This window comes from Oreochromis aureus, linkage group 12 (assembly GCF_013358895.1).
Source record: "Oreochromis aureus strain Israel breed Guangdong linkage group 12, ZZ_aureus, whole genome shotgun sequence".
NCBI lineage: Eukaryota > Metazoa > Chordata > Actinopteri > Cichliformes > Cichlidae > Oreochromis > Oreochromis aureus.
In genome coordinates, this window is record NC_052953.1 from 37,279,165 (window position 1) to 37,351,253 (window position 72,089).

Sequence of the window (72,089 nt, forward strand, 5' to 3'; positions counted from 1 at the left end):
TTAGTCAGAAATTTAATGCTTCATGGCAACATATCAAAAGTTGTCATGCTGCTAGGGTCATGTACTTGGATTAAAACTCACAACTTTGAACATAAAGTAACACCCTAAGATTTTGCTGACAAAATTTGAGATGGCTCTGATCAACCATCTTGAAGCTGTACCTGAAAGTGTAAGACATGCCTGTGACACACCACGGACCCACACAGCATTTTTTTAATGTCTTGGGTTGTTACACGCGTGGACCATATGGTCAGCTCAATCTGTACACTGGGAATACTTTCAGAAGTGGCGCTGTGGAGCCTTTTTATATTCTCCAAATGTGAAACCCATAAAATGGGCAAATCCTCAAAAGACCTGCTGCATGTGTAGAATTTCATGAGTTTTAGAGTATGTTTAGGCTCTTAGGAAGACCATGCATTCGCCTGAATAATATCAATAATCAGAGCAGATACAATAAGGCTTTCACAGAGTGCTCAGGTCTTAATCATAACCATCATATTTCTAAATTTATACAATGTTTTATTAATAAAAAATGATAATATATAGTTGTCACAGTGCTGATGGTCTAAAATGATGCAGTGCATGTACACTGCATATGTACAGGTTTGTGAAAAAGCAGGTTTCAGTTTCATACCAGAGAAACATTCCTCCTGGAATCCTGTAAGACTGGACAGAAATATTTCCCTGACCTATGAAATATTGGATTAAGATGATGCAAAAAAACAAACTAACTAACAAAGAAAGAAAGAAAGAAAAACAAACACTTTACAACTAATCAGATTTCTTTAGTGATTATATAAATATTTATTTCTTTCAGCTCTGGTATATCCACAAGCATGCTAAACATGATGGTAATGAAGTTCTCCTAAATGTACAGAATCATAACACTTAGCCTTCAAACAGTCTCTATCACATGTAGCTCATGTAGAGAATGACTTGTTCTACAGTTTCTTTACAACACTCAGAGAACAACACTCACTTTGCTGCACAAGCTTAAGAGGTTTGGATTCAACAGTCTGTATAACATAGTAAAGGGCTTCCGTGTTAATATTCCCTGGTAGATATATGAGTTTGGATGTGGACACTTGTACAGCACATGAGCAGCTCCAGTGAAGTTTAATGTGTTCCTCCAGTATGGAAGTGCTGACAGGCTGAGGAGAACGGCAGCAGGATGAAGAAAGGAGCCGCAGACAGCGACTTTCCTGAGAGACGCGGTTACATCCAGGTTTCCTGGACTGTTTCACTGTTTGCAGCTTTCACTGGACACTCATTCTACATGTATGAAGAAAATCTATGAGCTATGGAGTAGAGCTATATGAGGATATAAGGAAAGGCAGTTGTGCATATTAATTTCTAACCAGGTCAGGTCAGAAGAACAGCTTTAGTAAAGGAAAAGCAGAGAACGCCCAATCAGTAGAAACACAATCCAGTGTTTCTACTGTTAGTGACAGAGACCGTCTGCAAAGAAAAGGAGATTTTTTCATTTATTATAACGGTGCAGTTTATTAGGCAGAGCCCACAGAGCACATGGACTACATACTGTGCCTTCAGTAGGCAGCTTATTGGATAAAACTAATGCATTCTAATATAAAAGCCCTGGAACAAAGGCAGCTGAATTATATGGATGGCCTTTTTACATGATGATGAATGACAGGAACACTCTGTACAGTGCAGGTAAACAGTTTGAACGATCATAAAGGGAGGATTTGTTGCAAGTTTGCATTCGTTGTTTTAGATGAATGCATCGATGGAAATGTTGGAACAGTGAGTGTAATATTCAATCCATAATATTTAAATAAAATCATAAATCAAACTTCATGTTATTTGACTGATTATTATGCAGGACAAAGTAAAATGCACAAACATAGATTTGACAAAGGAAAGAAAACCTGATCCAACGTGTGCCAACACATGTTCTGGTTTCTCTGCATCTAGAATACATTTTTAGGACGCTGAAATAAAAATGTTCCCATCTCTTGGGGAGTAAATGTAAAAGCTTTGGATCAGTTGAATATTGGAAAAGGCTGCAATCCCACACTGCAACTGTTCATGCATAAAGGAAACTCTGTTTCTGCGACGCTTAAAGTTTTATATTTCTGGGGACTGTGGTCGGCGCCGTTTTTAAAATATTCTCAGTTGCTTGTTTTGTTCGGATTCTTTTATTTTAAGTTTCTTTTATGTTGATGTGTCCACAGCTACATGGAATTTTCCTTTTTTTCATATTTTTGTTGATGTCTCAGCAGATTGAGACCTCTTCAAAGTAAAACTGGGCGGGTATGTTGAACATGAACGTGTGGCTCCTCGCTGCTTTCGTCATAATGGGTACAACAGTCGAATGCATCAAGTTTAACGTGTTATACATGACATTGTCTATTCCCAACAAATACAAATTCACATTAAGAAATCGAATAACAGATGTGTATTTGACACAGTACTCAGGATCTTCTGTACACCACACTGACTGACTGAGAGGTAAGATATCTCCTGTACATATCAGCCACTATTTACAGCTCACAAAACCATGAAAACACAATGTCAGCTGTAGACCAAATATACAAGACCATCTGAGTTCATACAGAATTTCCAAATTATACTGTGTGTGTGTGTGTGTGTGTGTGTGTGTGTGTGTGTGTGTGTGTGTGTGTGTGTGTGTGTACAACTGGTTAAGCCACCCTTAGCAGCCAACGTTTGTGATAACTGGCAGTTGTTTGCAGTTCTCTCGGGGATCTTTGGCTCACTCCTCTTTGCACAATTCTTTTAATTCAGTCACACACAGAACAGTTTTCGAGAATGAACCACCTTTTTTAGGTCATGCCACAGTATCTCAATCAGATTCAGGTCAGGACTCGGCCACTCCAAAGTCTTCATTTTGTGTTTCTTAACCCATTCCGAGGTGGACCTGCTGGTGTGTTTTGGATCATTGTCCCGCTGCAGAACCCAAATGTGCTTCAGCTCGAGGTCACGAACAGATAGTCAGACATTCTCCTTCAGGATGTTTTGGTAGTCGGCAGAATTCATGTTTGCATTTACCACAGCAAGTCTTCAGGTCCTGGGACAGCAAAACAGCCCCAGACCGTCACACCACCACCACCATATATGACTGTTGGTATGATGTCCCATTTCTGAAATGCTGTGTTACTTTTACATCAGATGCAATGAGACACACATCTTCCTGAAAGTTCAACCTTTGTCTCGTTAGTCCACATTCCCACTCACTTTATCACACAGGGCTATGCAGGTATGGATTTTTCCCCTCTTAATAATAAACACCTTCAGTTTAAAATTTAATTTACTTGTGTTATCTTTGTCTAAAATTTAAATTTGTTGAATGAAGTGTGTGTGTGTGTGTTCATAAGAATGAAGAAGTGCAGATGCATGTAGACATGGTGTCAGCAAGATGGAAATCACCTGAAAAACAATGTTTACGTAACACATGAGACAAGTCGCTCAGCTGCATGGAGGTGTGTTCAGGAAACACCAACATTACATCTTTTTAAAATGCTGAAATAAAAGCAAAGCTCAGTGAGCTCATAAATACTGTGTGTAAGCACAGCATGTATGATTGAATATGTGTGTAATAAACAGTAAATAAATATGTAAACAAAATGGGAAAAACCAAATGTAGTATGGCTATTTAGGGTATGTGTCAGATCTGTCCACTGAAATAATTAAACTGATGTGTGTGATTTGTGGATGTGTGTAAATTGAGCTATTTGTACGTACAGGTGCTGCATTTAGCGTATGAAATGTCTCTGTGTCCAGGTTCATTTGTGGAATCTCTGCAGGTAGAGGGTGGAGTCATCAAACAATGGGTTCTTCACCTCCATTTCCCCCGTCTGAAGGAGAAGAAAGAGACAGATCGAAAGATTTTGGATTAACACACTTCCTGTCTTGGCCCTGGGTATTTGTTGAAGTTCAGTTATTGTTAAATATCATCAGTTTATTCCTCAGTTTGCTTATGTTTCTCATATATCTTTGTGCTTACTTTGCTCTTAGTTTTGGCCATTTTGAGTTTTGTATTCTATCTTTTCGTCCTCATGACTCTACGTCTTTGTTCTGACTCAGCAGAGTTCAACTTGAAGGAGCAGCTGAAAGGTTCGAGTGTTGCATAGAGAATCTCTGAGAAACCATCCTCTTCACACAGAAACAGCGTTGGAGACACTACAAACCTTGCCACAGTGAGTGCATGGTGAATTAACTTTCTTCTTTTCTCGGTTCACAGCGTGTAATCTTCTGGATTTTAAAATTATGCAATCTGTTCATTATTAGTAAAACTACTGTTAACACAGCTACATAAAAATGAATTCTACATAATAATTTTTAAAATAATTAAAATGTTTATTTATTTATTCATCGTCATGATTCAGACAGTTCCTGTAGTTTCCCATAAATTTTGTGTGATTTATTCCCTAAATTCAGGTTGACGGGTATGATAATGATGATGATGATGATGACGGTTTGATTGCACAATCCCAGGAAATGTGACAGAAAATGTGTTGGCTGCTGGTGCTGGAAGCTCATTAAGACCAGGTTGAAAGCTAATAACTGATAATTCTCTCCTACCTGTCCGCACATGGAGTTTTTGCACCTGAGTATTAAAATTCACCACAAAGGTGATATACTAAGATTAGCGGCAGACAACTTAAATAAGCAGACATGCAGTGATGGGAATAACGGCGTTACAAGTAACGGCGTTACTAACGGCGTTACTTTTTTCAGTAACGAGTAATCTAACTAATTACTATTCCTATCGTTACAACGCTGTTACAGTTACTAACAAGGAAACGCGGTCCGATACTATTTTTCAACAAACGGAAGTAGCTGTAAGTAATCTGGACGCTACAGCTTTAAGCAGCTGCGCGCTCCCGCGGACGGTAATCACGATCACTGTCTAGCACAACACCTGGAGCTCAGGGGGCAAAACAATCGCATGAGTGCTGCTGTTTGACTGAGGAAGAATAAAGTAGTCGTGGTAAGTCAATCACGTGACCACTTAAAGACAAAGCAACAAGGTGCCAGTTTTTAAATTGTGTCGATAGGCCACGTAAAACCAGAGTCATGATAAACAAGATATACGCGGCGTTTTTTCCTCAATAGTTTCACCACGTTAGCGCTAGCAAGCACTCTCTGCTTATGAGCAAAAAACAAAACAAAACGGGAAGTTTTAGGAGTGACGTCGAGAGAGAGAGAGAGAGCAGAAAAAGAGAGAGAGAGAGTTTTGAGATGTGAGAGATTTGTGACGTTTAGCGTGTTTGGAGTGTGTAGTTAATGTGTTGTCTTGTGTAGTTAGTGTGTAGTGTTGTGGATAGTTTTGTGTTGTGTGTCAGAACAATGAGGCGACTGCTGTCTCCAGGTAGAAACAGCAGTGATACAGCTGCTGCTGTCAGACCTGCAGGTATCAGGCTGTGATGTTCTCCTTTGTAGTGGACACAAAATATTTTTTTGGAGTGGCACAAATAATTTGTGCGGCATCTTATTGAAGAACAGCTGATTGTTCTGTAAATAGTTTGAAATGGTTATTTAAAAAAAGGGTAAAAGGTAAAGGGATGCAAATAACTTTGTTGTTTGCAAAACTTGTGCATAGGATTTTAAAATTGACAATTAATATTTGCATTTGAAGTTATGAAATATGATTCATTAAACATGTTTGTGGTTGTTACAGTAAAAATATAACTTTTTCTACTCTGATTTTATGGTTTTTGTCTGATTTTAGATCAATTCTGGTTATACAGTATGAGAAAATGAGAACATAACTGTAAATTCAGACACGTGAGGTTGTGCTAAAAAGAATGATACCAAACAAGGCAAAGCAAATAGTTTTTAAAGGTAAAATGTGGAGAGAAAATCAAGAGTAGTAAAAAATGGCCAATTATACCCTGGACCCCAGGGGTTAAACGTTCTTTGTTTGTTTTTAAAGTAGCATAATAGTTACTTTTCCAAGTAATTAATTACTTTTAGAATATTGTAACTCAGTTACTAACTCTACTTTTTTGAAGAAGTAACTAGTAACTATAATTGAATTACTTTTTCAAAGTAACTTGCCCAACACTGCAGACATGATTGTGAACGCTTCCACTGTGACTGATAATTTATTGGGAAAGTGTAAATGGTGAGAACTGCCGGTCGTTTTAAGCAGAGTGTCAGAGCTTACTGAATCCCTGAACAAATGTAAAAGATATAAATATACAGTGTAGCCAGCATGTAAATGAATGCACCATCACACTGCTCTTGGATACACAAGATATTACCACCAGTTTTCCTAAATGCTGTTTAGGGGCATTTCTACTCATGGTTGCATCGTCCACATCACAGGCGGGGCATATCATTACCACCAAGCAACAGCTGTAATCAGGCAGGAATCTGTCACACATTCACAACTGTCCTGTCAGTTCAGTGGCTTTATCTGAAGTACTGCCAAAATTGATGAATTCCACTGGCTCAGCATTACACCAGCACAATGACACAGTGGACACAGTTGAACTTTTACTGAACGTGGAGATAATAACACAGAGTTTACTCACTGGTGCAAGTCCAGGACACTCATACACTGTGAAATCTCCATCTTCATTCTCCTCATCTGTTGAGGCTGCGGAGTCAGGAACGTTTGGCTCAACCCGGTGTCTGTGGAGAGCACACACACGTGCAAACACACTATTCACACAGTAAATATTCACCAAGGATAGCAGCGAGACAGAATAGAGATATACATGCCGAGGTAGGATGACCATGTCTGTGCAGGGAGGGTGACTCACTTTTTCAGGGAGAGCATCTGTTGCTTCTGGTGCTGGTAGTGGTACATTTGGGCACTGTGGGCCAGCTTCTTGTCCCCAAGCTGGAAGTAAACAAGGGGCAGAGAGGGGAGATGAGAAGGTTCCTTCCCAAACAAGTAACCATCACAGTAACGGACATGCAAGAAAGAGTCTCAAGCCCGAAAAGTTGGACAGCAACCAGACCCTGACATGATTCACGCCTACTGGCTATAGAAGCTAACTGCACACCATGAGTGTCCCTGGATGAGAGACACCAAGAATAACTGAAGGCATGACAGTCCTGATTCCAAGGACCCTCAGAAGGAACCAGTCCCGTCCAACTACTGGCCATAACTTGGCTCAGCACTGGAAGCTCCTGTCTGGCATCATAGCGGCTAAGATTAACAGGCACATGGCTCAATACATGAGTGGGTGCCAGAAATTAACTGGCAGAAACACCAGAGGGACAAAACCTCAACTATGGGTTGACTACAAGTAATCCCCTCAGTGCCCCAAACATGGATCCTGGAATGCCTACAACTGTAGAAGATAAACAGAACCTTAAGAATCTTCATCAGGAATTCGATAGGGATGTGGCGTACAACACTAGAGGCCAACCTTTAGCCTTTAGCCAATAGGTAAATGGTAAATCTCCCACTACTGTTCTGTATGGGCCTCAGCCTGATCATTAACAAGACTGGCTACGCATATCGACTACAGCATGGAGCAGTTGTTAACCATCTCCTGTACATGGATGACATCAAGCTGTATGGCAGGAGTGAACCAGACATCAACTCACTGATCCACACCACTAGAATCTACAACAATGACATGGGAATGTCATTCGAACTAGAGTATTATAGTCGGATGGTAACAAAGAGAGGAAAGGTAGTCAGAACTGAGGGGATCAAACTACCAGAAGGCAACATTGAGGACAGCTCCTCAGGCAAATGGAAACCATGAAGAGGCCGCTAGGAAACCTGCAACCACCAAATACCTGCAGAGGGTCAGGGAAGCCCTGAAGAGTCAGCTGAATGGGAAGAACATTACCCGGGAAATCAACACCTACACCATCTTAGTTGTCAGATACTCTGCTGGAACTGGAATATTGTCAAGGTAGAAGGAATCATCAAGAAAGAAGGATATATTTATAAAGATTTTGAAAGAACACCTTTAACATTCATCAGCAAAAAATGGGTCTGGATCATGACTTTGTCTTCCTACACAATCCAAAACGGATGAAGAACCAAAGTGAACATTCCTGACTGGCCTGCACAAAGATTTAACTTTAATCACACTGAACATCTGTGGGATTAAATGAAGATCAAGATCCATACCAGAAGAGTATCGAATCTAGAGGAGCTTGAGAGATTTGCCAAAGAAGAATGCACTGGGATTGTCTGTACTCCAAGATCCATCCGGTGTGTGTACTGTCAACTACAAGGGAGCAATAATACGATGGCCGGCTCAGCTGAGACTGAACAAAGGAGGAAAGGAGGAAGAGGAAGAAGAAGAAGTGGCAAGTGGACCTACAGCAGAGCACAGCAGCTTCCAGGAATAAGAACCAAAAGCAGACATCCACCAAGGAGTCTCTTTAATGGTGAAAAAGATCTGATGGTACTTTTCTGAATTCATAATTACATCAATTTTCCCCAATCCATCCCAGAGCCTCCATCATGACTTTTTACAGATGCCCACAGAAGGAGCCCCTCCTGATCTCAGTAGCTCTCACATGATGATAACTCAAACCAGAAGTGTTTCATTTAGATTCATCATTTTAGAAGTCACTGATTTTCAGCCTAGATTTTATGTAGTTATGGATACCTTACTGTTTTCTCCCTTATTTAAATAATTAAAGCCAAGTGCATTATATTTGAGTTTTTGAGGCTTCTACATCATCAGTTTGCTGGATTTGTTTTAGAATAAATTTGCTAAATTGCAAAAAAAAAAAGTCTGATGTAGCAAATATGATAAAAATATGCAAAATACTACAGAATTTTTTTAAATTTTAAATAATTACAGCATTTTCCAAAAATTTGAATTTTCCAGCGATTACTTCATGGTTGGGACTTTGAAGGGTTAAGAACTGCTTCTGGCAAACAATTCTTCCACTGGGGCCATTTCTGATGAGGCTTCTGTCAGCAGATGGAAACTGAAGGGCCAAATATCTCAGATCCTGTGTTTCCTATTTCGTAAGGACATGACTTTCAGATACTGTTCATCAGGTTAAGATTTTTGTTTAAGGCATTTTGGGTATTTGGTTTACATTATGTACATTTATGCTCACCAAATAGCACTCAGATTATGTACTGCATATGGAGCATTGGTGGTAAAGTTTAAATCCTTGCATCGTTCAGCACTGAATACAGTGGTGATCTGAGATAAAATAAAGACACTGAAAAAAGTATTTTCAGTATATTTTCCCCCAAACATTTAGTCACATTGTTTTCTCACCAAATTCTCAAATGCCTGGGCACTCATCAGTCCAGATGAAGGGTAGTCCACTTTCTGACTTATATGAACACATTTCTGAAACCTGCAACAATAAAACAAAATAAACAGAACAAAACACACACAGTGAAACATTTGGAACTGACTGAAAAGTGCTGATGAGTTGTATTATAACACATTAACAGTAACACTTAAGGTTCAAAACACATTATCTTATGAATTTCACAACAAGAGTCAATGAGCAGCTCTTGACTCTGTTGTACTCCCAGTATGGTTGGAACAGCTCAGCACTCTGTGACTTACATGCAAACAAACCATAAAGAAGACTTAAGAAATGACAGAGTACACTGCAGGTCTGAAAATTGTCTATGTTTCAATATTTTGTTATCATTCAGATTCATTTAAAAACAGATTTTTTTTCTCCATCAATCTTCACAGAACACTCCTCAGTAATAAGTATGTGGAGTGTGGCACCTAAATGACTCTCAGACCATAAAAACCTAAATCCTGTAGTGGTGTAATGAAAGGAAGACTGTCCACAGTTTCCAACAACGTATTCCTGGGAAACCTGGAACTGTCATGGATGGGTAGACTAGTGAGGGAAAGTCAATTCAGAAAAATATAAAAATGTGTATTTCTATGTGAAAGCCTCTTCTAGAGTGCTCAGGGTGGGGCAGAGTTTACAGCTAAAAAACAAAAAAACACTGGGTTAAGGAAATGTGTGTGTAAGCCTGGGAGGCTCAGTCAGTGTCTGAATCTAAAGGGAATGAAAACACTTGAGTTTAAAGATTAACCCTTTATTGACCAAGCATCATTTAGGCCGCCTGGACTTATTTGGAATTTTTGGCTGTAAAAGGGCCAGAAATCATACTATAAGTGAATGCTTTTGCCCCTTTTTTCAGAATAACCTCAGCTTTCAATACCTGGCAGACATTTTACATTATTTTATTGTTATGACAATGGAACAACAGTTTAAAGGGGAAAAAAACCAAAAACGAACTTTGTTTTTTGAGATTTATAATTAAGTGGAAACTGATATTCAACATGAACAAAATATAACACAACATCAACTTGCAATATGAACTATAATAAATATATACAAAAAAGTTTTTTAGCCCTGCTCTTTCAGTTTTTCATTTTTTGGCCTTTTTATATTACAAATGTCCAGGCGTTTTGGGGCCTGTGTGAAAGACTCTGAAGCAGTTCCTATCCACCTGGAGACAGAGACCCACACTGCACTGCTCACACTGCCAGGGAGTTTTTCTTTTACACAGAGTGCACTTTCACCTTCCCTGGGTTGCCATGCTTTCCTTGGATCCTTCAGGTGGCCAATGGTCTCTCTGCTCCGTGCGTCACCAATACTTGTCTGTGATTGGACAGTCTTTTGCACTGTAAAGTCTCGTAAAGTCCCCTAAAGTCTCGTAAAGTCTCGTAAAGCTCGTCTTCTCAGCTTTCACTCGCTCAAAAGCTTGAAGAGTTACGGTGCGTAATGCGCACTTGGTAAAATTGGAGGCTGAGTTTTCCTTCCGTGTTCAAACAGGATTAGCTTGTGTATGCTTCATGCTAGCGTAAAGCACCGCATATCCCCGTAAAGCCCTGCTTCTCTTCTTTTCAAAACCGTTTGCATTTTCGCTCTAGCATAAACGATGACGGAGTTAGCATCATTTAAACAGTGCCTGTAAACTGGGCCCGCCGGCGGGCCCGTGGTAGTGATGTTTGGCCCAATACTTTTGCCCGCACAGCAGTTTTCTGTTCTCTCTATGATCACATTGAATAGCTGTTTCTTTGTCATCTCTTTTTAAGATTTATCAGAAAAACAATAAATTACATGGAAATACTGTAAATCAAATGGTTCCAATCAATTTAGCATCTCTAACAGAATGACTGTAATGATGATGGAACTGCAGGCCATCCTGTCCGCTCCTGAGAGGGATAGTGGGGACTTTTTGGTTTATGCAGCACCTTAGAGAGAAAATAATAAGCTTACCTGACCCAACAAGCCAATGCTACCACCAGTGCCAGGGAACCTGCCACAATGACGACGCTGCTCATGACTGAGAGGAGAAACCAACAGACAGCATGAATGATAGAAGTGTTTGCTGGTCTGCAGACATCAGAGTAAGACATGATCCTTTAGTGAAAGCTTGGAGAAATGAGGCAAGAGCTGAAAGGACAGCAGCTGAAAATAAATAGATGTAAGTGAGTCAGGCCTGTTTCCTGCAGCAGCACAGAAAACAACATTGATAACAGTAATGCAGTGTGGCAGAACTAATCACAGCAACATCTGAGTTCTGTCGTGTGTGTCCTGCATTAAACTCAGGTTCAGTCCCAAGATTTTAAAGTAGGCGGGGCTTAGATTTAGTTTGAGTTGATACACATGCCATGATAACATCAGGACGAGTTACTGACGAGTTACTGACAACAGTATTTTTGACAACCATTACTCCCATGAACTTGGCTGAAGGCTGAATTGTTGATTATGTGTGCTTGAGTGCATGTGCCTCCCACACTGACCATAGCGAATCCAAGTCAGCATCTCTTTTGGGAAATTCTCATCATCCCCTCTGGTTTCACATATTTTTGTCACATGATTATGTCTGTTGGTACAAATGATGCGTGCACTTGTTTGAAGATTTTATTGCCGATATTGTGCGTGTACATGTTTGGCACAATGGTGTCCAGAGGGTGCAAAAATTAAAATGTGACACTAAGATACTAATGCAATCAAATGAGTTGTGTTGCTAATATTTGACATATCCAAGCCCCACCTGTGGCCCATCCCCCTAATGCTCAGTACATGGGAAATAATTAGGGTTTTTTAATGTGTTTTTTTGATGAATAATTTATAATTCAAATTTCAATTGGCACTTAAAGGATTAAAATCCTGAAAATGATTGCATATTTGATCATTTTGATGAGGTCTAAAGTTGATAAAGTGATTTATTTAAAAAATGTATGTGTGAGGATTGTGGTTTTAATGTGGGTGTACATTTGTGCTACACACAATTCTAGAGGGAAGTCAATTTGAGGAGGGGACAAGAACTATTTCTCTGGAACTCTACTGGATGATGATGGTCCAATTGGATTAAGACTGTGAAAGCCACGACATATAATTTACACCAGCGGTCCCCAACCTTTTTTGCTTTACGGACGGTTTAATGACAGACAATAATTTCACGGACCGGCCTTTAAGGTGTCGCGGATAGATACAACAAAATAAAATGATACGACCGAGACAAAAAACGGTGGTATTTTGTAAATATAATAATAAATGCAAATTCACTGTGTAACTGTGTAACTAGCAGCGTCCTCCTGAAATGTGCCAACAACATTGAGAGTAACATCCTCCTCTCTGCCCCTTAACGCCCTCTGGTCGCTATGGTAACACATAAATGTTTCTTTCAAAATAAGACACACAACTACAACACGGGAAAAGACCCAGGGAAACCGAGTCAATGATAAAAACCCTGAAAACCATAAATTTCACACCTGAGCCTCAACTCTCGCGGCCCGGTACCAAACGGCTCACAGACCGGTACCGGTCCGTGGCCCGGGGGTTGGGGACCGCTGACTTACACCATGACCTCTTGCAGCAGAACATAAACCCGAACTTGATTTCATTTAGTCAAACAGTACCTTCTATAGTGTGTGTTTGTGTGTGTGTGTTAAATACACAGACCTCACCACAGCACTCAGGACAATGTTGGTAACTGAAAGGAGGGGTCAGCTGTATCTACGGGCTCCCTACCAGAAATACTGCCTTCGTTTTATGTGAGCGAGCTGCATTTTACTGCATAATTGCTTTTTTCACACGTGTTCAGACATCACACAGACTTTGTACTAAGGTAGGTGAAAAGTAGTTTAAGTTGAATCCTCACATGGGCCTCTGTAAGGTGATGTCTTCTGTTCTATTGTTCAAAACGACTCTATAGCTCTCTTGAAATTAAGTTGGGTCCTAACTCAAGGACAGAAAGACTTACTGATGAAGACATGGTCATTAGATGGGTAGTGGAGGATGATGGGATTGCTCAGAGCTGCAGTGTGGTTCGCAGTGATGGGTGAAGCGATGCTAGTTAACAGGACACTCTGAGTAGGAGGCTGTTCCACAGAAGATGCTCTGTGAGTGTAGCCATGCTCTTCAAACTGCTTGAATGTGATCTCCTGGGAGGATGGGGCTAAAACAAGAAAAGTAAAGAGTGTGGATTAATTACTTCTTTAGGGAATTTTGTCACATAACAAATATGGATAAGGAGAGTGTAATACCTGAGCTGTAGGACTCAGGTCTCTGTTCCCTGATGATTGCAGAGAGAAAGTCAATCTCCTCATCGAGTTCAGGGTGTGGGCTCACTTTATCTGGAGGAACACAAAACCAGAATTCTTACCATCTTCATCTGAACATTTGTTTACTAAAGCTCAGGTCCACCACTGAGTAGTATCTTAGCTGTTCCTAGGACAGACTGCGCTCTTCTGGACAGAGATCTCCGATGTTGTTGCTGAGATCTGTTGGAGCCACTCGCCTAGTTTGGGAGTGGCTTCACTGAGTGCTCCGATTACCACGGGGACCACTGTTACCTTCACCCACATCTTCTCGAGCTGTTCTCTGAGCCCTTGGTACTTCTCCAGCTTCTCCTGTTCCTTCTTCCTGATGTTGCTGTCATTCAGTATCGCTACATCAATCACTACGGCCGTCTTCTTCTGTTTGTCTACCACCACTATGTCCGGTTGGTTAGCCACCACCATTTTGTCCATCTGTATCTGGAATAGGATGATAGGTCGGCCATTCCTGACCACTCTGGGAGTGCATCTTTACACAGACTGCACATGGATCGGCCTCTCATGGATCAGGGTGCTGGACTTGGGGTGTGTATGTGTGTGAGTTTTGTATTATGGATATTTATCCCATACCACAAAATCATCAGCTACTGCTCCGTGTCGTCTCCTACTAATACATCCAACCACAGTATGGAGTAGGTGGTATGACCAGAGTTGTGCCGATGTACACAGGGTGAACAGTTTCACAGTTTTAATAGCAATGTCGTTTGCACAGTTATAACCTGCCTTTGCACCTCCTACACTCATATACACCAACACATGCACCCAACATATCACTCCCAACATCTTCGGTATGCTTGTATGTGTGCCGTGTGTGAGACATGCCAGTTCTTGGCTCCAGGAGAGCTGACCTCTGGTTCTCTAGGGCTCTTGCCCTTTGACCATGAGGGCTCAGTGAGTCTGAGGCCTCCCTCCTTCTCCTGCTGGAGTGGTCACCCCGTTGTCATGGAGATGTATGGCTTTGAGTCTTCAGTACTGTTCGAGGGCTGGAGATGCTCTGTGTCTTCTGGGTCATTTTCCTGGAAGGCATCACCCTCATTATGAAGTATGTTTCATGACACACACACGCGCGCGCGCACACACCCCCTCAGTGAACATCCAGCAAACAACCAGTTAGTTTAAACATGACAACATGGAACATGTGGACTTCTTCTAAGGAAATTGTTAATTAGTTAAATGACTTGTTTGCAGGGAGTCATTGTGTTTCCTGTGCGGAGCTTCATTTGTCCAAACCGTCTGTACACACTCACTTCTCCAACTCTACCAAAGAGGTGCAGCCATATTAATGAACAGAAAGACAAACGTCGCAACTTGCAACACTATAACAGATCCAGAAGTTAGATTCATAATAATTCTTTAATCAATATATGCATGCATGTAGTACTAGTATTTATGGAGCAAATGTTAATGACCCCTCTTTGTTACATTGTTTTTCACCTCACTCTCTGATTACTGACACCACAGTTATAGTACGGACTTCAACCCAGAACCTGCCAGGCTCAGTCCAGCAGTGAGTCAAAGAACCTGCACGTCTACACACAGTCTTACACTCTGAGTGACTTTGGTCTGTGCAGAGTTTGGTGTTCACATCATCCTACTCTCAGGGATTTCATCTCCTCTTCTTCAGTACACCACTCACACTCTCGTTTAGTTAGCAGCTCCATTATGATGGATATTACAGACACTCAGATGCCCTCTATCACTATCAGTGCACCAGACACACCACCAATTAGGAACTGGAGATTTAATACTTTATTACTGGAAAAACTGGTTTCAATGTTCGAAACCTGAGAAATTCTTCAGAATTGTATGAGGTCTATTAATGCTGGGCTTACACTGTGCGATTTTTGGCCCATTTTGAGCTGATTTTTCAGTCATGCGACTGTTTTGTTGATCGGCCCGAGTTTGGCCTTCATCGTGCGTCGTGTAGTATACGTGGGGTAACGAGAAGCGATTAACACCTCACGACCAGCTCCCGATCATCAATCGCTTGGTCGGGAGGATTTCAAACAGGTTGGAAATCCTCCCGACCGTCGTGAGGGTGTCACCGCAGCCACTCACACTGCGCACGCGCAAACACATAAATGTCGGTGAAAAAGACGGAGTAGCACGGCAGTGCAGCGTGTGATCTGGACACAAGCGATGGAGGCACTTGTAGAACTTTGGAAAGCTCATCTGAGTCTTTTCGATGTGGCCTCACAAAATTATCACGACCACAACAACTGTGAAAATAGTTGGATCTACACTGCTGCTCAATCCCAGCTGCCTGATCAATGTTTTTCATTAGCAATTTAGCAAAGTTGATGGTGGTGGCGTGAGTCTGTGTGAGTGAAAGACAGAGACGGAGAGCGAGCGACATAATTTCCATTATAACCTTCATTTTATGGACGCACAGTGTGAGCACTCAGGTCGCATCAGAGCATCGGGCCGTATAGTGTGAGAACCTGCATCATGACCTACGAACTTCTAAAACCTGCGAGTCAATCGTGCAGTTTGAGCTGAAGCTGAATAACGCGACTGAAAAAATCGCACAGTGTATGCCCAGCTTACACTGAAGAAGAAACACCCAGTGCATCATGGGAATCCCCGGCAGCCTACGTCTATTGCAGCATAACTAAGGGAGGATTCAGGGTCACCTGGTCCAGCCCTAACTATATGCTTTAGCAAAAAGGAAAGTTTGAAGCCTAATCTTGAAAGTAGAGATAGTGTCTGTCTCCTGAATCCAAACTTGAAGCTGGTTCCACAGAAGAGGGGCCTGAAAACTGAAGGCTCTGCCTCCCATTCTACTTTTAAATACTCTAGGAACAACAAGTAGGCCTGCAGTGTGAGAGCGAAGTGCTCTAATAGGGTGATATGGTACTACAAGGTCATTAAGATAAGATGGGGCCTGATTATTTAAGACCTTGTATGTGAGGAGCAGGATTTTGAATTCTGGATTTAACAGGAAGCCAATGAAGGGAAGCCAAAACAGGAGAAATCTGCTCTCTCTTTCTAGTCCCTGTCAGGACTCTTGCTGCAGCATTTTGGATCAGCTGAAGGCTTTTCAGGGAGTTTTTAGGACATCCTGATAATAATGAATTACAGTAGTCCAGCCTGGAAGTGATGAATGCGTGAACTAGTTTTTCAGCGTCACTCTGAGACAGGATATTTCTAACTTTAGAGATGTTGCACAAATGGAAGAAAGCAGTCTTACATATTTGTTTAATATGTGCGTTGAAGGACATGTCCTGGTCAAAAATGACTCCCATGGCTTCTCACATATTTTCTATTTCTCAAGTTACCTGTTGGAAGATCTTGTACAAAAAGTTAATGCATGTTCTGCATGAACTAATATGCACTAAAAGTTGGAATACAGAATCTAATTGCGTGAATACAGAACATTCTGGTCATCCTGTGAAAAGAGTCTAAGTAATATGAGGTAGGAGCACCTAGCACCTACCTTTAACAGAATGAGTGTGAGGAGCATGTCTCCTTTTGACCACGCAGCGTCCACGGGAGTTTTCCACCAGGGGGCGCAGACAAGGCCCACAGTGTGAGCTGCCAGGTCGGCAGAAGTGTCTTCCTGCCAGGGCACATTCTAAACTCCGAGGGCACAGAGGAGAACCTGTACATGAACAAATGACACAGCACAGCATTATGTTTCACAATACTCTGAAGTGAAGATGTCTCACGTTTCTATTTTTATTTTCATTTTACACTTTGAAAATTTAATTTTACTTTAATTACCTTTTTATTTCAGCATCTCAGTGGTCACATTTTGCTTCCTGGATTTACACTGAAACACTTTGTCTCTCTCAGCCCATTAGTGACAGAATCATTACAACAGCGCACAATTCATCGTGTATGTTTGTGGAAACTTCCTACAAGGTATAATTTAGATATGTGTTAACATACCAACAGAGTGACGCCTCCTCTGTTGGTTAGCACCAGTATGGAGGCATACATGATATTCTTCTCCAGCAGCTTGAATTTCTAACAAATATTCAGTAAGTCGAAACAGAGAACAGCTATTCTGACAGACTTTTGTGCAGTGATGGTAACTGAGCCGTGCTTAACTCTACAACACACTGAGTGTAAAAACAAAAAAAGAAAAAAAGTCTCCTCAGACAAGCAAAGATCCGTAAGTGAAACCAACAAAGTGACACTGGGCCCTCAAATGGTACCAACTTGTCAAATAGATGATTAAGCAGGACCATCCTAAAGCATACTCCGCTTTATATACTTCTGAATGCTAATGAGGACCTTACAAAATGCACATCTCATCATGTTCAATAGAAAATGAAATTAGCAAATGAGCCCAAAAACTTGTCTTTTCCTGACAGACTTCTATAGAAACTACACGTCTGTTTGCAAATGAACAAGTTTCTTTCAGATCAGGAAACAAGCTGTTAACTTTTTTTCTTTATGCATCACAAACCCACACAGAAGCTGAACAAGCTGGGCTAAAGTATTCCGAGATATTCTAGTGAGATATTCTATGTGCTAGGCTAAGCTAAGCTACTGTTTATAGCATTTTATTAATATTATTGAAAATGTCTTTAAGGGACAAATATATCAAACAAGATATTCTGTTCAATTTGGTGCTAAACTCAATAGATATTCTAAATATTTATAAGAAATATAAAGTACTGAGCAAAGTCTTAATGAAGCCCCTTTCATCTCTTTATGTATTCCTTCCAATTAACAATTAGCCTTATAACTATAAAGGGGCTTTAAGCCAGCGGTGTCAGAGTCATTTTACTCTGTGGGCCACATACAGCCCACTTTGATCTTAAGTGAAAGAAGCTACATGTTTAACTGTTTTTCTACAAGATAAAGAAAAGGCTGCTGTGACAAAGAAGGAAGTCTGTCAGCACGATTCTTTGAACTTAAGCTGTAAGAACTAAATGTATAAAACAGCTCATTGCCCAGGCTGTCCAGTTTTTTGTTTTGTAGTTTAAAAAAAATCAGAAGAAATGTCTTTTATTTAAGACACAGCTAAGTGTTTTGCATTTCCACATAATTTGTGAAAGTTGAAATGTCTTTGGTGTCCAGTAGCAGAAATTAGGCCTTCTTGTCAGAGGTCATTTCGGGGGGGAAAAAAACAAAAAATCAGCAACATTGTACACAACTGTACAGTGGTGTGTAACGAACAAGCAAACCGATACAACAGATGTGGTGGTACAGCTTGTTAAACCAGATGTTCTGGCCTGTACCTGTACCACTGCACTTCCTGTCTTTGGAACATCTGCCCAACTGCAGACTGGCTGCTTTTTCAACTATTTTCAGTCTAATCTTTGTACCTGTTTTTTTTTGTACCTGAACAAACAATTTTTGTGTGTGTTAACTCAGTTAACAGAGTTAATGGTGACATGAATTCTTCAAGCATCAAAAAGCCACCTATGAAGCAGGGTTGTGTCTAAACACACAGTTTAATATGTGCAAAACTAATTTTGTATTAACAAGACGATTCCCAAATAGCTTTTAAAGATACACATAAAGTGTTTTATTTGTCATTTGTACACATACTGTCACGGCTGGGGCAGCAGTCGTGTTGTGGAGTGAAAGGACCCAAGATGCAGACGGCAGTGGAGATGCAGGTGGAGATTTATTTACAGTGAAAAGCCCAAGGTGAGGGCAGAACTGAACATGAACCTAAACTGGGAAAACTAACACAAACAGAGGACACGATGCGAGGAACAGAGAGACACGGGGATATACCTAAATGATGCGGAGAAATGCAGACAAACGCAGACGAGCCGACCACGAGCACAGACCGACACCCACTAAATATACACACACCAGGTAATCGGGTAATCACACACAGGAGGGGAGAACAGCTGATCCTAATACACACGACGACCTGAGGATACAAGCTGAACACGATAACAGACACAGACCTTCAGAACAGAAAAGGAAATCCAGAACACGAGCCTTCAAAGTAAAACAGGAAACATACAGACTGTTTTACAATACGAGGACATGACAGAGCACCGAGGACAGACACAGGTAGGGCTGATAAAACACTGAGCTCCAGATTCAACCCTAAACTACTACAAAATCAGAATAAACACAAGGCACAAAATGAACTTCAAGGAAACACAAAACGCTGGGTCAAAATGACCCAGGATCATGACAACACCCCTCCAAGGGCTGGCTCCAGACAGCCCAAAACAAAAACAGACGACCAACCCAGGGCGGGCGGCGGGGGGTCCAGGAAGGAGGGACCAAAACCAAACAAAAACAAACTCCAGCGAACCGAATGGATTGTCCAAAACACAACATGCACACACTGGAGTCCTCGAACAGGGTCCCAAAACACAGTTCAGGAGGCCGGCCCGGAGGCTGACAACTCAGGAGTCTGAAACAGTTCACCTCCGGAGGCCGGCCACGTTGGCGACACAAATCCAAAAGCCAACCGCGCGGAAGGCAGCGGTGGCGAAGTGGAAACCGTTCAGGGGGCCGTCCGTGCACACGGCAACGGCGGCGACGGGCAAACAGTTCAGGTGGCCGACCGTGCACACGGCAACGGCGGTGGCAGAGCAGGTCCGGAGGTTGGCCGCGAAGCCAGCGGTGGCGGCGAGTTCTTTCAGGAGGCCGCCCTCGACGGCCATGATGCCAGCTTAGAGGCCTGGAAAGCGGCCAACAAGGATGAGGTGGCACAGGGCGAGCTGGCTCTGACGGCAGTGTTGACGAGGCTGAGGCTGACTCCGAGGCTGCAGCCGGAGCTGGACCAGGCGAGGCAGGAACAGATGCTGAGGCCGGACCAGGCGGCGAGGATGAAGGCGTTGCGGGGGCTGGGCCAGGCGACGCTGAAGACGAAGCGGACTCGGAGGCTGGACCAGGCGACGCTGAAGACGAAGCGGACTCGGAGGCTGGACCAGGCGAGGATGAAGACGAAGCGGACTCGGAGGCTGGACCAGGCGAGGATGAAGACGAAGCGGACTCGGAGGCTGGACCAGGCGAGGATGAAGCCGGAGGCTGGACCAGACGACGGCGTGGGTGAAGCTGATGAGGATGAAGCTGCTGCTGGAACAGCTGGTGGCTGGACGGGCTCCTCGGGCCCTCCAGCTGACGAGTCAGGAGGCTGGACGGGCTCCTCGGGCCCTCCAGCTGACGAGGAAGGAGGCCGGAGCGGTCCCTCGGACCCTCCAGCTGACGACGAAGGAGGCTGGACGGGCTCCTCGGGCCCTCCAGCGGAGACAGGAGGCCGGAGCGGTCCCTCGGACCCTCCAGCTGACGAGGCAGGTTGCTGGACGGGCTCCTCGGACCCTCCAGCTGACGACGGCGAGGCTGGGACGGGCCTCGGGCCCCAGCTGACGACGAAGGAGGCTGGGACGGGCTCCTCGGGCCCCCAGCTGGCGACGCGAAGGAGGCTGGGACGGGCTCCTCGGGCCCTCCAGCGGAGACAGGAGGCCGGAGCGGTCCCTCGGACCCTCCAGCTGACGAGGCAGGTTGCTGGACGGGCTCCTCGGGCCCTCCAGCGGAGACAGGAGGCCGGAGCGGTCCCTCGGACCCTCCAGCTGACGAGGAAGGAGGCTGGACGGGCTCCTCGGGCCCCCCAGCTGACGACGAAGGAGGCTGGACGGGCTCCTCGGGCCCCCCAGCGGAGACAGGAGGCCGGAGCGGTCCCTCGGACCCTCCAGCGGAGACGAGAATGGGCTGGCCGGGCTCTCCAGAACCCCCAGCGGACGTGAGGACGGGCTGGCCGGGCTCTCCAGAACCCCCAGCGGACATGGTCACAGAACCAGCAGGCTCATGGGCCTCTGGAACACACATGGCTGACTGCAGCTGCGCGGAGCACTGACCCTGCTCAGGCAGCGACAGCTGGGTGCAGTCCTCAGCTGGAGTCTTAGCCTTCAGGGGTCCAGAGTGGGCTGAGGGCTGAAACTCAGCCTCTGGGGAGGCCCTGAAGTGCGTCACAGTCTCTGAAATGACCAGCTTTAGAGGACTGATTACAATATTGTGTGGTTTGTCTCTCTGCTTAGAATGAACAGACGAAAAACAGTTCTTTTCGGGTTGAAATGACTTGCATTGTTGTACAGGTGGAGTAGGTGAAGATGACGACTGAATAGGTGGCTGATCTGAGGGTGACTGAAGTAAAGGTTGGAACAATAGTGGTGGCGAAGTTGGAGACTGAGCTGATGATAAGGCTGATGATTCTTTTATCAACTGAGCTATAGACTGGGAAATGGACTGTAACATAGTTTGTAATAAGTCTGGCTGTGGTAGTGACAGAGCTATGGGTTGTGAGGCAGAATGTGATGGAGGTGACGACTGAGCAGCTAACTGAGCTAGTGGCTGCTGTGCGGCTAGCTGAGCTCCTGGAGGCTGGGCAGCTAAGTGAGCTCCTAGAGGAGGCTGGGCAGCTAAGTGAGCTCCTAGAGGAGGCTGGGCAGCTAAGTGAGCTCCTAGAGGAGGCTGGGCAGCTAAGTGAGCTCCTAGAGGAGGCTGGGCAGCTAAGTGAGCTCCTAGAGGAGGCTGGGCAGCTAAGTGAGCTCCTAGAGGAGGCTGGGCAGCTAAGTGAGCTCCTAGAGGAGGCTGGGCAGCTAAGTGAGCTCCTAGAGGAGGCTGGGCAGCTAAGTGAGCTCCTAGAGGAGGCTGGGCAGCTAAGTGAGCTCCTAGAGGAGGCTGGGCAGCTAAGTGAGCTCCTAGAGGAGGCTGGGCAGCTAAGTGAGCTCCTAGAGGAGGCTGGGCAGCTAAGTGAGCTCCTGGAAACACATTCTTGGAAACGACAGTTGCAGGTGAGCCAGGGAAAACACCATAGTCCTTACTGGCTGCACAAAAAACGGCCCCAGAATAAACAGTCCTTAAACTGGAAGGCTTGTGGTTACGGTCTTTTTTACTCACCACAGCCGGCAACTCAGAAGTCTCAGGACACGGCTGTGGCGATGGGCGTCGGCGGCGTGAACGTCGCTTCCCTCTGGGGGATAGCACTGACCGGCCGGGTAATTCCACATCCGGCGTGCCAGGCCGCAGATTCCCCGGCGGGCAGAGCAAAACATTCGCCGCCGGGCTGGGTTGGGAAGCGGTAGCGGCTGGAGGGTGAAGATGAAGCTCGTTGAGGATGAAGTCCTGTGCGAGCGGGTGAAGAGAGTCCAGAAGCCAGGGGTGAGTAGATATTAACTGCTGTAGCCTGGCTTCTACAGCTGCTGAGTTCCCTCCCTCATGTTCAAGCCACAGGTTAACCAACCTCGAAGCAGTGTCAATTAATTCCTCCCGAAACTCCTGGGAGGGCGCGGATGCTGCTGGGTCCATGTTTGGTCGGCTCGTACGGTCACGGCTGGGGCAGCAGTCGTGTTGTGGAGTGAAAGGACCCAAGATGCAGACGGCAGTGGAGATGCAGGTGGAGATTTATTTACAGTGAAAAGCCCAAGGTGAGGGCAGAACTGAACATGAACCTAAACTGTGAAAACTAACACAAACAGAGGACACGATGCGAGGAACAGAGAGACACGGGGATATACCTAAATGATGCGGAGAAATGCAGACGAGCCGACAACGAGCACAGACCGACACCCACTAAATATACACACACCAGGTAATCGGGTAATCACACACAGGAGGGGAGAACAGCTGATCCTAATACACACGACGACCTGAGGATACAAGCTGAACACGATAACAGACACAGACCTTCAGAACAGAAAAGGAAATCCAGAACACGAGCCTTCAAAGTAAAACAGGAAACATACAGACTGTTTTACAATACGAGGACATGACAGAGCACCGAGGACAGACACAGGTAGGGCTGATAAAACACTGAGCTCCAGATTCAACCCTAAACTACTACAAAATCAGAATAAACACAAGGCACAAAATGAACTTCAAGGAAACACAAAACGCTGGGTCAAAATGACCCAGGATCATGACACATACACTAGATGTGGGTACATAGAAAATGTTGTGCAGAGCTAAGAGTCAGGGTCAGATAAATATAGACAGAAAAAAAAACACAACATGTCAAGTAGTTTCAGATAGTGCTGTGGTATGAGAAAACATTTGTCATTTAGAGATGTATTGCATGTTGAACTGAATTAGATTGTGTGTGCGTTTAAGTCTGTCCTTATTTTGTTTCTCCCATCAGGAATACTGTGGCAGGAAAGAAGCTGTTGTGGAAGTGTGCTGTGTGTATATCATCAGACTCTCTGCACTGCTGCAGCTCAGGCCGGATGTTCATTTTTTTGGTCTGAGGAGGCTGTGACCTGGATGATAACTGTCTCTGATGATAGAGTTGGTACCAGGACATCAGGTGCAAAGACAGTGAGCACAGGGACCCCCAAAGCCGTGTGCTCAGTCCACTCCTGTACAACCTCTTCACATAAGCACTTGTTTTACTTCATTTATTATTTTCTATGATCAGAGTCCAGTTTATTCTTTATTTTAGTTAGTTGTTTATTTAGTTGTGTTTTTCCTGAAATCTTACGCTTATTTCAGATGTTTTGTCTATGTTGCATTCTCTTCTGTTTGGGCCATGATGTTTTTGATGGAGTCCCTGTAAGTGGACTCAGCTGCACTCTTTATGAGGCCCAGGATGCTCGTGTCATCAACATACTCGATCCTGCCAGTGTTAAGCTAGGTGGCAACACAGTCATGGATGCACAGGGTGAAAAGTTTAGCCTGAGACAGCAGCCCTGTTGTCTCAGGGTGAAAAGTTTAGCCTGAGACAGCAGCCCTGTTGTGACTGACTGTGAGCTCAGAGAAGACCCTGCCTCCCATCCTGAACACCTCTGCTCTGGACATCAGAAAGTCCAACTTTCCGGGTCTGATTGCGTTGAAGACAGAACTGTAATCCAGGAAAAGCATAGGTTCTATTGCTATCCAGGTACTGCAGGCCAGCACATGAGTACCAGTGGCACCAGTGCACTTTCTGTCCTGGTATTAATAGTTCTCACTGTGACTAGGCTAGCCTTTAGCTGTTTGGTGTAGGCGGATCTTAGCAGACATGGTCAGATTTACCAAAGGCTTGGGTTCAGCAGTGCATGACTTCCTGATGTTACTGTAACAGCGGTCCAGTGCATTGTTCCTGAAAACTGATGCAGTTTTGGCATGCTTTGTCAGCTGATCCAGGGATTACTGTCTCTTAGAATGATGAGAACACTGTCCAAATATGTGTTTTTGTGCTTACTGATCATGTGGTGCATCCTTTGCACAGGTGGGAATGTACACAACACTCAAAATGTTGCATTGCTGTTGTCTGGATAAATAAGAAGAATTGCACTTTAAAGTCAGGTATTCCATATCCACTAGCTTAACATTTGCCAGATCTTGGCATGGAGTCGCCTTAAGCATTCTGAGGACATTGGATAAATAGATGAAAAAAAGTGGCAGGCCTAAACAGCTATCTGCAGCTGATGACCAATATCTGAAAGTCACATTCTTAAGAAGTAGGAAAAAATCTGGCAAAGACATTACACAGGACCTGAGAGACACATCTGGAACTTCTGTTGACCCATTTATGTTTCATAAAGGCCTTAATGGAAGGGTGGATGTCCCACATACCAAGTTCTGACTGTGTTGACTATTTGTCTAAGGTTCAAAACATCAGTGGTGAATCCACACACCTTCACACACCGTAGCTGAATATAAGTGTGTCTCCTTAAAAGACAAAGGAACTTCGGATCTGTTTGCCAATAATATTGGTTTCCACTCCTGAATTCCGAGTCCCCAAAGATCGTTTAGACACTTAATATGCACCTGCAGACCAACAGGGATCATCGAACAGCACCAACTGTTCCCTACCATTATAAACTTGGTGGGCACCCAAAGCCAGTCAGGGCATGCCTGCTGTATCTAGGCCAGATGGACAGATGGTCAGCTTAACACTTATAACCATGATTTTAGGGTGGCATGGGACTTAGTGTCAATCACTGGCTAATGGCTGTGACCTCACAGGGTAAGAGAGAATCAAAAGAGAGTTATGCAAATTACTTCTAACTGGCAGGATGGATGGATGGATGGATGGATGGATGGATGGATGGATGGATGGATGGATGGATGGATGGCAGGTTCTTCTGGATAAAAAAGAGAACTTCAGTTTTATTAATACTGGATCCAAATCCCAATGCTACCGTGAGAGCGATGTCTCTCCTCATCCTGGTGCAAGGAAGGAGTCAGGAGGCACAGAGAAAAAAAGAGTAATGAGAGCACTCCCTGCACCTTTTTTCTTAATGACAAACCTTCATATTTTCCCCAGGAGTCTCAAGGAGGCTTTATCTTCTGGGAATAAGCAACTACAACTGAGAACCACAAACTGCTACTTCTTTATTTTACTCCCACCTCGCCCCTTCTCGGGTTCCTTCTTCCTGATGTTGCCGTCATTCGGTATAGCTACATCTGTCATGTAACAGACAACATACAACAACTTCCTCTGCTTGTCCAAAGCTACTATTACCAGTTGGTCAGCCATCACCAGTTTGTCTGTCTGTATCTGAAAGGATCTCAGCTCTGTCATTTTCAACCACTTTGTATCCCATTTTGATCCCGGGACAAATGTTCCTGTATTACTACGCCAGTCAGTAATGTTATGGCTCTCCATGTATGCCATGCACCCTGCTGGATTGTCTCAGGAGCATCTTTACACAGCCTGCACCTGGGGTCTTGTCTGGTGTGATAGACCCCAGCCTCTATGGATCTTGTGCTTAGAGCTTATTCCTGTGCTGCCATGATTAGTGCCTCTGTGCTGTCTTTCAGTCCAGCCACTGGTAGGATTTCTCAGTATCAGCAACTTCTTCTATCTGCCTGTGGTACACGCTGTGCAGGGACCAGCCCTTCCATGATGGTGCCTCTTCATGCTTGGTTATGAAGGGTATCTGACGACGGGCAGGGCGTCGGTGTTGACAGCCCGGACCTTTTGTTTAGCATTCAGCTGACTCCTCGCGACTTGTGTGATCCTGTGCAGGTGTTTGGTGGTTGTGGCTTTCCTAGTGGCCTGTTGGTTCCCATTTCCCTGTGGAATTCTTTGTATTACCTGTAGCTGTCCTCCTGTCTACAATTTTGCCTTCTGGTAGTGTAATCAGATTAGCCCTGACCACCTTCCCTCTTTTACATATATGTGTATGTGAGTATGCGGTCATTTAATAATCACACACACATAGAAATAAACACATATAATAAAATATGATAAATTACAAATATATTAAAAATATAATAAGAATTTTTCTCATAAAAATCTTACAAATCACAAATAAATGTTCTTTGGGTAGTAAAGAAACAATGAAGCAAAATATTTTAGTTTTTTTTTTGTTTCTTTGGGTATTTTTAGGGGGATCAGCATACTTGATGTATTTCCAACTGTATTTCCTCGTTACTTTAACAGTCTTTAACTATAATAGCTTCCATCAAACAGGCATTGCCTTATTTAAGCATTAACAGCTCCACATGTGTATAATGAGATAGGATTGCCATACTTTATAAAGAGTTGTGCAAAGGTAGTTTGCATATTGTTTTCTGACTGTTACACTTTCATTGGACAGTTTGCTAAACATGGCAGGGTCTAGTGGATTTACACATTATACCTAAAAAACAAACAAACAAAAAACAAAAATACATGAGGCAATGAAAAGCAAAAGAAGAAATTTCTATCATTTTTATTTCCAGTATGGCAAAAACATCCCTCTTTAGGAATATGAACTGCTATGGAGACTTAAACATTTACTTGAAAAACTTTAATTATTCAACAATGACTTTTTAAATGTCCACTCATTAGGCAGAGTACCCATATGTTACCCAAGCACATTTCACAGAAATAAGACAGCAGCTGTGTCTCCATCACACAGCATAGTCCATAATCAGGTTATGTGGTCCAACACCCCGAACAGGAGTCTAGATTTAGCTCATCAAGAGTCATTGCTACAGGCCTGACGTGTCTAAACTGAACGAACCGAGGTTCTTAACAGTTCATTCATCTGACAAACACTTGTTTGGACCTTTGTTTTAATAAAGCTACTACATGATAAGAACACCAGCTGATCCCTGGCACATTTTAGGCGTTCAGGCTGTTTGCGCATCCAGCAAGCACTAATTTAGAAATGGTGATTGAGATGGTCATTACTACCCATAAAACCATTGTTGTCCATGAAGTATTAGACACAGTGGGCTACCACAGTGAACTGAGTGACATGTTCTTTCACTGAACACACAGACTGTGATATTTTATGAATCAGTTCTGCATGTAGCCCCATTCTGCCACACACAATAACTAAAGCACCAAATGTGGGTTAATCCACCACTGCAAACAGAAACAACTACTTTTTTTAAAAAAACTATGTATAATGTTTTTAAAAGTATCACAGCTCTATAGATATGAGCTATAAAAGGAACTGGAACTTTAGACCAGCATGACTGTACGTGGCCGCTGACGTCTGTGACAGGGAGCTCTTCAGTTGCGACATCAGGAATGTGCTCCTGAGAACCTCCAGGCCACAGCAAACAAACGCTGTTTAGATAACAGATTTGCTAACAAATGCATCTGGAACAACACCTGGAAAACATATTCTTCCTCTTCGCTGCTTAATAGGATTTGTGCTGTTGTGGTCTTCCAGCCTGACACAACAAGACACATCACAGGGTGAGAATACCCCAGAACTACTGTAGTAACACCCCCACTGTCTCCACTGCACTGACATACATGCACTACAGCCCAACAAACATATAGGGACATCTTAACCCTCGAGACTTAAGACTCAGTGAGGACCAGCATGATGCAACAATAACAGGCTATGCTGTAGCATCACCTTTAACTTCTTTTTCATAGGGCAGCTGTTACTGACTCAGTGTCATCTTAGTCATCTTCAAATAAATCAGTATATATAGGCAAAAACTGATAATCCCCATTAGGATCAACACTCTGTCCCTGCACGCTGACAACATCAAATCACTTTGAAATCCCATAATATACACAGCAATATGCTCTACACACTAAATGAAACAAACAGTAATTGGCTTCATACATTCACTGGGCTAACATATAACCGATGTCCATTAGATATAATCCTCATAGACAGATTTCTGTAGAGAGCACCTCCTCACACCACAATAATAACTGTTTCCAGGGTGATGGTGCGCAGTGCTGGAGGCCCGGCGCGGTTTCATAAAGCCTCCAAAAGTGTCTCCTTACCTGCCAGGCAGCTTCTCAGCGCCAAAAGGGCAACGAACACCACCGTGTGTCCGAGCAGCCGAGCCCTCATCCTGGGCACAGACACCAGACGAAGGCGGAGGACGGGGAGATGGTGGCGGCGCTGATCATTCCCCCATCCTCCGGTGTTTAGAGAGGAGAGGGACGCAAGAAGACAAAGGAATAACGAAAAACGGCGAAGACACGAGGATCAGCGAGTGTCGTCGGGACGCTGCTCTGTGTGTTTTCCGCAGGATGTCTGCATTTTTCCTCCGGCCCTGCTCCTACCATCTACCGGACAGCAGTCCCTGCTGCCGCTGTGGCTCAGCTGTGGCAGAACAACACCAGGCTATGACGTAAGCACGCTGCACTGCCTTCACGTGCCGCTGAGATCAAACGCGTCTAAAGTCAGATATAACTTAGACTTTATACAGAATTACCTCACTTAAAGACACATTAAAAAACAACTTCTGTTCATCATTTTGATTATAAAGTCGAATTTTCAAGATTTCTGAGGAAAAGGTGAAACTGTGCAGATTACCTTTGTTGTTTCTGGAGAAGCTGCGCCCTCTACAAAATGCCCTGTGCAGATGACTTAGTGAGACAAACCGGTCAGCCGTCTTGAAATACACGTACATCCTTAGTGGACGAGCGTGGAACCATCGACATCCTTGCATCTGTCCACTGCCGGCTTTCTGCACCATGTTTTCAGCGTCCTTATACTCATCGTCAAAATGTTTGTGTGCAAAAAGAGAAATCCTTTAATTCCTTGTTACTAAAACCAAGCCTGAAGCATGATGTCACTCAGAGGGTACAGCAGTTTGTCTTGAAATGATAACTATATCTTTTTTCTTTTAAATAAAACCAATTTCGAGTTTTATCTCAAAATGATATTGTTTTTTCTTAATGTGGCCCTAATACTCCTTTGTATGGTCTATAGCTAACCTGGTGAAACCTGGTGAGCAATGTGCGATTGGACATGTGGGGCATTATGTCCACTCAACAAATTTCTTAAAATTTCTCAAATACAAAGAAATAGAGGAATTGCTTAAGAAAGAAACACAGTCGACTCTTTTAACGGACTTAATCTTTACATCCGGTGGGAATGAAAGCAACAAGGAAATGCACAGGCTTTTAACTCGTAAAGGAAAGGTGCTACAGGGTTATTTTGCCACCATTGATCCCTAAAGCATGTGGAAGGGTGGAAACACATCGCTACAAAAGGAGGGACGTGGACTGCCCTCAGCATCCATTATTATCTGATGAGCTGAATACCGCACGCTCTGCTCGAGTCATCTTACTCCACCCACAGCACCAACCTTACACTTTCGCTGCTCTCAGTGTGGCTGCGAGGACACTGCAGAGGATCATCTCCACGAAGAGTTCATGAAATTAGTGCCATAAGGTGTCCTCTGCACTTGGTTAGTTTATATATTATTATTATTATTATTATTATTATTATTATTATTATTGTTGTTGTTGTTGTTGTTGTTGTGTTAAGTTTTTTATTTTATTTCATTTCATCGTTTGTTTGCTTGTTTGTTTTTAATATGTTGAATAACGATAAAAATGCTCTTTTTTCAACAGTGGAATTTTTGAATTATGAGTGTACAGCACACAAAGTACTGTGACTATATGGGTACAGATAAGAAATTAGTGATTCTGATTCTATTATTGATATCACTTATTGATTCAGTTCTTTTTCGATTCTCTCATCGATTCTCAAGAAGGAGAATTAATTTCCATGAATGTAATGACTCATGCAAATTAACTTCATGCTGTGTGGTAAAATGTCGGTGCATGTTGGAGGCGTTTCCCCTCTTTGTTGGGGTAATTACTTAGAAAAAAGTAATGTATTACACAGAACACTTAATAATGTAATGCGGTAGAGTACTTAATTATTCACAGGAGAAAGTGATTTGTTATGTTACATTACATTACATACATTACGTTACATTAGTTTTGTGTTTTTCTGTAAAATGATCTGAAGTGCATTGTCTCATTATTGCCTCACCTGCACGTGAGCCTTCGCCGCAGAGAGTGGACGTCACCACCAATCTTCGGCTGCCCACTCTCTTGCCTCTCCGCTCCTTGCTTGTCCGCCTACTGCCTCACTCACAAGCGCTCCCACCTCGTCGTGGCGTAACAGCTCCGCCTCCAATCTCAGCTTGATGGTGGATCCGTTGTTCAGTTTTCCTGCTGTCACCGCCAAGAGGAGCCAAGGCTGAAGTAAGCTATATCTAGCCTGTACCTCTCAACGTCACACTAGCTCCTGCTGGGGCCCATGAGCCAAGGCCTGGCCACCACGCACTCACCCTCGTGCACCCCCCCGCACCCCCAAGTAACCCTATCCCAGGCAGGATGAACTGTTCTCTAGCTTTTACACTCATAGTGTTCTTTTGAATCACTCTTTGTCTGGTCCATCACCTACGACCAATTTACCATAGGAGACCTTATCCGCCCCCTGCCAACATAGCTGGGATCTTTGGGACACACAAATCTCTCCATCACAATAAAGTAGCGATTCACAGAGGGGCATTGTCATTGTCAACATATTGAATATAGTGTATTTCTCAAGTCTGGCTTTGTAGCAGGCAGGTTTAGGACCCAAATACAAGACTCGGAAACACAAGAGGGTAAAATAAGAGGATGTAGGAGAGCAAATCAGAGATGATGGAAAGATACAGAAGACTTCCTCATTTAATTTAGATCACCAGCCCTTCTGTAGCAGATTTGGTTGGTCAGTGGTCAGATCATAGTTGCAGAAAGGTAGGGCCCTGTCTCCATCCATTCTCCTTGGCAAGCTGCTGAAAAGGCAAGCCGAGAAAGCCAAGATAAGATCACCTGCCGGTTTGCTAGCTCCGTCCACATAGCGGTGTCTGATCATAACACAAATGAGCGTAGAGACAAGGCAATTCCTTCTTGAACAGGGTGGCTTACTGCACTCCTGTAACAGCAGCCCACACATCCATCGTGGCATTGATTTGTGTCACTTAGGGCCACCCTTTGATTTCACAGTCACTAACACCACTTGGATTTTACCGTGTGGATCCTCGGCATGTAAATATGGCACTGATCAATACACACAATCCAACGCATTACAGAAAATGTGAACCTTTCACTGTCTGCCTGATCCAGTTCAGCATTGGTATAACAAGGAATGGAAATTGACGGGAAACATGTAAGTTCACCCTCCCATGAGTACCAGCTCAGTAGTTAGCAAGGGGGCATTCAATCATCTATGTTTATTTTGCAATTATTGAACCTTGGTCCTCATTGTGTATGGAGTAATGAATCCAAGTGGATCATATTGGCTCGCTAGAACACGATATTTGCTTCTCACGGTGTGCACAGGGTTTCCTGTGGCCGATGCTTGTAAGCTGTTGTGTCTGTGTGGCATGACCAGTGTAATGATAACAGCAAATCCTTATTTGCCTAGTATCATGTTTTATGTTGTTAATACTCCTAGACTGTAGGGGGAGCTAGAGAGCTAGAGGGGGTTACCTCAGAGCAGACTGTGATGGCGAAGCTTTGTTTACATGTGAACCACAGTTCGATAAAATACCTTCTCTTCAAGTAATGGTGTCATTCTTAAGAACCCACAACAACATAAAGAAATAAGACAACCAGCAGAGCCCCAGAGTTTGCTCGTGACATTTTATATGGTCTGCTGGTTCCATTCCATCACCCTGCAGGATAAGAGCCACCTGCACAACATTGTCAACATTGTCTTTGTCAAGGTGTGTTCAAAATTACTGGACTTTCTTCCCTCTCCCTGATATCTGTATACAAGCATCAATGTTCCCGGCCTGGCTGCCCACATTTTCAGGGACTCCTCCCATGGTCTTTCTCCTGCATTTGAGCAGCTGTCAGGACCAAGAGAATGACCTATGTTCCTCAAGCTTTCTTTCCTCAGAAAGGAAGATGATGATGAAGATGATGAGCAGAAGACATCATCTGAAGATTGAGTCGTAGGCCTCCACTGCAGCAAGTAACAACAAAAGAGCCAGCACCACCTGAACACTGTGGACCCTCTCTCTCTGCTCATTTTTGGTGTTTTACAGTACGAATTTGGATTTGTATTGTTTCCTACTGTCTCCCTTCCTATTGGGTTGTATCTACACAGAAGAAATAAGTGCATCTTCAGGCCTCGATGTGCTTGTTCTCCTCTTTAATCTCTCTTCTTCCAAAGAGTAGAATAAAATCAACATTAGCTCAGAGTTTAATTAGATAAATATAATTCAAGTGATTTGATTATTTCACTTTGTGAAACAGTAAAGATAAAAACCTGAGTGTTATTATTCATTAGGATGAACAACTCTTACAGGTTACTCCAGCCCTTTAAAGCTAACAGAGACTTGATGCTTAGTTTTTAAAGCCACTGAATTCAACCGGTTTAGTTACAAGTGCACAGATCTAGATGGGAGCTGCCGTTAACGGGTGTGACTCAGTTATACAAACGCCAGACAAGAGTAACACCTGTCGGCATTCTTAATAGGGGAGACAGTACACCTGTCACTTGTTGAAGAGTTATTTGTCTGCTTAGCTGTGCTTGAAAGAGCAAGAGCAGAATATTAAATGCAAGTTATCTCCACAGACTTGCAGCTGTCATAGAATCAGTGTTTGTTCTGCACACTGTTAAACCAAGCTAGAAGCTGCTGTGACATTTTTAAATAAACAAGATTAAATGTCTTTTCCACCTAAATGACTTTCATTAAGGTATCATAAGCTAACTGTGACTAACTGCAACATTTCACCCTTTCACACTTAGATCTGAAATAGTCGAGGTTCAGAAGTTTAGTGGACGATGAAGTTTGTTTGTAACAAACACTGCTGTGATGGGATCTTGTGATATGAGCAGGCTGTTTGACTCAGAGTCTCAGGTTTTGCTTCCACTGAGCCTGCATGCCTTTCTGCTGTTTATGAGATATTTCCACCAGACATGTTGGTGGAAATGGAAGAAGAGGGAAAATCTCATTTGTCTCAAGAATTGTTAATACATTAATGGATGTGATTTCTCATGAATTTCACACTTTTTTCAGCTGCACAGAATTCTGCTGATGTGCTAAAAAGTGATTTCCAGTTTTTCTATGTGTACCATTGCTTACAATAGGAATTTGAAGGGTTTATATATAAAATAATGACTTGCTTTGCAAGTATCTTTGTGACTTCATGACTTTCAGTTATTCCCGTGCTTTTAAGCAGCTTTAAATCTCTTGATAGTACTGTGATGTTTCCTCTGCTCCTTTAGTGAAATCTGTGTTGAAAATACATTTTTAATGTCAATTACATTTAAAAAAAACTTTTTTATAAAAGTGAAAAACTGGTAGCAGCTTTGACCTTTGACCTTGCATGTTCTTTCTGACTCATCATTTTCAATTATTCATCAGAAACATGTTTGGAGCAAGTCATTCACAATAGTTCAAATATGGGAAATCAGTTTTGGGCAAATAGCCGACCAGAAATCCCTCTTTGGTTAAATGTAGAGAAAAAGAATAGAGTTGAATTACAGCTGAAAAAGTCTTCCTGTTTTTCTCTCTGAAAGCACAGCTGGTTTCTGTAGAGGTGCTTTAATGAATTTACAGTGCAGTGTGCTGCTCTCTCTGTTGATATGAGTTAGTGGCGCTCACCCAGCATCCTTTTACCAATCTTGTTTATAAACATGATCAAATACGACGACACGTTGGCTGATACTGTCGTCCATCCTTATTTACACTTTGGATTCTGGTATTTAGGTGGATGGATATCCTACATTAGTCTTCACAGTCCACAGCAAAAAATAATGATTTTCTTTTATACATGTGTGTGTATTCAGATGGTATTAATAATGTTTTGGTTTGATATAGTGGATTGTTTCTAAATCTCTACACGAGTCCATGAACCTGTCCAGCACCAGGTCAGTGATCTCGCTCTGCTGCTCACAGCAGGAAACGATCTCGAGCGACAAGTAACGTTTGACTGCCAAGGTCAAGGAGCAACTCTGGATTTACAGCAGTGTCAGAGGAACTGTTCAGATTCTTCTGGAAATATACTAATCATAGATTTAAAAAAAAAACGGCATATAAGGAAAAATACTCACTGGAGAAAAATGTCCTCGGTTTATTTGTGCTCAGAGTTTAAAAAGTGAACACAGACACCAGGAAATACAGCACACAGTGGAAAAGTGCACAGAGGACTGTTCACGTCACCCTCATAAAAATCTATAGTTTAAAGCAGACATGATCATAACCTAAAAACACTTTATGCAGTAAAAGATGTTAAGATTCTCCACAGTTTATTTTAATCCAGGGAATACGGTTCAGAAATTAAGTGCAAACTGAAAAGACAAATACAGTTTAAATTCTTTAATTTTCTACCAACAGTGATGTGGGGATGTGTTTATAAGTGTAACACACAAACAGAGATACAAACCAGAGCAAAGGATGGAGGACGATCAGTCGATGCAGCAAACTGTGTTACTGTTCACGCAGATACAGAACTGCTCTGTAATAACACCTAAATGTCAAATATTAAAGAAAATTATAGCCTCAGTGATTTTGTTCATTTCCAAGTTGAACAGAAAGTTTTCTCTGTTGTAAAATGAACAGTTTACATTCTGCTCGTCTCTACAGGGAAGACCACAGCAAAAGTGTTCTTCAGGATTCAGGTCATCATCTTTAGAAGGTAACGTGTGATTTTAAGAGTGTGGATCATTGGAAATATGGGTTACACATTCACACCCATTACCTTTGACCCTATTCTATGTATGTACACACATACACTTGCATTCTCCCGTGATGTAGTTCGTAGGTGGAAAGGACCTCAGAAACGTCCTGGATCACCTGGAACAGCTTATGTACGGTGACGTTTAACAGAGTGAATACCCTTGTGTTTCTTATTGGTCCATGAGCAGTCAATACATCAATCACTGTTTACATTTTACTAACTGAAATAAAATTTTCATTATAGCTTTAAGTTTTGTTTTAGTTCTCTATACCAACCTTGGTGTGCACACGTGGCAACAGAAACGATGACAAATAAATTTTTGATCGATAATTTATTATCAATAAATCATTTGCTTCAGAAACTTCAATCTAAAAATAAAAAAGTGTGCAAAAAGATGAAATGATAGAAAATGATGTAAAATTACAGTTAATAAAAGCTTTCTTGGTAAAGTGGTTACTCATGTAAAACAGTGCCGTTCCCACCAACCCAAAACAAACTGTCGGTGCTGACATGGACACGATCGTCTGCATTTAGGATTCATTTTTTTGTCACACGTTCTTTAAGCTGTTCATTACTCAGTGACTTTTTAATGCTTACGGTTTGAATCAGAGCAGTTAGAAAAGTCAGATTGAAGGTCAAACACACCCAGCTTCTTAAAAGGCACCTCAATCCTGGTGTTCTTGCACCTTGTCACATTTATACACAGCACACAGACTGGTGCATGTCCACCGTGCTCATGTTTCTACCATGTGAAGACAAAGTTTGGGTTGTTGTGGTTAAAAATTATATTTAGTGTCTTAAACTTGGTATAAACTGGAAAAGCAAAAAGAACCGGGCAGGATTCACTTTAGTCACTGGTCTCCTCCTGCAGCTACGCTCGTCTCCTTAATCTCAGACTCCTTTTGTGCTGCTGGAGCAGGTGGCAGGAGTAAAACCTCCTCTGACTCCTCCTGCTTGGATGATGGCTGCTCTTTTGCCACAGCCTGACTTTCCTCTCCCTCTCCTTCCTCAGCAGACTCGATCGCCTGGAATTCCTCTTTCTGCTGCTCCTCGGGTTTGTTGTCGTCTTCTGGCGTTTCTGTGGAGGCTTTGAGACTTGCAAATCCATTCTGGTCACACAAAGGCTTGTTTTCAGAGTTCTCCTCAGCTCCATTCTCTTTCTGCCCCTCTCCATCTTCCTCTGGTATGTCTTCAACACCAGGCACCTCCAGGCATGACTCGCTGGGCAGGACCGTACTGCCTTCCATCTGGATCAAGGACACCACCTGCTTCACTCTTTTCTTCTTCCGGGACGTCACACTTTCCACCTCACCATCGTACTCAGCATCATTCTCTGCCCCATCCTCCTCCTCCTGGTCGCCGCCGTACTGTCCCGCCCAGTCGATGGAGGGATTATCTCCAAGCAGATGCAGGTTGGGGTCACTGTTGCTCAGAACAATACTGTCCCTGTACAGATTGTGTCTCCTTTGGACTGCTGCCTCCTTTACAGCTGCAGACAGAGAGAAAAGGGTTCAAATGCGGATTCTCACAATAAAGATTTATAATTATGTTAAGTGCACAGAGAATACAGTGGGGACCAATATGAATGATGATGTTCTCCCAGTTTAAATGGATCCAAGATGCCACTTTTATATCATATTTTAATCTTAATATCTTATCATTGTGAAAGCAGCTGTGAGCACTACACTGAGACATTTTTTAAACACTAAATGCTTCTTTAGAATTCAAGGCCTACTTTTCTTCATGTTCTTTTCATAATGTACCAAATGTAGGAATTGGATGAATTAGTGGATGACCTGTCTGGACTCTAGGAATGCTGGTAAGCATCTGGACCTCTCTGGGGAATTGTGTTGTTTGAATGTGTTTTGGCAATATCCTCAAAACTAAACACGACCTTCCATGAAAAAGACTTTCTCTGGATGGCAGGATATTTTGCTTAAAAACCTTTTTGTCTTGTCCAGCATTAATCATGTCTTGTCAGATTTGTTACTTTGTGAGTCTATGCAGGCTTTCCTCATGACCTCTTAATGGTTCCCACTGGCCTGTGTGATTCCAAGGTCCAAGGTGCCCTCACTGTCTGCAGTGTTGCCTCCTGGTAGTATAACACCCTCAGTTCTGACTACTTTCACTCAGTCTTTCGTCATCTATATAGATGTATCACCAAAGAAGACTGACCCATTATAATGTCCTTCATGACTGACTGCAGCACAACCTCTTCAAAGATGTTTTCTACCAGGATGAAGCGGGAAAAGTCCTCGAAGATCAGCTCCTCAAAGCGTGGCAATTCCTGGTGTTTCAAATAAGAATGAAACCAAGGACAAATACACACAACAATAAACCAGTCACATTGCTTTTCTTTGTTAAAAAAACAAAAACCTAACTGTGCATTATTAATTTTCCAGGTTCTTGGGAAAAGAAATGGTGATGTACTCACAGATACAAAGCAAGGGTTGAGCTGCTTTAGAATGTAGGGGATGAAGATCTGCAAGAGAGCCTCGCGGAAGAAACGCTTCCTCACTGTGCTGCTGTCATAGTCAAATTTCTGAACCACAGGAAAGAAGGAAAAGGACAGCTTTACTGTGTGTGTGTTTTGCTACTTTACATTTATGTACCATAATTGTATTTTTATTTTGTATTGTAGCAGATGGTAAGTATAAGTTGTAACTTCATTTTGAACAAATGTATGTATGTGACAAAATATATCTCGAAAGTATTCACAACGCTGTGATGCCTGACAGGAGCTTCCATGTGGTACTGAGGCAGGTTATTGGCCCTTTCTTGGATGTCTGGTTCCTGTTCAGGGAGGTTGCTGTGGTCTGCTCTCAGACCCAACAGCCACCGACCACTGCCGTTATGTGTTGCGTCCTTCTCCCATATGCTCTTCCAGTATTGCTCCATCTCCAACCTTCCTCCTCCTTGCTGAAGCATTTTTGCGGTAGAAATTGTTGTACTTCTGGATGGTTCATCTCTCTCCAAGGAGCAGCGACGGAGCTCTGTCAGAGAGACCATCAGGTTCTTGGTGACCTCCATGACTAAGGCACTTCTGCCCTGATAGCTCATCAGGCCACGAGTTCCTGCCCCAAAGTGGAGGAGTTCAAGTATCTTGGGGTCTTGTTCATGAGTGACGGGAGATTGACAGATGGATTGGTGCTGCGGCTGCACTGATGTGGATACTGTACCGGTCTGTGAAACGAGAGCTGAGCATAAAAGTGAAGCTCTCAATTTACCTGTTGATCTATGTCCCTACCTTCACCTATGGTCACCAGCTGTGGGTAGTGACCGAAAGAACGAGATCGGGGAAAGAAGCGGCGGAAATGAGCTTCCTCCGAAGGGTGGCTGGCCTCTCCCTTAGAGATAGGGTGAGGAGTTCGGCCATCTGGGTGGGGCCCAGAGTAGAGCCGCTGCTCCTCCACATCAAAAGGAGCCAGCTGAGGTGGTTTTCTGACAAGGATGGATCCTGGGAGCCTCCTGTGTGAGGTGTTCTGGACATGTCCCACCGCGACCGGCCCAGGATAAGCAGAAGAAGATGGATGGATTAATATGCTCACACTCTATATGGATGTTGTAAAGTGGAGGGGATCCAACCACCAACCTTCAAATCTAACCCCAGCCCTTCTCTTCCTGTGTGTTTTTGGTTTAGGATAAAGTGGTGATCTAACAGGTTTTTACTGATCATGTGTTTTACCTTAATAACTCTGTCCTGGCAGCGCTGGATGGTCTTACAGAGATCCTCACTGCCCTGAGACTCCAGACTCTGATGAAGGATCTGCTCAAATGTATAAACAGCATTGTCCATTTGCTGTAAACAGACACAGAGATGGGGACACTATTTTATCATGAGTGCATTCAAATGTATCAGTATATTTTATAATATCTTGACTTTGATAAATATCACAAAAATATGATATGAAATAAGATCTTTTAACTGATCCAAAACTTGATGACTCTGCTCCATGATGTGCCTCCACCTATTCATACTTCCCCTTCTCCTAAGCTTGCCTTCCTGCAGTTCTGTTGTGTTCACAGTAGTCAATTCCTCTGCAAACTGAGCAGCAACTATTCAAGTTTAATTTATTCTTACAACACAGAGTAGAGAGATGCTCACGCAAAATTAAAGCAGACGTAAGTACTGTATGTTGACCTCAGAAAAGGAGGCAGGAAATGTTTCGAGTTCAAACATGGACAGTAAGACTAACAAAACACCAAGTATTTCATAATTCAATAATAACTAAACTGTTCTCTTTAGAAATAAAACATACTAGACTCATTCAATCCCTGAGAAATCCACCTCAGTGAACATCCCAATTCTAAGAGATGAAGGCGACAACATAATGTACTTTGTATGTGATTTAACACACAGGAATGGAGTATATTTACATAAGAGATGCTCAGTACATCACACAAAGAAGCTCCTCAGTTTAAATCCAGACTGGAGCATTTCTTTGTGGTGTTTCATGCTTTAGCCGTGTCTGCTAGTGCTCTCTGGGTACTTAAGCTTCTTCCTACAGTGCATAGGTATACGTCAGTGATTCTAATGCATTTACCTTTTCAGGGAAGTCCGCTAATACAAGTTTGTGTGTTACTTGTTTCTTGAGTCATTGTTTTCGTTCCCAACTGTATTTTGTTCTGGAGGTTTGTGGAGGCAGATCATTTTGTTTCACTATATTCATTTTGATTTACGTTACCGGTATTTGTTATACATTCATGGATCTGAGAATGGGTAAGTTCCTAATACAGTGGGGAGTTTGTTTTTTAAGGAAGTATGTGATGTTTATTTACCAGTAAGTGCTGATTGTAACCTCCTCCCTCTCCTCCGTTTATATCGTTTGTCAAGTGTTGTTTCATAAGAAAATGTAATAAAATGAATTTTTCAACAAATAAAATGCAGATTTTTAAAAATACATTTGACCAGAATAACATTCATACAGTAAATTATGATTGTAATTAATACATCATTTAGACCTCCAGCAACATGTTTAAGCATGCAGTACTGCTTTGAAAAGCCAGCTGCCAGTATGTGATCATCACCTCTCTCATGAGGATCTGGACCCTCTGGATGAACACTGAGGGACTCGAGATGTCAAATCTCTGATCCAGACCTTCCAGACTCAGCTGCATCACCTTCTCATAGCAGCTGTACATCTTCACTGGATGGAAGGCAAGCATTGAGATCTTCTCCATGTGCTGAGGAAGAGGAAAAGATTACAAACACTGAATGTCACTAAATGTTTCTGAGTTCAATGGAGGCAGAGGGAGTATCTCCTTAACTCAATTCCCCTCTCTAGAAGGAGTACCTGTTCTACGTGCTCACCTGTGCCACCACCTCCTTAGTGCCCTCATTCAGCACGTTTTTGCTCATGTCCACCAGCTCTCGGAAGAAAACCTCGCGGACCTCGAAGAAACCTCGGCTGGTGGGCTCCATCAGAGCCTCTAGGATGGAGCTGATGTAGGGTTGAATGCTCACCTTCAGCAGCTTCTCTGCTTTGGGAAGAACCACAGCTGCAAAACGAGAGAGAAAAGCAGACTTGCAGTTTCAGGCAAACGTCTGTGATCGTTAGGTCAGATTAAAAATGTGTGACAACCTGTAAACAAAGTATGCCTGGCTTCAGGGATGTAGAAACATGGTGACATAGCCTTGGTCAGGTTGCTGAGTTTTAATCTGATTTAGTGCTCAGCTCAGATAAAAGAATTATTGTGATTTTAACATCCATGTAGATGCTAAAAATGACTCAACATGGCATTCAATCTGTTATTAGACTCAATTGGCTTCTTTTAAAATGTAAAAGAACCCACCCACCACTTTAATCACACTCTAGATCTTGTTTTAACATATGGCATAGAAACTGAACATTTAACAGTGTTTCACTCTCTTATCTGATCATTTCCTGATAACAATTACAATCATTGATTACACAGCAGTGGGGAGTAGACTTCATCACAGTAGAAAAGCCTCCAGCTGTTCAGTTATAAATCAGTAATTTGTCTACTACCTGTGTATCTACCTTCCTATATGTCACCTAAACAGACAAACTAAAACCTCCACTCACAAGCTTCTATCAGTCACTGTTCCTTCAGTACGTACAGAACTTGGGGGAAAGGCATTTTCTTACAATGCTGAACAGCTGAACTGAACTGAAGGGTTTTAAACAAATCCTAAGGACAATGGAGGAAGCACCAGGGCTGCTCCTGTTCGTCATGTTTTATTGTTACTGTCTTTTATTTCATTTTTAGCTGTATTTTTCCAGTTAATTGGTTGTTATATGAACTATAATGACTACAGTATGTTTATCAAGCTGTACTTTTGTAAGGATATTTAAAACAGGTTGCTGCTCAAAATGAGACTTTGTGTCTCAATGAGATTTACCTGCATAAATAAAGGTGAAATAAAATTAAAAAAAAAAAAAAAGTTTATCCAAAATGCTGCAGCAAGAGTCCTGACAGGGACTAGAAAGAGAGAGCAGATTTCTCCTGTTTTGGCTTCCCTTCATTGGCTTCCTGTTAAATCCAGAATTGAATTCAAAATCCTGCTCACATACAAGGTCTTAAATAATCAGGCCCCATCTTATCTTAATGACCTTGTAGTACCATATCACCCTATTAGAGCACTTCGCTCTCACACTGCAGGCTTACTTGTTGTTCCTAGAGTATTTAAAAGTAGAATGGGAGGCAGAGCCTTCAGTTTTCAGGCCCCTCTTCTGTGGAACCAGCTTCCAGTTTGGATTCAGGAGACAGACACTATCTCTACTTTCAAGATTAGGCTTCAAACTTTCCTTTTTGCTAAAGCATATAGTTAGGGCTGGACCAGGTGACCCTGAATCCTCCCTTAGTTATGCTGCAATAGACGTAGGCTGCCGGGGATTCCCATGATGCACTGGGTGTTTCTTCTTCACTCACTATGTGTTAATAGACCTCTCTGCACTGAATCATATCTGTTATTAACCTCTGTCTCTCTTCCACAGCATGTCTTTATCCTGTCTTCCTTCTCTCACCCCAGCCAGTCGCAGCAGATGGCCCCGCCCCTCCCTGAGCCTGGTTCTGCCGGAGGTTTCTTCCTGTTAAAAGGGAGTTTTTCCTTCCCACTGTCGCCAAAGTGCTCATAGGGGGTGATATGATTGTTGGGTTTTTCTCTGTATGTATTATTGTGCGATCTACTGTACAATATAAAGCACCTTGAGGCGACTCCTGTTGTGATTTGGCGCTATATAAATAAAATTGAATTGAATTGAACTGAATGTCTCCTATCTGCAGCTGAAACCTTCTGAAACGGTCTCCCTGCTTTCTACTGGTCAACAGTGATGTTAAAATATCAAACTGTAAGATATTGCTATATTTCGATTATCTTTTTTTTTTTTAAACCAAGACAATGTAACATCTATGATGCTGACACACACACACACACACTTTTACAATACATATGTTATGTATTTTTACAACTATGTAACAGTAAGTTGGTTCCTGATTAGCTGTGGCCTTTTTGTTAGTTTGTGTGTTTTCTTTGTGCTTGCTTGACTTTTTCCTGGCTAGTCTCTCTCTCACAGCTACATTTAGAACCAATCATTTAACTGCATGGATGCATGTCTTCAGCTTCATGTCATGGATGGATACACGGTCATTCCTTGTTCTAGCGTTCCAAAAGCAGGTAAAATATAGGCTTCATAGGTTTATATACAAGCATTTTCACTGATATATTACTGCCATGGTGCAGTTTTAAAAACAAGCAATAAACATTCCTATTAAGATATGAATCTACATTTACAGCTAAAAATGAACCCACACTAAAGAATTTTAAGCCTTGTAGATATTTAGAACAACACTGCTTTAACATTTACAGTTATTATTACGACTTCTACTTCCATGAGTATTCTATCGATGAAGGGTTATAACGAACCAAATGTGCTGCTAGTATTTGAACAAGGAGAAGTGTTGCTTTATGCCAACCTCTGATCTTGTTGGTCACGTGTTCCTTGGATGTGATGATCTGGTCCATGTCTGTTCGTACGGAGGCCTCTAAAGAAGAGCGGTTAGCCTCACACTTCTGCAACACTGCTTCATACTGAGTCTGGCACTGCGCCTGCACCAGGCTGTACACAGCATCACTGATCTACAAACACAAAACACACAGCTGAGGTCCTGAAGCTAATGTTGCCAAACTGACACCTATGCGGTACATCGTCTGTTTAAGTTCCACATAGTAGCCTAAATGGTTTTGAATATGCATGTAGTAAATAAATTTGTATATCTGCATAACACAGAGTATTGAGTTTATAGGTGAATTTGTAACCAGTTGGGCTGTACCTGCTGGAGAGGTCCTATGGAACTAGATACCTTTGAGGAAATGTAGTTCACCTTTTTTCTGTTGCATTCACATTACTAAAATAAGCTCAAAGCTTATACATACACTACCAGTCACAAGTTTTTGAACACCCTAATCTTTCCAGTTATTTACTGCAATTCAAGTCGTTCAGTCCAATGAAGAGCTTGAAATGGTACAGAGGTAAGTGGTGAACTGCCAGGTTAAAAAAAAAGGTAAGGTTACCCAAAACTAGACTTAATGTTCATTTCAGAGTTATACAAAAGGCCTTTTTCAGGGAACACAACATGGGTTAACAATTTAAATGTGTTCTGCAGGAGTGGAGGTGATCAAGCCTTGAAAGCTGGTGCTACTAATTCCTACAGATGTTCCAACTTTTCTGGATTACTTCCCCTCTGTCTGCATAAAAGCAGTGTTGGAACACACTGTGGTACCACACCCTCGTCAGCATCAGTTGAACAGTATTGTACTGCAGAAAGTAGTGTGTTGCTACAAAAATGGGGGGGAAAAGGAGGACAAGTTTCTGAGAGTTAACAGCTTGTGTGATAGGCGGCTCACACGACAACAGCTTCAAGCAGCTTAATAGTGGTGGTAGTAAGAAAGTCTCAGTTTCAGCTGTGAAGAGAAGACTTTGAGCTGCAGGTTTGACAGGATGAGCTGCAGCAAGAAAGCCAGACGTCAGAATAAAACAAAGAGGCTTGGCTGGGCCATGAAACACAGACACTGGACTACTGCAGACTGGAAGAAGAATCAAAGCTCGAAATCTTCGGTTGATCGCGCAGGATCTTTGTACACCTTGGAGTAGGTGGAAGGATGGTTCCACAGTGTGTGGCATCAACTGTCAAACATGGAGGAGGAAGTGTGATGGTCTGGGGCTGTTTGTTGGATCCAGGGTTGGTGACTTGTACAGAGTGAGAGGCTCCCTGAACCAAAACCGCAGCAATCCATGCAGTAGCCTCTGGTATGGACCTAGTTGGTCAGGGGTTCATCCTACAGCAAGATAATGACCCAAAACATGAGTCCAAGCTGTGCCAGAACTACCTCAGGAACAAAGAACAAGATGGTGAGCTTGAAAACACGGAGTGTCCGGCACAGTCTCCAGACTTAAACCCCATCAGGTGGTTTGGGATGAACTGGACAGAAGAGTGAAAGCAAAGCCACCTACAAGGTCCACATTTATGGGAACTTCTGCAACAGATATGGGAGAATATTTGATTTCTATTGCAGAAAGAATGACACGGCTGTGTTCAGCTGTTACATCTGCCAAAGGGGGCTACTCTGATGAGTCAGAGTTTAGAATACACTTTAGTCTATAAACTGATTCCATGATTTCTTGTTTTAACTCCACATGCTTTTTGTACTATGCTTTCATTTCAGAGTGCAATGAGACATTAAACTGCATAATTTTCAATAAAAAACTGGAAAAATTGGGATGTTCTAAAAATTTTGGCCGGTAGTGTATATCTGAATAAATCACACAACACCTTTGTCATTAAAGTTATTCTGGCAAAATACCTACTATGTTTAAAACAAAAGTGCTAGAAAGACCCTGAAAAGTCCCAAGAATTTAAATCAACTATGCTAAATTTCATGTGTACTGAAAGCTTCTTATAGTCCATGCTTTCAACGTTCCAGAAGGACAAGGAGCATTTCAAACAGGTGATGTCAACATTTACAAGTCCCCCAATCATAGGTGCAGTATCCACCAAACTTGCAAGTTAACGATTATTTTGCAAAAGACTGAGTCTAATGATCGCACAGTTGTTTCTCACCAGTATCCAGTTCCTTTGTTTCTCATGCAGTTTGCCTTTGAGGCGGGGGGAGATGAGTTCTCTCAGCTCAGGGAGGAGGCACTCCATCACCAGGTTAGACAAGATCTACAAGGAAAGCAATTCCCACATACAAATGAGAGGACCACGAGCACAACCCACTCATTTGATCGTCATGGTAACCTTTCTCTGTACGTTTTCCAAGTTACCACATGTAAGGAAAGCAGAATGTAACAGAGTGACACACACAGGCCATGTGAGATGAACTACAGCGTGTGCAATTAAGTTGTCTTCCACGGAAGACAACGTAAGGTGGTTATGCTTCCATCAAAGTAACTCTGTTATCACATAATTAATAATACTACATTTTATTTGTGGGCGCCTTTTTAAAGCATAATCAGACAAACAGTAAAGAATGATTTAAAAACATAGCATTAGACAATAACTGGATAGTTTAATTTAAATGACATAAATGTGATTTGGGTTTGCAGAAGCATCTAGAAAAACCTGCTCAGTACTGAAACATGGACAGCAGTGCCCGACTACGATGCAACATGTGCATAAAGCATATAATCATCCTTCTGACCATCAGAGGTGTTTGGTGAAAACTTTGAATAACCTCATGTTGCAATTCAATGAAAAATCAGGTTGAGGGAGGGCATTCAAAAAAAAATTTTTTTTTGATTAAATCAAGTGATTACTGTAACTTTTATATGCACCATGTTACATTTCTGTAGCAATCATCACACTTTGAAACCAGGTCCGGTACATTTTATGACCTACCACCTGATTTAATTCAAACCCCCCCCCCAAAAGTCAGATTGAGGCCACAGAAGAACATTTCTGCCAAAGCTACCTGTGATGGTGCACCACACATCATTTCCCAGGTGCCATACTGGCCTTGAGCTTGACGGTAGAGTCGCACTGCATTAGTGAAGGCTGGTGTCTGAACTTTTTTCTCATCTGACAAACCTGGAATTGAAGAATTAGCAGCCGTCAGTGAACATTTAACTGATAACTGTAGGTCTTCTATTAGAGAAATTATGTAAGTAAAACAGGAGGAAAAGCAGGGCTGGTGACAGAATGCAGCATCGTGAGATTAAGGAGACGCTTTCAAATAAACTAGTTTTCTCTCCTGGCTTCAGATGGTACTAGGGGATTTCAAACAAAAACAAAAGTGGAACATATCTGGGTAGTTTTACCAAAATTAATTTGACTTTTTTTTTATACTTTGATCATCAATCACACAGCTCCTAAAATGATCCACGGTTCATTTAAAATTGAATCCTTTTGTAAATGTAAACTAATGGATGGAAGGATAAATTACAGTTAACAGCTTCTAGTTGTATGCCTCCAACCAATCAAGTTGTAGTTTAAACACATAACACACAAACTGTCACAGTGTCATCATTTTATCCTGTTGAAGAAAACACTGAGTTCACGAGCATGGACCTGGTGAATGAACAGATGACCCACTTATTAAACTGGGGGCTGGTTGGGTGCAGGAGCCCAGATGACTTTTTACAATGAATGAATTTTGTTAGCTTCATATTCAGTGTTTTACACGAGAAATGTAAGTTAAAATGATCAGATTTCATTACTCTGTTTGAACAACATTCAGGATTCATGTGCAAGTTAGTTTTAATTCTGTAGTAAAACAGATGTATGTACCTTGGTAAGGTAATTGTTTTGCCATGTAATTATAGGTTAGTTGTGTAAGGACACCGCTCTGCTTTTCATGTGTATCAGAGGGATTAATGACAATTTTGAGATAACGGAGGAGTTTTTGGCCATGTAATCTGTAAAGGGGAAAATGTGGGGAGGACTTTAATGACAGCGGGGCAGAGGTCATCAAGAGGCACAAGCTACCTCGGAGTACACTCGTCAGCGCCACCACAGATGGATCGCCGAATCTGACTGGAAAAAAGGTCGGGTTGCTCAAAAGAATCCAGGACAGGGTGAAAGAGGACAACCCTGAGCAGGAGGTCGTTTTTTTACATTGTATAATCCACCAGGAGGCCCTGTGTAAATCTGTACTGCACCTCGATCGTGCAGTGAAGCCAGCTGTAAAATGCACGTCATTAGAGTGAGGGGACCAAGCATCCAGAAGATGTCACAGAGGAAGCTGGTGTTGTTTGGCTCCACGTATGTGTGTGAACAGACGTTTAGTGTGATGAAGAACAACAAAGCATCCCACAGATCCCAGCTGAGTGATGAACAATCCCACAGATCCCAGCTGAGTGATGAACACCTCAGATCTGTTCTGAGATTTGCCACAACAAAACTAAGAGGAAATTTCGATGCACTGACAAAAAGGTTGATCTTAATGTTTATGTTTGATATGCATGCATCTGGTGCTGGCCCTCAAATTTTAAAAGTCAATGTGGCCCCCGAGCCAAAAAGTTTGCCCACCACTGTTCTAAACTCAGATAAAACACAGGTTATTGTACTTGGCCTTCAAAATCATAGAAATGCAGCGTCTAGCCAGATTCTTACTCTGGATGGTATTACTTTGGCCTCCAGTAAGACTGAGGGTTCGTGGAGTCATGTTTGCCCTTCAGTCTGCATATCTGTCTCTAAAATCAGAAATATCCTGTCTCAGAGTGACGCTGAAACACTAGTTCATGCATTTATTACTTCCAGGCTGGACTACTGTAATTCTTTATTATCAGGAAGTCCTAAAAACTCCCTGAAAACCCTTCAGTTAATCCAAAATGCTGCAGCAAGAGTCCTGACAGAGGAAAGAGAGAGCATATCATGCCCATTCTGAAAGAAAAAAAACCCCCCAAAACAAAACAACAAGTTATCATAGAAGTGTATTATCCCAGTAGAGCACTGTGCTGTCAGGCTGCTGGTTTACTTGTGGCGCCTATGGTGTTTAAAATTACAATGAGAGGCAGAGCCTTCAGCTTCCTCAGACTCAGGAGACAGACACCCTCTGTTATGATTCCTGGTAAAAGTTTCTCCTTCCCAAAGTGCTTCATCCGATCGTTGGGGTTTTCTCCGTCTCTGTGCTGTTGTATTGTACTCTTTACTAGAGATGGACCGATCCGATATTAGGGGAGACCGGGGATAGTTGTAACATTTTTGACATTTCTGTCTGTAAATTGGAGCTCTTTTAAGGTAGTGGATTCAAAATGTAATGCAAAGTATTTACATGTCTCAGCTATTAAATAGTGCAGCTATTTTCTCTGCAGCACAATTACCCATTGCATGGTACGGTCTCAAACACAAAGAGTGAAATGTTACAATTAACCCCATAGTCTGGGTTAGTTGTAACATATCCTGGGGTAAATGTAACACAATGAAATAAGGGTACTGACAAAACATTAACATGTAATCTTTGGTTATTCAACACACGAATGCACATAGAGCCATTTATGTAGCTTTGTGTGTGTGACAGAATGCAGAAATCTAGCTTTTGAACATATTCCAACCCCCCAAAAAAGACAAATTATGGAATTTTCTGCAACTGAATATTTCATTAATTTTGGTTGGTCTTCCTTGAGTTTGGCCTCATTGGCTCAGTGGGCATTATAACCTACAACTCTTGCACCAACTTTTGAACATAACAATGAAGCTGAAAAAATGTAGTTGTGCACCAGCATCGCAATTCCATTACTTTTTATCATGGCTTACCTTGGTGTGGTTTGCAAAGTGCTTCAGAAAGATGAGGAAATCTGTTTCTTGCACCCATCCTGATTTATTTCCACTACCAATACTTCCTACTGGTCCATCTCTGACACAGTGGTCTGCATAATGTATGTGTGGGAACACAAACAGTGGAGGAATTGTGTTGCCAATGGCATTAACCGCATATACACAAGCGACCAGTGAAGCTCTCTCTGCTGATGTCGTTGCCCCAACTTGTTTAATATAAGTTAAAGTAATTGTGTGGTAAGTTGTAACATCTGCATTATTGTTACAACTGACCCAGACTGTTGCTGTTACAACTGACCCAGACTCCTATAGCCATGAACTAGCTAACATTACAGCCAATGTGTGATAGCCGAACTGAATTGGGCATGCACAGGATGAATCCCACCTAGTGATGCGCGAATCATGAACGAATCGTTCAATACTCGAGAATCACTTTACTGACTCGTGAATCATGATTCACTAGCGCAACTGACTCACTGACTCATCCCTGTTGCTGTTAGCAAACTAATTTCACTAGTAGAAATATATCTAGCTTATAATTCAAATTGTGAAGAAAAACACAACATCCAGTATCTTAACAAAAACATTTCTGCTCTGAACTGGAAGAAAAAACCCTGAGTAGAAGCTCACATCAAGACAATAGCTCCTCGGTTTACAGTAGCAACGCTCTGCTAACATGCTAACAGCACATTTGAGCTACTCACCCCCGCCATTCCTGCGCTAAATCGTAGGGGAAGCAAATCACTCATGACTCACTAACCCCCTCCCTCCTGTGCTGAATCATAGAGCGCGCGAATCACTCATGACTCGCTCACCCCCCTCCCTCCTGTGCTGAATCATAGAGCGAGCGAATCACTCATGACTCGCTAACCCCCTCCCTCCTGTGCTGAATCATAGAGCGAACGAATCACTCACTCACTGGTCGTGTCCAAATTCATGGGCTGCATCCTCCTGAGGACCCGGCCTTCGCGGTCTACGTGGGCCGGGTCCTCAGAAGGTCGGGTAGGCCGGAAGTAAACGGCTGTGAAATTGGACAGTCTAGCCTTCTGATTAACGTCACCGCTGTCTCGGTGGAGTTTAATAAACTCAGCCGTCTGCTCCTTGCTATGTAAAATATAACAGGACACTGGCATAAATTCTCGACCATCTCACACTTCTGTTTAATCAGTTTTCTGTTTGACGTTTATTCAGCTGTGTGAAAACCACCCGGGGGATTAATAAAGTTTTATTTTATCTTATCTAATCTAATCTAATATCTTTAATCTCAGCCAAACCGATTTACTCACGAACAAATAAAACACTGAAAAAAGCCAAACAATATCCTTTTTAGGTTGTCTAAGTGACTTATATATTACGTTTAACCTGAGTAGCGAAAGTCCGCGGTGATCTGAAAATGATGTGCTGGGAGTTGTGCCGTTCTCGGCGGCTTCAGTGACCCTCGAGCTCTCCGTTAGCTATCAAGCTGGTGGGTAACAGGCGTCTCCAGCGTCGAAGCACTTTTGCAAATATGCAATACCTTGATAAACCGAGCAGATATTTGAAGTTTACACAGCTACGTTCTCGCCTGAAAATATGTTAAAAGTTTATTTTGTGACCCAGAAAGATTAATAAAAGTAATTTTAAAACTTAGTAGTGGCCGCCATTGCCGGAAACTGGAGTTGGCTGGGCCGCGCTATGAATTCTGGGATATGGTGGGCCACGAAGGACACACCCGACCAATCCTTCAAATTCGGGGAAAAGGAGGACGCATTTGTTGGCTGCATTCAGAGGAGTCTACAAATTTGGACAGCCTTCGGCGCATCGCTGTGACGTAATCAGTCTACAAATGCGGCCTCAGGAGGATGCAGCCCATGAATTTGGACACGACCACTCACTCACCCCCTCCCTCCTGACTCGCAGCTACTTCTTCTTCTTCTTCTTCGTTGGCAACCAATGTTAAGGCGCACTACCGCCCCCTGGCTCACAGCTCAGTGGACATTTAGATGAGAAAATATATATTTGACACATGTAAGGAAAATACTAATAAAATAAAAATAAACAAAAGAAATGTTCCTTTAGAAATTCTTTTGCTCTCTTTTTGCTATATAAAATAGTTGTTTTCTTTAAGAATCACTCATCTTAGCAGTAGGATTTACATTAAAAGAGAAACAAATTAAGTTTGAGTGAAAATGTACATTTTTTGCACTCTCTGGTCAACTGACTCAGTGACTCAAATGACTCAAAAAACCCGATTCACTTTGGTGAGTGACTCATTAAAACTCGATTCAGTAAAAAGAATCAAATTTACCATCACTAATCCCATCATTTGAAACTTAGCCCTGATTGGAGAAATTGGAAGTGTTACAACTGACCCACGTTACAACTATCCCCGGTCTCCCCTACGTATCGGTCCGATACTGACGTAAATTACTGGATCGGATATCGTAGGGAAATAAAAAATATAATCCGATCCATTAAATATCAAAAAAACACCTCACAAAACTTGCGACACGGCGTAACTCGGCTCATAACCGTAGCACGTCGGAGCAGTGTGCTCACGTGATAGAGCGGCTGTGTGTATTTGTAGCCTCGCTACCAAACCAGCATTTCATCTCCGAGGAAGTTATCCCAGAGAGAAGTAAAGCAAGTGTGTAAGTTCATCTCTGAATGTTTGTAAAGCGTTCCCACGTTAAGCTTAACAACCGATATATGGAGCGACTGCCTCTCTCTCCCTCACCTTCCTGCTGCTACTTCAATCGTGAAACTGATCAATGATCAGCTGATCGGCTTTTCTGTCGCGAGTCCGTCTCTCTTCTTTGTTTTTGGCCCACTTCGCACCAGAAAGAGGAGACCAGCGGCTGAACAACAGCAGCACGTTTAAGCTTGATAAGCTGTTGTTAGAATGTATTTAATATTACTTTCTACACCAGGATCCTTTTCACGTAGCTGACGGCTGGTAACTGTGCAGGGCGGATCTAGCAAAGTTTAGCCAGGGGGCCGATAGGGCATGAACAGGAAAAGGGGCACAAAGACATACTTTTCTTTCTTATTCTCATTTAAAATGTCTCGCTTTTAATAAATAATTATCTGAATCTTACACCCAAAGTTTTAATCTGATGTAAAATGTATAGAAGTCCATTACTGTATATAGTAACTGTTAAGTCTAATATACCCTAGTAAGCTATAGTACTTTTTCCTTTGGTAAGGTACCATCTGTGCAGTCTGCAATTCTGTTGAAGAAAGATGTTGAATCTATTTAATTATTCTTGAAAAATAATTGATTTCTGTGCATTTTTTTTTTCACACTGCATCAAATTAAAGTTGATTACATTGATTAAGCATCATGAGGTGGAGGGTGGGGGGGGGTTCCCTATTTTTTTTGCTGGGAGTTTGCAACCCTGTTAGTTAGCAGAAATATTAAGCAACCTAAGTACTCTTTAAAATACCAGAATAGGGAGGATGGAGTAGGTTTAAGTTTATTAGATTGATCAGTATTGCTGAACTGTGAAATACTTTGGGTGCAGTGTATTTTTTTACATACAGGTTTAACAAAATAGCTTTAGTGTTGTTGTTTATTTAAACTTGAGTATGAACTTATACAAAATGCAGCAAGATATTAAAAAAACAGTTTTATTGATTAAAAAACACACTATATCGGATTCATATCGGTATCGGCAGATATCCAAATTTATGATATCGGTATCGGACATAAAAAAGTGGTATCGTGCCATCTCTAGTCTTTACCTTACAATATAAACTGCCTTCAGGCAACTGTTGTTTGATTTGGTGCTTTTATTTATTTATTTATTTATAAACAAAATGTCAAAAAATTACAGACAGAAGCAAAAATCTTCTGAATCATGTTTAGTGTTAAATTTAGATCATCTCAGTATATTTGGGATTCAGGTATTTGTTTTAGTTTCATTTCTGATGGTTAGGGTAAGCATTATGTCATTTAGATGTCCTCACTAAGATATAAAACTAAGATATAAAAACGAGTGTGTGTGTGTGTGTGTGTGTGTGTGTGAGTGTGAGAGAGAGAGAGAGAGAGAGAGAGAGAGAGAGAGAGAGAGAGAGAGAGAGAGAGAGAGTGTGTGTGTGACAGTACGAGGACTAAATTATTTCACAGGGTATTTAATGAAAACAGCTTTATTTCATTCACTATAGTCAGACTATCTGGGAGTATATATGACTTAATGGCCTGTCTTAGCTAATGCTGATTCTTTGAGTATGTATGTAGTTACTGTTATCAGCTAAGCTCAGGCTTCAGCCAAGTGGCTGACATCTTTATTGGCAAGTCTCAATCACAGTAACAGACTTAACAGTCAGTAAAGCAAAGACGGAAAAGAGAGCAGGAGCGCAGAAGAAAGAAAAGCACCGTGCAGATCTAGTTTTTGTTTACACCACAGAGAAGAATCTAGAGCTTTGACAAACATTAATAAAACTACTGAAAGTACTGCTCCAGTGAAATAGCAGCTCTCTCTTTGTTTTGCAGCCTGTCCTCTAACGTGTGCCTTCCTCCTGCTTTGCATAGATTCCTCTAGTTTGTTATTTATTCTTGCTGTCCTACTATCATATTTTTACACCATGCACAGTTGGTGTGGAGCACCCACCATTTCATTGTTCATGCACAATGACAATAAAGGGTTATTCTATCATTACATTAGCATGACTCACCATTGTTGGAGTGTCTGACACAGTCTTGGAGTACCATATGCCACTTCTGCTGCTCTTTCTCTGTCGTCACACAGAAATAGTAGTGGCGGGCATAAGGGTGCCACATTATCAGAGGGTACTGAGTGGCACACTTCAGAAAGGGGGAACTTCCCACCTTGGCTTTAACACCTAAAAATAAAATCATTGCATTAATAATACACTGAAAACCTGCCTTGAAGTTCCTCTGTAGAGTTAAACTGTAACAAAAATGCAACCAAGACTTCATCATGTTGCTCACTCATAGTGTGCAAACATTTCTGATTTTGCAGTCAACAACATTTCCTTTTAGAATAGAAGAATAGAATAGAATAGAATAATCCTTTAATTGTCCCACAAGGGGAAATTTGGTTGTAACAGCAGCCAAAAAGACACATATACAAACAAACAGTACACAGGACACAGAACAGAAACATACACAGTTTTTCTTACATATTTACATTAAGGACAATGGTTACTATAAACAGAGTACTGTACAGTTATTAAATTAAATATAAATAACTACAGATAAGAGGCAAACCAGGTTGTAGTGCAAATCGGTTGATTAACTTATTGCAGTTACAGCACAGATGTAAACATCTATGATTGTTGGGAGCAGCTCTGATTGTACAGTCTGACAGCTGCAGGGAGGAAGGACTCATGGAAGCGCTCCTCCATGCATCGAGGATGCAGCAGTCTGTCACTGAAGCAGCTCTGCAGTTCAGCAACATTTCCATGCATGGGGTGGGAGACTCTGTCCATCAGAGATGTTATTTTGGCCAGAGTCCTTCTGTCTCCCACCACCTGCACTGGGTCCAGGGTGCATCCCAGAACAGAGCTGGCCTTCCTGATGAGTTTATCCAACCTCTTCTTCTCAGCTGCCGATAAACCGCTGCTCCAACATACAACACTGTAAAAAATGACAGATGCCACCACAGAGTCATAGAAGGTCTTTAAAAGCGCTCCCTGTACTCCCAATGACCTCAGCCGCCTCAGCAGGTAGAGTCTGCTCTGACCCTTCCTGTAAAGAGCATCAGTGTTGTGGCTCCAGTCCAGTTTATTATTCAGGTGAACACCCAGGTACCTATAAGAGTCCACTATCTCAATGTCCACTCCCTGGATGTTCACCGGTGTCGGTGTGGTGGGTCTGCGTCTCCGGAAGTCCACCACCAACTCCTTGGTTTTCCCGGCGTTGATCAGCAGGTGGTACTGCTGACACCAGTCTACAAAGTCCAGAGTCCACTGTCTGTACTCTGAGTCGTCCTCACCTGTGATGAGGCCGACTATGGCAGAGTCGTCAGAGAACTTCTGTAGGTGGCAGCGTGGGGAGTTGATGGAGAAGTCTGCAGTGTAGAGGGTGAAGAGGAACGGTGCCAGCACAGTTCCCTGTGGGGCCCCCGTACTGCAGACCAGCGTGTCAGAGACACAGCCCTGTGACCTCACATACTGTGGGCGTCCTGTGAGGTAGTCCAGTATCCACTGGGACATGTGGTGGTCCACTCCCGATAGCTCCAGCTTGTCTCTCAGAAGTCGTGGCTGGATGGTGTTGAAAGCACTGGAGAAATCAAAGAACATGATCCTCACAGTGCTTCCAGGCTTCTCCAGGTGAGTCAGAGCTCGGTGCAGGAGGTAGATGATGGCGTCCTCCACCCCAATGCCAGGCTGGTAAGCAAACTGCAGCGGATCCAATGAAGACCTCACCAGGGGGCGCAGATGGTTTAGAACCAACCTCTCGAGGGCCTTCATCAGATGGGATGTCAGGGCTACCGGCCTGTAGCTGCTGAGGTCCTTGGGATGGGAGGTCTTTGGTACCGGTACCACACAGCAGGTCTTCCACAGCTGTGGTACTTTCCCCAGTGACAGGCTCAGCTTGAACAGATAACCTAGGATGCCACACAGTTCATCTGCGCAGCATCTCAGGAGCCTGGAGCTGATGCCATCTGGACCTGCAGCCTTCCGCACCTTGATCTTGCGAAGCTCATTCCTCACTTGAAGTGCTGAGATAGAAAGAGTGGATTTTGGGGGAGGGGTGTGTATGTTGGAGTCCACAGAAGCCGGGGGAGGGTGTAATGACTGGGAGCTGGAAGGTGTGAAGCTGAGAGGTGTGAAGTCCTGAGATGAAGGACAGGCAGTCCCTGAAGATGAAGGAGATTGCAGCAGGGGGGACGATGCTGTGGGAGGGGTGGGTGTTTGATCAAACCTATTAAAATATTTATTTAGGTCATTCACCCACCCCAAGTCTCCTGCAGCCTGGGGGGTTGGTTTTTGTCCTGAGATTGTCTTCAGGCTGTTCCAAACCCCTCTGATGTTGTCCTGTTGCAGCTGCTCTTCCATCTTCCTCCTGTAGTTTTCCTTTCCTTGCCTTATCTTCCATTTCAGCTTCTTCTGAACAACTCTCAGCTCCTGTTTGTCTCCAGATCTGAAGACTCTCTTCTTCTCCTTGAGGAGAGCCTTAATTTCAGGATTTATCCATGGCTTGTTGTTAGAAAAACAACGTACCTTTTTGATGGGTACGGTGTTGTCCACACAGAAGTTCATGTAATCCGTAATGCAGTCTGTGATGCTGTTGAGGTCATCCTCCAGGGGGCTGCAGAGGTTGTCCCACACAGTAGAATGGAAACAGTCCGTCAGGGCCTCTTCAGTCTCTGCCGACCATTTCCATACTGTGCGTTTCACTACTGGTTCTCTGTGTACTAGAGGTACTTTTATTGAATGCAGCAACATTCAGAAGCACCGGTGGCTGCCAGTGCGACCCCTCAGCCTCCAAGAAGACACGTCTGCAGTCTCAGTGTTAAACTCCTGCATCGCCTCGTTCTCCAGTTACTGCATTCACAAATGTGCGTGTCCAAGCTGCCCGCCCGCTTTACCCCATCAGCCTTTTACAGCTAAAAAAAAAAAAATGATGATATAGTTTTAGAAAATAGCAGCTCTCAACTAACAGTTAAGAGAAATGGTGGTTTGCGTCACCACAGAGAGAGAGCTCAGTACCTTCAGTAACACCATTCAACCAGTAAGACTGAAGTCCTGTAACCTGTTGTGACAATTGAACACTTTGGATACACACTATCCACCCCAGCTTCACCCCACTGTGGTCTTCTGGGGGCGGCGGTTATAAGGTTGGAAACCTGCAGTCAGCTAAGACTGAACAAGTCACCTGCTGATGATGATGAAACGTTTCTCCCACTGAAAACGTCCATCATCATCTTTCTGGGGTTTGGGGCAGGGTACACCCTGGACAGGACCATGGGCTGTCACAGTCACACGTTTACAATGACCAGTTAAGCTAACCCCACTGACTGCATGTCTGTCACAAGTTTCCTGTTGATTGGAGTTTTTTTTCCCCCTCATACTGTAATAAAACAGTTATTACCCGTTTACCAACCATAAAGTACACTCTCAGTACACTCTCCTTACCCTACCCGCTCCTCACCTGGCAAGCTGTTGCTGATCAGACTCAGGTATTGCTCCATAGATGTCAGGACTTTATAGCCGGCACAGTTGATAGTTCCTTTGGGATGGAGGAGTCTGTCATGGGACTGGTGGTGAAGCCAAGGAAGAACAGAGTTGATGTATTAGACAGTGAGTAAAACTTGCTCATGTACAGAGAACACTCCACCCATCTTACCGCCTTGTTGTCGTAGTACTTGATGTCATGGGAGTCTGGGATGAAAAGGAAGTGGTTCCTCCATTTCTTGTTTTCCTCCAAGTACTGAAAGAGGGACCCTGAAAAAATGGCCTTGTTCTCCAGAGGAATCTGTGACACATTTCACAACCAAAGAGAATCCTTTGAGTCATTAAAGTCTCTCTCTGTCCATTCAGTGCCCTTCTACAAGAGAGCCAAGAGGACCACTCGCTATGCTCGTAATCCAAACGATTAACAGACTACACATGCCAGCAGAGTAACAACAAACTCAAAGGCAGACAAAGACTTTGGAGCACAGCTCACTAATCTGTGAGGAGCATCAGTGTGACGCTCAAAACAATGAACCATGTGAGACATCCTTACTGCAATGATCACTCACTGATGTTTGGAATAAAATCAGAGCTTTCAGAGGATTTTTTACCTTGCGGTGAAGCAGCTGAGGTTGCAGGGTACCTCCTCCCTCTACGTCAAAGCGAACTTTGTTGAACAGAGCTACTGCGTACTGCTGCTCATACAAATGTCCAAACTCAGCAATCACCTTTCCGGTCCAAGCTGCAAACACACACACACACACACACACACACACAGAAGCGGAGTGATCTTTGCACAGAGTTCAAAACTATTTTACACTGTCATTTTTTTCATTTTCTACGTACAAGGACGGGAACAGCTGGCACACTGAACATTAAAGCTTCAGCGTATGAAGCTACGGTGGACCAACACTGAGGTGTCATTGGAACAGCATACAGGTAATGTTAAAAAAAGAAACACACCTCCACATTAAAAAAAGATATAAAGATAATCTTCCAAATATATATCTATACGTGTAAAAACAGACAGAGAACAATATTTTATTTCAGGCTGAGATTCTTCCCAGCTCTAAGCTTAAATCAGTCATTTACATCACAGGTTCTCGCCATTTTGCCCCCACAGGAGTTTCTGCATAATGATACAGTTTCATTAGGCTGAGGTCTGGGCTTTCATGGAAAACTGAGACACCTCTTCTCTTTTTCAGCCATGTAGATTTGCAGGTGTAGCTATAAAAACTGGGTTGTTGGGCCACACTTGCAAACAGTGCATACAATTAAATCTGTGCAAATGTTTCATGATGAAAGAAAAAAAAAAATCTATAATCAGAATTTTGAACCTAAATTCGTTTTACAAAACAAATTATAAGGGCCTAGTTGTCTTTACACTGATGCTACTGCTACTGTTAACAACGACACTCATTTCCCTTTGGTTATTATATACAGCAAAGCCGTTTACCAAATTGTCATAATCTAACAAGAAGCTCAGAATTAAAATGAAATTAAAAAATTACCACCATGTAAAGAAAATGAATAGACTCCCATTTTCCAAATGGGACTGTCTTATCCCACACAGCCTGGATCTTACCGCTTAGTCTAATTTCTTGGCCCTGGCCCACAGACAGTGGAACCATTCCTGTCTTCCTTCTGGACCTTGTTAAAGTTTCTTCAGGCCGATTTGCTCCTGCGTTCTTGCCTTTTTGGTGCTGCCTTCTTTAAAAACAGTCACAGCTTTCTCTCCACTTCACCTCCAGCTAACCTTGTTTCCTTATATAGAGAAATCAGGGCGTGGCGGTATGCAGATAGTAAGCAGACTACAAGATGTAAGCACAAGCCTGTGGAGGCAAACTGACTAACATGTGCACGGTGGTAAGAACAAACTGGTCGGCATGCACGTGTCATGAATCCAGCGGTGAAATGGATTTTATTTTTTTTGCACATGATGAGAACATTTCCACACACATACAGGTGAATGAAACCCACTGTTCTGTTGTATGATCAGTTTTATGAACAGTCACACAGATGGTCTCACTGTCAGGTTCAAACAAAGCGGCCTGAGGCTGAATTAAATTCATCCAAGGGCAACCTCTGGCCTTTATTATTGGAACAGGAATTCGGCCCGCTGAAAGCAACTGGCCTCCTTTTATACTCGACCTGCCTCAGGTGAGCCTCAGGAGCCAAAGTCTAAGAATGGAAAAACAAAATGTCTGAAGAAACCAGCAGAAACCAAACCACAAAGAAGAAACATTTACATGTATACAAACTCTTACAGATAATGAATAATTATACAAATACTATATGTATTCATTTATCCTCTCTCATTCTGTCATCCATCTGTCCCCAGCCACCACCCCAACTCCCACCCAGAATCCTGAATCATCGTCCCCACCTGTGCTCGACGGGTGGGGGCAGATAAACTGGGTTGGACCAGTGTGGACATCTGAATTACGGAGTGTCCAACTCATTTTACACACACATGCAGCCCAGATTCCAGTCTCATGTTAAAACTGTGCAGCGTCTTCACCGCTGCTGCCGTGTTATCAGTGTTTGTGTTTCAAATCGATCGTGGCTCAAGAGTTGGGAGTTCGCCTTGTAATCGGAAGGTTGCCGGTTCGAGCCCCAGCTTGGACAGTCTCGGTCGTTGTGTCCTTGGGCAAGACACTTCACCCGTTGCCTACTGGTGGTGGTCAGAGGGCCCGGTGGCGCCAGTGTTCGGCAGCCTCGCCTCTGTCAGTGCGCCCCAGGGTGGCTGTGGCTACAATGTAGCTTGCCATCACCAGTGTGTGAATGGGTGGATGTCTGGATATGTAGAGCGCTTTGGGGTCCTTAGGGACTAGTAAAGCGCTATATAAATACAGGCCATTTACCATTTACCAAAACTGGGGGCTGTGTGGGCTTAATGTTGTCACTTTTTATTCAGACACTGTTTGTATTGCAGGTCTGTTTTCAGAGGATGAAACACTCTGGTTTAACATCGGCGCGCTGCAAAGCTGTACGTTAAAGGAAGCATAGAAGCAAAGACTGCATCAAGAGTTTTTTATTATTGAATTATTCAAAATTCTCAATGTATTGCAGCCTAGAAGGGTTAACACAAATCATTTAGACCCACAAATGAGTGACCTGGAATGGTGATGAGTCATAGCAGAGCAGTCAGTTCTGAGGAGGCTTTGAGGTGACTGTTGACATTATATGAATAACATTGAATTTAAGTAACATATTGAAGTTGTAGCTGCAGTCAAAACTGCAATAGTAGAGCAAAGGCTGAAAAAGTTGGTGGCAGGTTTCTGTAAACATTTGTGTCGCTGTTTTTCACATCATAAACTGAATATCAATGACTGGGGTGGCGGTTGGACACAGATACTGCAGGAGCATGTGGGAGCTACAGGGCTTTGGTTTAATCATTTCACTGGTTTTTGCACATTAGCCATGAAGAAAAAAAAAAAAAAAAAAAACCTCCAATCCCCTGCATCCATCCCAGAGAAATGTCATGTTATGTAAGACATGGGGAACCTGTAACAACTGCAGAGAGCACCTCTCACAATAAATGAAAAATAATTTACTGCCTGGAAATAATGAGAGCAGTACTTTCTGCATAAGCTACACACACTGACAGTGACAAGCTCCCATGAACACCAGAGATTACCAAACCTCCACAGCACATTAAACAAAACTACTAATAACTGTATGCCATATCCTTATCTTAAATGCATTTACAAAGTCATTCATTGTTTGTCTTTCTCTAACACAAAGCTGGGCAGTATTTTTCTGTCTACTTCTTCATTGTGTGATAAATACAAAGCGATGGAAGGAACCGTTGGCCACCTTTTCTGGTCCTGCTCTCGGGAGTTTCTGGGAAGAAATATTTAATATATAAAACCTGATTTATGACGGCATACTTGCAGTGTTGAGCACATAACCCACACATGTGCAATAAGACTGCTATATGTGCAATTCTTCTTCTGACGAAGTTGTGTTTTTGTATTTTCCTACTCAGTTGTATATAGTATTTGTATTTCTATTTTATTCTATTGTACATAGTATTTTATTTTATTTTATTTTATTGCATTCCAGTATTTTCTAATTTCTGCTACATAACTTTGCACTTTTGCTGTAACAAAACAAATTTCCCACCTGTGGGACTAATAAAGGCCATCTTATCTTATCTTATTCAGATAGCCTTAATGTTCTGACTCAGTGAAATCTCTGTTGCCCTGTCCAACACAGAAGATTGTTCTCGTCACTCTAATATTTCTCTTGAACTTTTGATTTGAAGCTGTGTTTTTCTTTTTTTTTCTCTCCGCTGTTGTTATTGTGGAAAGTCTTTCCTTTGTCTTGTCTGATTTTATGTAATTTTGAACTTAAAATAAACATTCAAACAATACCATTTACAATACAAACTGACCAAAAGTTATAGCAGGGCTCGCAAAATCGCTAGCCCGACGTCCCGGGGCTAGCGATATTTCCAGTCGGGCTACCAAAATCTATCTCAGCCCTGCCCGTCGGGCTATCATAGGAAGTAAAAATATATGTCAATGCCTTTGCTTTCTTTCGCAAATTTAGCTGAGTAATTATGTCATTGGCATCGATGAGCCTCTGTCAATATGTGCCATATTGAAATCGCGTTTGAATTTGCGCTTGTTTTTTACCTTCAGTTTCACTTTGCGATCGCGCAAACTGTGTATAGAGAGTGGCAGTATTGATTGGTGAGTGACGATTAATTGCGCACCAATTCCTCGGCAATCCTGTTATCATTTGTAGCAGCGACAGGTAATAAACCAGTCCTCATCAAAGAACAGTGCTCTTTAATGAATGCAGCACATAACTTTACATCGTAGAGGTAACAGGGAGACGCATCGAGTTATCAGTTAGAATATAGTTAAGACGGCTAACTCTACAATTTCCCGACTGCACTTTCCTCTTATTTCACGACACCACCCTCTAGTGGTGCAATATGGTATAGTCAGACAGGACACAACATCACTTACTAGCTTACTCTTCAAACGTGGCAAGTGAAATCTCCCGCAGCAAGCTTAAACGTGCTAGAGGTTGATTGCGCAGAGAATTAAAAAAAAAAAATCTCTGGCATGTGTAAAGACAGATGGATTTACGTAGGTATTTTAGTTCTGCTGAGCCAAAAAAGACAGGTCAGGATGAAGAAGGGACAGGCAAAGAAAGGCCGACCACAAAGCGGAAAAGTTACGACAAATCAGACTACGAGGCAAAAAGAAAGCGCAGTTTTTTGGTTTCATGGACAAAAGAATTTCTGTGGCTGGAATATGACAAGGTAAATAACATGATGTTCTGCCGGGTGTGTCGGGAGTTTCCCTCGATTTCTGAGTCGACAAGCGCCTTTGTTACTGGGACCAGTAATTTTAGGAAAGACCCCATCAGAACTCATGAGAAATCTCTGCATCACAAGAAATGCATTGGTGCTCAGTCTGCAGCAAACACCAATTGCAAAAACCATATTAAAAATAAACCAAGCACAACAAGAAGTCCTGAAAAAGCTGTTTAGAGCAGCGTACTATGTTGCAAAGAGTGAACTACCACTGGCAAAATTTAGCAGTCTTTGCAAACTTCAGAAAGCAAATGGCCTCGATCTTGGTTCCACTTACCTCAATGACCATGCTTGCAGAGAGTTTATTGGAGCAATAGCACAAACTTCAAGAGACCAGATTGAAAGGGAAATTCAAGAAAGCAGGTTCTTATCCATTCTTGCAGATGGCAGTACAGACACTGGTATAATAGAACAGGAGTTGGTTCACGTCAGGTATGTGAGGGATAATGGTGACATATCCACATACATGATCAAATGTCAGCCAGTCAAGAGTGCAAATGCTGCAGGTATTTTAGAGGCTATTGATGAAGCAGTGAACACCATGGGTATCAGAGAAGACACATGGAAAAAGAAAGTAGTGTGTGCAAATTTTGATGGTGCTGCAGTGATGATGGGTGAGAAAACAGGAGTAGCTGGGAGACTGAAACAGAGGATACCCCACATCATAACAATCCACTGTGTGGCACACAAACTAGAGCTAGCCGTGCTGGATAGCGTGAAAGGCTGTGAGTACCTGGTGAAATTTGAAGATACACTGAAAACCATCTTTAAGATGTACTACTATTCCCCAAAGAAGCGAAGAGAGCTGACAGAAATAAGTGAACTGCTAAATGAGAGGCTGGCACATTTCAGTGGCCTGAAGAGCACACGGTGGCTTCCAAGCCGGCTGAGATGTCTAAAGGCTGTGGAAAAAAATTACACTCCCACTGTTGTTCATATGGAGAACATGGCAGAAGGAAGTGATGTCAAAGCCGAGGATGCAGCCAAGGCTAAGGGGGTGGTGCAGGAGATGAAGACTGAGAAATTTGTTCGCTTCCTGCATTTCATGTTGGACTACAGTACCGTCTTATCCAAGTGCTGTACTGATTTTCAGCATGATAACCTAAACATCACACGAACAAATCAGTTAGTTGAGAGCACAACATCACGCTTACTCAGCCTAAAAACAAAACCAGGAGAATATCAGAAAACCTTGGACACAAAGTTCACAGCGAACCAGGATGGTAGCATTTGCTACTGTGGAACTCAGCTAACAAAAAGTCAGCGACCTGCTAGAAGAGGTGAGGGAACAGACAAAGACACCTTTGGTGCAGAGATCCAGAAGATTATTGACAACACAGTCAAGTACAACAGATTTAAAAATCTCCATGAAAAGCCTCTCTCTTGTTTCAAGGTTTTTGACCCTTGCACTCTTCCCTACCCCAGAGAAGAACTAGCAAATTGTGGGGATGAAGAGGTGGATTATCTTGTCACACATTTTGCCTGTTTGCTAGATGCAGAAGAGAAAGAGAAAATTCCACAAGAATGGATGGATCTAAAAGTGTGGCTTGCAGAACGCCGGGGTCGCAAAGTAGATTGCTTGTACAGAGCTCTCCTCTCTGAGAATCCAGAACACCTCTCTCATATCTTGTTGCTGGTGAAATTAATGCTGACACAGTCCATCAACAGCCATCTGTGAGAGAGGATTTTCTTGCATGAACCGAGTGAAGACAACACATCGTACCTCTCTACACCCTGAAACACTGAATGACTGCATGCAACTCTCCATTAATGGGGAAACAGTTGAATCTTTTTGCCCTGACAAGTCGATTCGTTTCTGGATGTTTTCTGGAAAAGGTTCAAGACACCTGGATCATAAAACCCCGACAAGAACAAAGAGCAGTGAAATGGAGGGCAATGCACAGGAAGAGAAAGCTGATAAAGGAGATGCTATGCCCTCAACGTCGAGTGGCATTTTCTCATCCGAGACTTCAGTGGAAATTTCAGATTCAGGATCTGACACAGACTAATTCATGTTCTACACAGTTCTAACAAGTTCACAGAAATTTTGGTTTAATTAGAACCAGATATTTGAGTTGATTGTAATGTTTATACAGTTGTTGTAATTTGTGTTTTAACAATTTTTTGATTGATGTTTTGTTTCCTTTACAATATTATACAATAAAAATAATCTTTTTTATTTGGGCTACTTAAATTTATTTTGGGCTACCAAAAACTAAAGAGTGCCTGCCCGAAGGGCTACCAGGGATTTTGAAATTTTGCGAGCCCTGTATAGTCTTGATATTCTGAAGATTGTATGACAAAAATATTAGATTCCAAGTGTCTTTGAATTGATTTAAACACTATGTGGAAAAACTGTAAGTCATTCAGTTTTTCAATCAATTTTACTCACACTACATTGCCAAAAGAATTTGTTCATCCGTTTTCACAAGCATATTAACTTGAGTGACATCTCATTCTTAATCCATAGGCTTTAATATGATGTTGGGAACCCTTTGCAGCTACAGTCAGGGAAAAATAATATTTGAATCCCTGCTGATTTTGTAAGTTTCCCTACTAACAAAGAACTGATCAGTCTACAAATTCAATGGTAGGATTATTTGAACAGTAAGAGACAGAACAATAAGAAAATAAATCCAGAAAAATGCATTTCAAAGAAATTATGAATTACTTTGCATTTTCATGAATGATTTAAGTATTTGATCCCCATCAATCAGCAAGATTTCTGGCTCACAGGTGTATTTGATACAGGTCATTACCTGTATCAAATACACCTGTGAGCCAGAAATCTTGAACTGATGTTGGGGCCTTCTCAACTCGTCACCTGTATAAAAGACAGCTGTCCATAAAAGAAAATAACTGATAAAATAACCATAAAATGACTGCCAATCTCCCTCATTATGGAGCTCCCCACAAGATCTCACCTCGTGGAGTTTCAATGATGATGAGAGCAGTGAGGAACCAGCCCTGGGTGAAAGTGTTGTGGTCAGATGAGACCAAAATCGAGCTCTTTGGCATCAACTCAACTCAGCGTGTTTGGAGGAGGAAGAATGCTGCGTATGACTTCAAGAACACCGTCCCCACTGTCAAACATGGAGGTGGAAACATTATGCATTCGAGTGTTTTTCTGTCAACTGCTGGACAACTGCAGCGCATCAAAGGGAGGATGGACCGCCAAATCTGGGGTGAGAACCTCCTTCCCTCAGCCAGGGCATTGAAAATGGGTCATGGGCAGGTATTCCAGCATGACACACGCCTAAGGCAACAAAGGATTGGCTCAAGAAGAACCATATCAAGGTCTTGGAGTAGCTGAGTCAGTCTCCAGACCCATAGAAAATTTGTGGAGAGCTGAAGGTTCGAGTTTCTAAACATCAGCCACAAAACATTAATGACTTGGAGATCTGCAAAGAGGAGTGGGACAAAATCCACCCTGAGATGTGTGCAAAAGCTTTCACTAAATACAAGACACGTCTGACCTCTGTGATTGGCAAAACCTTTGTTGGCACAAAGTAGTAAAGCACATTTTCAAAGGGATCAAATACTTATTTCGTTCATGAAAATGGAAATTACTGTGTAAATTGGAGTGCATTTTTTTTGGATTTTTTGTTATGGTCCTGTCTCTCGCTGTTCAAATAAACCTCCCATTGAAATCATGAACTGAACATTTCTTTGTTAGTGGGCAAACTTACAGAATCAGCAGAGAGGCTCCAGGAATTTGAACCGTGTAACTCTTCCTGGAACGCTTTCCTCAAGGTTTAAGACTGCGAATATGGGAATTTTTGACTAATCTTTTACGAGCTGCATTGTGAAGTTGGACACTTGTTTGATGAGAACGCCTGGTTGGCAATCTCTGATCCAATTTATTCCAAAGGTTTTCTACTGGGTTAAGAATAGGACTCCATTCAGGCCAGTTCTTCCACACCAAAGTCACTCACTCATGTCGTCATGGAGTTTGTGCACTGGTGCACAGTCATATTGGAACAAAAAGGGCCCATCATCAAACTAGTTCCACAAATTTGGGAGCATGAAAGTGTTTAAAATGTTTTGGTATGCTGAAGCATTACAAGTTCCTTTCAATGAAACTAAGTAGCAACTCCTCAAAAACAACCCCCTCCAAACTTTACACTTGGCACAGTGCAGTTAGACAAGTACTGTTCCCCCGGCAACCGCTAAACTTAGACTCGTCCATCAAACTGCCAGACGGAGAAGTTAGATTCCTCACTCCAGAGAAATGTTGCCACTGCTCTAGAGTCCAGTGGAAGCGCGCTTTACGATTTGGATGAAGCTCATAGGCCAAAGTTGGCGACCTCTACGCAGCAGATTTAGAGTGTAAAGACCCTTTAATATTACAGAGAAAGCCCCCAAAAAACACAATAATCTGTCTCCAAGTACTTGCTTAACAATTAACAATCATCTCGCTCCCCCCTTAAAAAAAGAAAACAAACAACAACAAAAAACAGTGTTGCACTTCATTGTCATATTTTCTGTTCTTTATAGATTTTTACAAAATTTCTGTTGTAGGTATCATAGTGATCATTTTCTACAGTCATATGAGTCAGGTTCATCTGATCTAGCCCCAACTATTTGCCAGAAGTGCAAATAGAAAAACCAAAACCTGGAGGTGCCATTCCTAGGAGGGAGAGCGCAGGCCTATTTAAACCATCCGGATACCTCTACCCTGGTGTAAACCAATCAAATTAACTACCCTCCCCACCACTGAACCTCTGCAGGGAGTAACCCTACTGTATACAAAAAGGGGAGTGGCCATAACAAAACGACCTGCTCTACTCCCTGAGCTACAGCCGTCCCAGACACAGAGTGAGTGTATGTGCTGGTTCCACAGAAGAAAGCTGAAGACTCTGCCTTCCACTCTACTTTTAAACAGACCAGGAACCACAATTAAGCATGTAGTCTGAGAACCAAGTATGGTACTGGGTGAAACGGTCTTTGAAATAAGATGGGGCTTCTTGCTGCAGCTGATGGAGCTACAAACTACAGGGTAGCATTTTAAATTTTTGTCAAAAACAAACTAGCCTGTCACATAATTTTCTCATATTGATTTTCAGGGTGAACCTCTTCACTTGTTGAAATAACACACAGCACAGGAACAAGTACCTGGGACTGTAAAGACTTGAACTGAGCGTGCATTGTTTTAATAGGTAAAAAAGTCAACTTCAAAAACAGGTTCTTTTACAAAGGTAAAACTATTTTAGTAACCGAGTAATCTATTGGTTAGTCCATTGATTAATTGGATAAGAAATACTTTTGTGTTATTAATGAGCAATAATAAATACTCAAAAGAGAAAAAACATTGGTCTTTCAGAATAAACTTCTCATTGGTTTTTAGTTTAAAGGCTTAACTGCATACATCTGTCAACAAAAAAGAATAAACTATTAAAACCTTTCACTGTATTTATTGGCCATATGTTTTGTTTAAAGAAAACATTTTCTTAAATACAAAAATATAGAAATACTCTCACGTACAGTGAAAGGTCAAAGTCAAATAAAAGAAGATGTGTGCCATATGTGCGTAAAGGTATAGAAAGCGCACCTTTACTCTGTGTTATTAGAAAGCTTTCTACATTAACAGGAGACAAAAACAGTTGATGCAGTGTCTGTGCATGTTTGTGTGTGTAAGTGAACAAGGTAGGAGTTTGTGTCTGTAAGCCTGCATCACTGCGGAGAAGATCATCAAAACTCCGCTGCCCTCTCTGCAGAGCATCTACCATTGCATTCCTGGGTGTCCACATCTCTGAGGATCTCATCTGGACGACCAACTGCTCCAAGCTGGTCAAGAAGGCTCACCAGCGCCTCTTCTTCCTAAGGACTCTGAGGAAGAACCACCTGTCCTCAGACATCCTGGTGAACTTCTATCGCTGCACCATCGAGAGCATCCTGACCAACTGTATAACAGTCTGGTACGGGAACTGCTCTGCCTCGGACCGGAAGGCGTTGCAGAGGGTCATGAAAACTGGCCAGTGCATCACCGGAGCACCACTTCCTGCCATAAAGGACATCTACAGGAAGCGGTGTCTGAAAAGGGCTGGGAAATCATCAAAGACCCCAGTCACCCATCACATGGACTCTTCACCCTCCTGCCCTCTGGGAGGCGCTACAGGACCCTCCGGACTAAGACCACCAGGTACCGGAACAGCTTCTTCCCCACAGCTGTCAGACTCCTGAACTCTGCCTCCTGACATCTGACCCACGTTAAACTCATGGACTGAACATACACACACCCACAACCACCTACACACACAATGGACAACCGTACCCTCAAACACACAATAATAACATGGACTGAACCACCACTCACAACCACTAGCACTTTATATAGCCTCTGTAGAAATTATCCACATATCTCACTTATCTTAACTGCACTACTGTATAGTTCTGTGTAAATAATCATTCTGTACATACAATAATTTTTAATCCCACAACTGTTTATAACTTGCATAGTTCACATTTCTGTAACTGTATATCTCATATTTCTGTATAGTTTTTATTTCATATTTATATCCTGTTCATAGCCTGTACATAGCTTGTACTCACTACAGCCTGTACATACGTATAGTTATAGAATATTCATAACATACTTCATACCGTGTACATGATAACATACCATAATAGACCCATTTCTGTAATATACTTACATATCTATATTATTGCTAATATATATTGTAATATATCTATATCACGGCTAAAGCACTTTCTGGATGGATGCAAACTGCATTTCGTTGCCCTGTACCTGTGCATGTGCAATGACAATAAAGTTGAATTCTATTCTATTCTATTCAGAGTCCAGAGGAGAGCTGCCTCCATCCTCAAAGACCCCACACACACCCAACACGGACTGTTCACACTTCTGCTCTCAAAACAAAGGTTCAGAAATGTGAAATGCAGGACATCCAGACTCAGCAACTCCTTCTTCCCCACTGCCATCAGGCTAATGAACAGCTGACCTATTTTAACAGTAATAATAATTTTTGCACATCAGGTCATCCATCAGGTCATCCTGCATATTAAGCTCATAGCTCTGTTGCACACATCTCTGTTTCACACTTCAATATTTTGTCTCCTTTTATTTATTTGTACTATTTGTATTTTATCTGTTCTATTTCAATTGTATGTATTAATCGGCATCTGCGTGTGGACAGCAAAGAAAGAATTTCAGTCCACAGAGAAATGCCTTTTTTTCTTTGGACACATGAACATAAACACTTTGAATCTTTGAATCCTTGAATCTCGAATTTTAAAGTTTGGCTTGTGCTTCAATAAAAAAATCTTTGTACTGCTGAAAACTGGTAATTATGATGGCAGAGATGTTAAATAATATTAATAATAATTCAGCGTGTTACCTAACAAGCCTCAGGTCATTGGCTCAGAGTTTTACCAGCCTGTCTTTGTTATTATCAGCTCGTGAAAAAAGCTGTTATTTTTATATTTTAAAATATTAATGCACTTTAATTAACACAATATTTTATATTATTTCACTTTCAATCTGAAAAATGTCACAAAAGCTTTTGGAAAAAGCTCTACCTGAGCTCAGTCTGTCAGACTTTTTATTTACACGTGACTGCTGAATACGTTTGTCCTGCAGGTCTGGCTTAGTCGCTAACGTGGCTGAATCACTCGCATTTCCATGGTGACAATAGCGCACTATAGAGCCTTGCATTACACGAAGCGTTGAAACAAAGAATTTGTGTCAATTAAATTAGTCAAATGGTTGCATCCCTAACACATACATTGTCCAATTTGAACCAAACGTTTCAAGTGTGATAGGGTCCACTAGGACTGGGCGATATATTGAGTTTTTAAATATATCGATACATTTTTATACGAGATATGAGATGTGACAATATCGTTTATATCGATATAGTCTATGTTATGTTATACTTGTGGACCCAGAAGTTTGCCTCTCTTTTGTCCACTTTTGTCTCTACGCTGCTTACTCTGCCTTGCCTCTCCTTGACTGAACACAACTCCCCCTCCCCCATCACTTCACCTGCAGGCAACGACAAAATGGACTGGTCGGTAAAAAGAAAACATTTGGAGATTACTTTTTTAGTGCTGTCAGCGTTACTCTCATTATGACATTAATGACATTAACGCGGCAAATCTCCATTTACGAGTTACAGCGGATCGCCCCATGCGTGGGGCTGCACGGCGTCAACGAGCTAACCGCGGCAACGTGTTGATGCCGTGCAGCCCCACGCACGGGGCGATCCGTGGTAACTCGTATATTGTATATCCCAACTGAACATTGTTCAATCTGTCCCAAATGGCACGTTGAATCATCCAGTTAAGGAAACCCCAAAAAAGTTAAGTCTGTTCATCTGGACGTAGCATTTTCATGGGGAGAAACTTTTCATCACTCATCCAAGAAGTCACTTGTATATGTCAACTGTAAAAACGTTACATCCAGATTCAACTTTTTGAAATCTATCCCAAACTCCCAAATTCCTGATGGAAGACAGAGACTGGAGATATCTATGTGCCAATATTAGGTCATGTTTATGGTGCCACCTAGTGTCACAAAAAAAAACAAACAACAAAAACCACACAGTAGGCTATAATCATGCATCAAACAGACTGTCTCTTATATTAGCGCTTTTCTGCTCCAAGCACTTATGAGCATTTAGTGAGGAAGTGATGTAACATTCAATCAGCCATGTGACTGTGTGACTCGGCCAACCTGCAGCACACTGGCTGTTCACAGGGTGCGAGGGCCCTTTCATTGCTGCTTTAACTGTCATGATTTTGTTGGCGTCTGTCAAAACATGGATAGAATGAGTTCTGTCGACTTCTTATTGACCATGTCATGTATTTCTATTGAGGAGAAGTTAAAATGAGAAATACTTCTTGCAAAGTTATCAAACCTATTTAAAACAATCACCTGTGCGCTTAGTTGGGTATATGCTGAAGGTGAGAGGACCACATGTTACCAGGCAACAGAAAGATACAGGTCAGAGGTTAGAAATTTCACAGAGCCAGGGAAAAGGGGAAGGGGAGGGGGGATTTCCTGTTTCCTGCTCACTCACTCATAGACCAAGCAAACCTCTACATTCATCCATGTAAAAACAAAGTCTTCATTAAGCAAAACACTAAACACTGACTGTGACAACTGAAGCTAATGAACCCAACCAATAGTGTCCATTCTTCCGTGAGATACCTCTTGGTTTTAAACAAGAAACCCATTTTATCTTCAGTACGTATGACTGAAGATACTGACTGGTAGAGTTAGAGAGTTTTCACAAGTGAAGTGAAAATGAAAGTTTGAGCTCTCTCTCAAACCTACTGTGTAAATATAAAAAAAAAAATTCCCCTCTCACCCCTGCAGGCGGTCTATCCTTCAAGCTCGGATCCTCTACCAGAGGCCTGGGAGCTTGAGGGTCCTGCGCAGTATCTTAGCTGTTCCTAGGACTGCGCTCTTCTGGACAGAGATCTCCGATGTTGTTCCCGGGATCTGCTGGAGTCACTCGCCTAGCTTGGGAGCCACTACACCAACCGCTCCAATTACCACTGGGACTAGGGCTGGGCTATATCTTACCGTTCACGG

The 72,089-nt window shown here is 42.5% G+C and overlaps 2 protein-coding genes across 4 annotated transcripts in view; both read right to left on the reverse strand.

Moving 5' to 3' along the window:
• Positions 1-786: 786 nt before the first annotated feature.
• Positions 787-29,291, reverse strand: npdc1b (neural proliferation, differentiation and control, 1b). Of its 3 annotated transcripts, none has more exons than XM_039621307.1 (10): positions 29,168-29,291; positions 28,630-28,954; positions 16,972-17,136; positions 13,464-13,553; positions 13,181-13,375; positions 11,188-11,254; positions 9,204-9,285; positions 6,753-6,832; positions 6,522-6,621; positions 787-3,836 (listed from the first exon to the last, which is right to left on the reverse strand). In XM_039621307.1, exons 2-10 carry the CDS (start codon positions 28,697-28,699, stop codon positions 3,765-3,767), a joined length of 921 nt encoding a protein of 306 aa, XP_039477241.1. In that variant the 5' UTR covers positions 28,700-28,954; positions 29,168-29,291; the 3' UTR covers positions 787-3,764. The 3 variants fall into 3 exon arrangements, with proteins under 3 accessions (XP_039477241.1, XP_031616310.1, XP_031616309.1); XM_031760450.2 differs by having other exon boundaries at positions 787-3,408; positions 3,724-3,836; positions 28,630-29,251; XM_031760449.2 differs by having other exon boundaries at positions 28,630-29,251.
• Positions 29,292-34,705: 5,414 nt separating this feature from the next.
• Positions 34,706-72,089, reverse strand: part of niban2b (niban apoptosis regulator 2b) — a 44,178-nt gene continuing 6,794 nt past the window's right edge. The window contains exons 2-14 of the mRNA XM_031760447.2: positions 57,807-57,937; positions 57,368-57,496; positions 57,173-57,278; positions 53,728-53,895; positions 46,268-46,383; positions 45,415-45,519; positions 43,270-43,432; positions 40,643-40,830; positions 40,360-40,515; positions 39,017-39,130; positions 37,766-37,873; positions 37,507-37,618; positions 34,706-36,820 (exon numbers count right to left, since the gene is read on the reverse strand). Coding sequence (XP_031616307.1) covers positions 36,183-36,820; positions 37,507-37,618; positions 37,766-37,873; positions 39,017-39,130; positions 40,360-40,515; positions 40,643-40,830; positions 43,270-43,432; positions 45,415-45,519; positions 46,268-46,383; positions 53,728-53,895; positions 57,173-57,278; positions 57,368-57,496; positions 57,807-57,937 — 2,234 coding nt within the window. The 3' untranslated portion in view covers positions 34,706-36,182. The remainder of the gene's footprint in view (positions 36,821-37,506; positions 37,619-37,765; positions 37,874-39,016; positions 39,131-40,359; positions 40,516-40,642; positions 40,831-43,269; positions 43,433-45,414; positions 45,520-46,267; positions 46,384-53,727; positions 53,896-57,172; positions 57,279-57,367; positions 57,497-57,806; positions 57,938-72,089) is intronic.

Excerpts from the sequence above, each read along its gene's own strand:
- npdc1b (XM_039621307.1), bottom strand. The coding sequence starts at position 28,699 with ATGAGGGCTCGGCTGCTCGGACACACGGTGGTGTTCGTTGCCCTTTTG. Across the intron at positions 17,137-28,629 it reads GCTGAGAAGCTGCCTGGCAG|GTTCTCCTCTGTGCCCTCGG; the intron begins GTAAGGAGACAC and ends GTTCATGTACAG. Across the intron at positions 13,554-16,971 it reads TCACACTCATTCTGTTAAAG|ATAAAGTGAGCCCACACCCT; the intron begins GTAGGTGCTAGG and ends GTGTTCCTCCAG.